The sequence below is a fragment of the Gossypium hirsutum genome, chromosome A02 (genome assembly GCF_007990345.1).
Source record: "Gossypium hirsutum isolate 1008001.06 chromosome A02, Gossypium_hirsutum_v2.1, whole genome shotgun sequence".
NCBI classification, from domain to species: Eukaryota; Viridiplantae; Streptophyta; class Magnoliopsida; order Malvales; family Malvaceae; genus Gossypium; species Gossypium hirsutum.
Genome location: NC_053425.1, coordinates 55,999,358 through 56,071,446, shown reverse-complemented (window position 1 = coordinate 56,071,446; position 72,089 = coordinate 55,999,358). Strand labels below are relative to the sequence as shown.

The 72,089-nt window shown below is 35.0% G+C and overlaps 1 protein-coding gene and 1 pseudogene across 1 annotated transcript; both read right to left on the bottom strand.

Moving 5' to 3' along the window:
* Positions 1-30,364: 30,364 nt before the first annotated feature.
* LOC107952641 (26S proteasome regulatory subunit 8 homolog B) lies at positions 30,365-31,132 on the bottom strand. Its single transcript, XM_016887833.2, has 2 exons — positions 30,961-31,132; positions 30,365-30,690 (listed from the first exon to the last, which is right to left on the bottom strand). The coding sequence occupies exons 1-2, from the start codon at positions 31,075-31,077 to the stop codon at positions 30,550-30,552; spliced, it is 258 nt and encodes an 85-aa protein (XP_016743322.1). The 5' UTR covers positions 31,078-31,132; the 3' UTR covers positions 30,365-30,549.
* A 21,489-nt stretch (positions 31,133-52,621) lies between these two features.
* Positions 52,622-57,015, bottom strand: LOC107951989 (phosphate transporter PHO1 homolog 7-like; annotated as a pseudogene).
* Positions 57,016-72,089: the final 15,074 nt, after the last annotated feature.

Sequence of the window (72,089 nt, the reverse complement as noted above, 5' to 3'; positions counted from 1 at the left end):
AACCTCGACCCACTACTTAGCAAAGTAGGAACCTTGGTATAAGGGTGAACGTCACACTATTTGATAGTGATAAGTTCAAGATAAGAAGAAGGCAGGTTGACGCCATTAGTGACCTAGATAAGCCAACGAGTTCTTCAACGAAATATGAGAGCAATAAATCTCACAAATTTCATATAAGTTCAATAATGTTTTAAACTAAGCAAAAAGATCCCTTTACAAAGGCCGATTTCACCTATTTATAGTGCTAAAATAGGCTAGCTGAATGGTCACAAACATTCAACTTAATGTGCCAATTAAAAGCTGAAATTTAATTCAAGTCTTTTCTCATTCTTGAGCCAAATAACTCCATCCTTGAATTCACTTTAATTCAGCTGAATGAATGACTTTTAGTACCTGAAAAATGACTCTTAACTTAGCCCTTGGTCAGCCGAATGGACACCATCTTCTTAATCAGCTTCTTAATGATGTTTGAATGCTTGAAATAACCTTTGAAATGGCAAAAACGGCTGGTAGTGGAAAGGTTGCTGCCAAAATTAATTTGGATGATAAAATGCTCCTTAAACCTCCTTTAAATTATGTATAAAATATCCCTTGTAATAGCCACTTCATTTGTAATCGAAAATGACTTAAAAGTCCCTTTATTTAATGTGTAGCAGCCCTTGTAATGTAACAGTTATGACTTGAAAAGACTCCTGCAATAAATACATTAAAATGAGCTTATTAAACACATGTAAACAACTTAACACACATTAATACTTAACTTAGGTAAATGAACTATGCATCAATTATTCTAGCAACTAGTTAATTAAAGAAGCATCATTAAATAAACTTAACTCGTGCATCAATAAATAATCCTAGGAACTAGATTAATTAAGAGCAACACTTATTAAATGAAGTTCAACAAATACACTTATTAATTAAACTAAGATGAGTTGAATAAATGTCCAACAACTCATTTATTAAACTAAGATGCTTAAATGCGTGGTTTGAAATGCAAATTAAATGAACAAATGAGTACTTAATGCAAGACTTAATTTAATGATGCAGACTTATACTAACATGGGAGTTACATGATGCATGACTTTATTAAATCCAGAACACATAATGCATGTCAGAATTAAAATATGTAGATCAATAATGCATGACATTAACTAAAGATGCATTTAATTAAACAAGACATAATTAAAGACTAAAGTATTGAGCTGGCTCGAGCTCAAATGAGCTGAATTTGAACTGGACGAAGCTCATGGAGTTGGAAACGAACTGGGATCAGCTTGCCAGCAATGCAAGGCTCGACTAAGGAAACTTGACTGACGGGGTTCGCTGGGAGCGCTCATATCACAAACGGCATCACTAGAAATTCATAGTGCCCGTACCTGGTTTTGAAGGCTATCTTCGGTACATCCGAGTCTTTCACTCATAACTGATAGTAACTAGAATAAAGATTAATCTTCGAAAATATAGTGGCACCTTTCAGCTGGTCAAACAAGTCATCAATACGAGGCAATGGATACTTATTCTTTATTGTGACTTTATTGAGCTGCTGTTAATCAATGCATAATCTTAATGATCCATCTTTCTTTATAACAAATAGAACTGGTGCACCCCAAAGTGAAGAACTATGTCGAGCAAAGCCTTTGTTAGTTAATTCTTGCAATTGTTCTCTCAATTCTTTCAATTCGTTAGAAGCCATTCTGTAAGGTGCTATAGATATCAGTGTTGTCCTCGGTACAAGATCTATAGAAAATTCTCCCTCTTGACTGGCGGTAATCCGAGTAATTCTTCCGAGAACACATCAAGAAACTCACATACAACTGGTACTGATTTAATCTTTGATTCAGATACTTTAATGTCCAACACATATGCAAGATAGACATCATACCTTTTTCTGATATATTTTTGTGCTGATATAGTTGAGATTACATTAGACAAACCGTCCAGTTTATTAGATTCAACACAAAGTAATTTACCATTCTGACATTTTAACACAATATATTTCTATTTACAATTTACCATTGCATCATGTTAAGTTAGCCAGTCCATTCCCAGAATTATTTCAAATTCATCAAATGGAAACAACATAAGATCAGCCGAGAAACAATACCCCCGTACCATTAATGGACAATTTTTACAAACTTTATCCACCATCACATACTGGCCCAGGGGATTTGAAACTTTAACCACGAATTCAGTGGCCTCAACAAGTAAATTTTTAGCAGACACTAAATTCGTGCATATGTATGAATGGGTTGAACCAGGATCAATCAAAGCAGAAATATTAGTATCAAGAAGAGAAAAAGTACCAATGATGACGTCTGGGGTAGAGGCATCCTTTTTTGCACGAATAGCATATGTCATCGCCGATGCTCGTGCTTTAGATTCGACTGTTGAATCTTTTGTTACACCTCGACTATTGCTAACATTACCGGGGTGACGAGGTGGTCTATCTTTAGAGTTAGGGTTACTTGGTTTTGAAGTCTAAATGATATCTTTTTCTGGTCTTTTCGGGCAATCTCTAAGATAGTGGTCAAAAGAACCACCCCTAAAGCAAGCCCCGCTTCTCATGCGATATTCACCGAAATGTAACTTATTGCAATGTTTGCATCTTCATTTAGGATTTCCAACACTACCTACCCTTGTTAATGATGGGAACGGAGATATCGGATTTAAGCGTTGAGAGCCTCAGTCTCTCCCAGAATATCTCATAGATATGGAAGAACCATCATGATATTTATTTGATTTCTTTGAAGTCGATAATTGTAACTTGCCCATAAATCTTTTACTTGAAGTCCGGGCTTCCATCTATACTTGCCTCTTTTCTTTATTTAATTCTTTAACTTTATGTGTTCGATCAGCCAATACCCCAAATTCTTTTAATTCCAGAATCCCAACTAACGATTTGATATCTTCATTTAATCCCTTTTTGAAATGTTTACACATGGCAACTTTAGTCGGGATACACTCTCTGGTATATTTGCTTAATCTGACAAATTCCCTCACATATTCAGATACAGAAATATTCACCTGTTTAAGCTCTAACAATTCTTTTTTTTTCTGGTTAAGAAATCTTTAACTAATATACTTCTTTTTGGATTCTGTTTGGAAAAATTCCCATTTAGCATTTTCTCTCGGTACAATAAAAATGATGGTATTCCACCAATGATAGGATGAGTCTTTTAGCAGAGATACATCATATTTCAAACATTCTTCTGGTGTACAAGACAATTCATCCAAAACCTTGATGGTATTTTCTAGCAAAAATTCAGCCCTTTTCGGATCTTCATTAGCAGTAGCCTTGAATTTTTCTACCCTATTTTTCTGAATTTTATCTACCAGAGGCTTACCAATTCTAACAGATTCAACACTTTATGGCATATAGGGAACTAGTTGAGGAGCAAGAGGGGGAGGTTGTTGTACAGTAGGATTTGTTCTCAAATATTCAGTAAACCATTCATTCATCATTTGATGAAGGCTTTTTTTGCCTCCTCACCTCGGCCCTCAGATTTGGGCATTCTACTACTAGATGCAACTTTTTGAACTGAAGCTGGAGCATTGCTTTTAGCTTCCTTGGATTCAGCTCTAGCTCGGTTGGACGACATTACTATATGAAAAATATGTTCAAAATGGTCAGGAGATATCACACTATCACAATTATATAATGGCATGTATAGCTAAACTTGTACTTGCTACATTGGTCTGAGAATTGGCTAAACCGTAGTTTTGATACCAATAAATGTAACACCGCTAACCCATATCCATCGCCGAATAGGGTTATAGAGCATTACTAGAGTTTACATACCAAAAACTATTAATTTATATCATTTACTATTCATATCCAAAACCAACCATATTGTCCCTTAAATGGACCCTCAAAACCCAATTTATGCATTATAAACAAATCGGGACTATATTAGAAACTTAGAGAATTTTTCGTAGAATTCCAATTTTTTCTTAAATAAAAGGGTCACACACCTGTGTAGGTAGGCCGTATGGCTCACACGGCCAAATGATACACTCGTGTCCTAGGTCGTATGGGCATTCGATGTAAGGTACATAGCCTTGTCCTAACCCGTGTTCATACCCGTGTAACTCTCTAACTTGGGAACCCGGCCAGCCACCCACCCAGGTACTAGGCCGTGTAAACAATTTAATTTTCAAAAATTAAGTGCGGGATTCACAAGGCCAAGACACACACCCGTGTGTTGGGTCGTGTATTTTACACAGCTGAGACACATGCCCATATCTCTTCCCGTGTGACCAATTCTGAACATTCTGTTTCTCAATTTTTAAGATACGGGGGACACACGGCCAAACCACACGCCCGTGCGCATGGCTGTGTGTCACACACGACCGAGACACACGCTCGTGTCTCTACCCGTATAGACAAAATAAGACCATTTCCAAGCCTTATTTCTTACCCAACTTGAAATCAACATATCCAACCAATATTTCTACCATTACATGTCATAATAGAACATTCAATTCAAGCCAATTTCAAGTTCAATACATGTCATAACATCCCATTTAACCAAATATTTGATCTTACCTAATTGATGATATAAACATATACCCATTCATGCAAACATCAAGAGTTTTATCTGTTAAATCATTGAAATATCGATGGATACTCGGGTAGTACACACAAGATGTACTTATCAATGATCCGTCAATTCATATACAGAAGTGCTCATTAGAGCACATAACCGGGAAGTACACTCTCAAGCCTTATAATGGGAAGCTCATGTGAGCCATGTATCAGGAAGCTTATCTGGGTTGTATAACGGAAAGCTCGTGAGAGTCATAATCGAGAAGTTCACAAAAAATTTTAATCGGGAAGATCATAAAGAGCCATGTAACGAAAAGCTCCGGATAGCCATACATCGGGAAGTTCAAGCGAGCACTATCAAGAAGCTTACAATGAGCCAATTTAACAAGAAGCTCATGAAGAGCCAATAATCGGGATGCTCATAAGAGCTAAGGTGTGTCCACAACATATGTAGGATCACAACCTATCGGGATGCTCCGAAGGGCTATAGGAAGCTCGTAATAACCATATAATAGGAAGCTCGAGAGGGCTAATAAAAGGACACTCTTTCAAGCCATGGTGTGTTCACAACATATGCAGGACCACAACCAATACGGGAACCCAATATCCATCAAATTTCATTTATTCAAACAGGACTTTACATTTAGCGAGCATTATCAGATATTCAATCAATTTCATATACATAGCAATAATATAATTCACTTATTCAACACTTAATTTAAACATATAAATGTACATAATTTTGTTACATGAACTTACCTCGATACTTGTTAGTATATGAGAATCTATTAATCCAAAACATTTTCTTTTCCTCGATCTAACTCCCTATTTGGTATTTTTGGATCTATATAAATAAATTTAATCATCACTTTGTTACATTCCACATTCTAATCAATCCAATTCACATCTTAGGCAAAAGTTTCATTTTGCCCTTATACTTTTCATTAATTCCAATTTCCTTCTTAGGCTCAGAAAATGAAATTTATGCAATTTAATCCTTATTTCAAGCCTAGCCAAATTTTTCATATAACATTTACAGCTCATGTATTTCACAAAAATTAGAAATTTTCCATGAATTTTGCATCTTTACAATTTAGTCCCTAAATCACAATTTCATCAAAACTAACTTTACAAAAGTTGTTTATCTATCAACAACCTTTCATTTTCTAACATAAATTTCAAAATTTCATCATATTCATCCATGGAAAACTGTAATACTTTAATAACTGTGCAAATTAATCCCCAAAATAGCTAGATTAAGTTATTCCGATCTTGAAAATATAAAAATTACTAAAAACGGGACAAGATTACTTACCCAATTAAGCTTGCTTGATTTTATTTCTCTTTCCTAGGGTTTCCATAGAAATTTGGGGGAAAAGATGATAATAATATGATATTTTTGTCTTTTAATTTAATTATCATCTTTAATTTTTCAACTTTCCAATTTAGTCCTTTTTTTTCTTTAATTTCCATGGATGAATCATCATAAATATCTACTAACTTTTCTTAATGGTCTAATTACTATATAACGACCTCAAGTTTTAAATTTCATAGCTATTTACTACCTATAACTACCAAAACTCAACTTTTGCATTTTATGGAATTTGGTTCTTTCTATTATTAAACGTGAAATCGGTATAACTTTCTCATCGAAATTTTCATACGTCTTTCCTATCATAATGCAAACCGTGCAATAATATTAAAATAAATTTTCTTTCTAACTTAAATTTGTGTTCCAGAAATCACTATTCTGATTTTACTAAAAACGGGCTATTACATCCTCACAGAAGACCGAACCATGCAAGTTCTTCATTACATATTGGTGATTTACAAGTTGGAATGAAGTTATCCTCCATATATACTTTTGTTACTGCATTGAAGTGGTATAGCATAAAAGCATAGGGTCAACCTCCATGTTACAAAATCCTGATGAGAAAAATATGAAGTCAAGTTTGCAATGTATGACAATAGATATCCAAGGAAAATTTGTGGTGCCTCTAACTAGGTCGAGATGGTCCATATAACAGCCCAATTTCGGTGAGGTCGGAACAGCGATTTCAAGACCACAAATAGGAGTTAAAAATAAAAATTATTTTATTCTATTTTATGGTTGGCATCATAATAGAAAGGTCACATGAAAATTTTGATACGAAAATTTTATTGATTGTGTGGTTAATTAGGTAAAGGACTAAACTGCATACAATGCAAAAGTTGGATTCTAGTAGCTATAGGTATAAATAGCTATGGAATTCAAAATTTAAGGTCCTTATATGGTAATTAGACCATTGAAGGGTAGTTAGTAAATATTTTAATGACTCATACATGGAAAACTTAGAAAAGGCAAGGGACTAAATTGGAAATCACTAAAACTAAAAGATGGAAATTAAATAAAAAGAAATATTCATCTAATTTCATATCATCTTCCCCAAAATTTCTATGGAAACCCTAGGAGAAAGGAAGACAACTTACCAAGCTTGAAAAGGTATGAAATTAAGTCCCATTTTTAATGATTTTTCTATTTTTGAAATCGGGATAGTCTAATCTATCTATTTAGGGGATTAATTTGAAAAGTTATCAAGGTATACAATTTGGCTCATGGATGAATATGCTGAAAATTAGAAATTTATGGTAGAAAATGAAAAGTTATTCATAGATAAACAACATTTACAAAGTAATTTTTTATGAAAATTTGATTTAGGGACTAAAATGAGAAATGGTAAAAACTCTTGGAAAATTCTGAAATTTTTGAAAAATGTGTGCTGTAAATGTTGTTTATAAATTTTGACTAGGCTTGGAAAGAGGGATTTAAATTTCATGAGTTTCATTTTTCGAGCCTAGGGACGAAATCAAAATTTTTGAAAAGGATAGGGGCAAAATGTTAATTTTTCCTAGGAAGCAATAGAATGCAAATGTATACGAAATGTGATAGATTAATAGTTAAATTTATCCATATAGATCCAGAAAAACCAACTACAGAACTAGATCGAGGAAAGCAAAAGGTTTTAGATTAGTTGAAACTCAAAAACGAACCATTTTTAAGGTAAGTTCGTGTAACTTAAAAATGTAAGTCAATATGCTTGAATGGAATTGTATGATTGTGTTCTTATGTGTGAGATGATATATACATAATGAAATAGTGTTAAGTAGTGTAATATGGACAAGTTATCATGTTCTGGTCGAATGTCGAATTCTAATGGGTTGAGAGTAATAGTGCATATGTTACGAATAGAATTTAGCCCGGATGGGTAATTCGAATGTAAGCCCTCATGAGTTAGGTTATAAATTGGATTTAGCCCGGATGGGTGATCCATATTAAGCTCTTTAAAGCATATGCTACGAATAGGATTTAACCTGGACTGGTAATCCTACGATAAAATGTATGACTCAAGGGTGTGCCTTTTTATTATGTACCCAATGGGTACTTTTGCACATGTGTATATTACTCGAACATCCATCGAGATTTCAATAGTTCAACGGAAAAGACTCTTGAAGAGTGGAAAGGGGAAATTAATGGAAGCTTGTGATGCGATGAGCTCATCTATGTTTACTTGATATTCTTATGAGATTATGTAACTAACTTATTTGAATAAGTGTATGTGTTTAGGTAACTTATCCAAAATTGATTGAATATGTATTTATGTGTACTTGTGTTAATAAATAAGACCGGTAAGTTTATTTACTGTTATACGGACTTACTAAGCATAAAATGCTTACTCCGTTTATTTTTCTCTGATAGTGCTTAAAGCTCGCAAAGGTTGGAAGTCAGTCGGAGCAATCATCACACTATCCACTATCTCATTTTGGTATAATGGCGTGTATAAGCTTAGTTGGCCAATGATGGCTTGTAATGGTTGTCTTGTAGCCTAGCCATTGGAGTGGCTAATGATGGTCTAAGTTTGGCTATTTTAAAGTGATGTTTTTATAATCAAATAAGTGCTTATTATGAGTTGGTTTGATGAAATTGTGTTAGCATATGAGTTTATGACATGAGTAAGTTTATATCTATTGAAGCATGAGATAATACTATATGATTGATGTCAAATTTCTAGTGAATATGATGTTGGATTGGTGGATATAGGTTTGTGAGTTTTTGTGTAGGAAAATGGTAAGTTTTGGGTGACAAATGAGGCTAGAAAATGGCCTTATTTTGTCCACACGGGCAGACACATGGGTGTGTGTCTTAGCCGTGTGTGACACATGGCTTGTCCCATGGGCATGTGGTCCGGCCGTGTGTCCTCTACATTTTAAAAATGAGAAATAGAATGCTCAGAATTGGGCACACGGGCTTTGACACGGGCCTGTGTCTCAGTCGCGTGGTTGACACGGCCTTGGACACGGGCGTGTTAAATGGTTGTGTGAAAACTGCACCTATTTCAAAAATAATAATTTGCCACACGACCTAGCACACAGGCGTGTGACTTGGCCGTGTGACTTCAATTTCTTCATGCTTTAAAAGTCAGAGAGTTACACGGGTTAGGGACACGGGCTTGTGTAGTACACGGCCTGACCACACGGGCGTATCCCTATACCACACGGGCGTGTGAGCCCTCCACCTGGGAAAAATTTTGGAATTTCACAAAAAAATTCCCTGAGTTCCTAATTTAGTCCCGATTTGATTTCAACACTCGTTTTGGACCTCGAGGGTCCATACAAGGGACGATATGTATGATCTTGGTAAATGAATAGTAATTTACGTAAATTAACTGAAAAACATTCTGAATGTTCCTGTAATACTCTAAAACCCTGCTCCAACGACGGATATGGGTTAGGGGTGTTATAGCCCAACCCAAATCCAAAATGTCACATTAGTCACTTACGTGACCTCCTTACCGACCACCAAACGCACTACAAAACCACCATTCACACCACAAAACCACCAAACTCGGGGTATCTATAATAGGTTAGGATTTCTATTTAGATATTGTTGTAACCTATTACCACGTGTGGTAGTTCTATTTACTTACTATATATCTAATTATGTATTTTAGCTTAAAGTTTTGTAATTTGGTAATTTATAATTGATGGTAAATTGTATAATAGATCAAATGTTTATTTGTATTAGTGTGGTAATATCTAGGATTCGAATCCAGTTGATCAGAATGGGTTGAGGGCGTTACAATTATTCCAAATTGTTGACACATTCATGTATGAGATATATGAGCATCGTTTGTTGTTGGTTATTGCACAAGATGGTAATCGACAAATCTTGCCAATAGTTTTTGCAATTGTTGAACAAGAAATCGCTAATGCTTAAGACTTCTTCTTGACTAACTTGAGTCATGTTGTTCCATAACCTGATATATGTATTATTTTTTATAGAGGACACAAAATACAGGCTGTAATTGATTGACGGGGAAGCCTTTAGGATCATGCACACCATAGGTATTGTATATGTCTTAAAAGGTCAAATTACATGGCTGATTTCATAAGGATGCTAAGTGGCAACATGTTATTAACATGGATATGTAGTAAATATTATTTTATATATCATTCTTTAATATATACATTGTTTGCATTCATGGATATAATCTTTATATTCTTCAACAGGGTAAGAGCTTGTCCTACATTGATTCTATGAAATGTTGGAGAACCCAGGTTATAAACAGAGTCAGTACGAAATACCTTGATGGGATACCCAAAAAGCAGCGGACTCAATCATATGATAGATGTCTATGATACGGGCACATGAAAACAAGCTTAATAGAATGCATAAATTCTTTATTAAAGGGGACACGTCATTTTTCGATAAATTTGATGGTTAAAAAAACATATTTTCACTTAGCAACCTTATTTCCAAAGCGAGTGGAAAAATATGTTGGACAGATAAAGGGTTGTCATATTTGGTGCGAGGAGGTGGTGAAAGATATTAGAGAAAAGGCAAAAAGAGCGAACTCTATGTCTGCAGTGTGTCACCCACGTTCAAGTCAAATATTTCAAGTTACAAAGTTTCATAGACCCGATGAAGGTATTATCAAGTGATTGTATCGTGTATACTTGAAATGAGGGACCTACGATTGTGGGAGATCTCAAGCACTTTTGTTTTCCATTCACACATACAATTGTTGCATGTGTCTCGACATGTCTAGATTGCATGAGCTATGTTGATGAAGCTTACTAACTAAAACGTATATATAAAGTATGAAAATCTTATTTCCAACTAGTCCCAAATGAGAGTACGTAGTTGCTTGTCTTAAGCGCTCCATTCGAGTTGCTACTAGATATTATGTTGCTTCGCAAGCCAAAAGGTCGATCAAATTCAAATACACAAAAATATGGATATTCAAGAGAAGATAGACCAACCAAGCTTATGTAGTTATTGTAGGAACCCAAAGCATAGTAAGCCAACATGTCCACATTTGGGGCAACATTGAGGAGAAGACTTATTTAAAATATTTATTCATCTTTTTTATAAACATACAAAAAACAAACAAACAAACAATTTGTTCATTTTTTTCATTTTTATTGCTTCTTATTTTTTGGTAAATTGTAAATAAATATACATATTATTGATTTAAAATATAGTATAATACAATATAAACAATTTTTTCATTTCTCGTAGATTGTAAATAAGTATATTATTTAAAAAGCATACGATAGAATACAATGCAAACTTTTATTCCATTTTTTTGTAGATTGTAAATAAGTATATATTATTGATATAAAATACAATAGAATGCAATACAAACAATTTTTAAATTTTTTTTGTAGATTGTAAATAAGTATATTATTGATGTAAAATACAATAGAGAAACTTTTTTTGATAAAATTGGAATAAATACATTATGGATTGAAATTTTTAATCAAATACAAATTAAAAGTTAACAAACTAAATGATGATTTACGTGAGAAAATTTTAAAATAAAATTCATCAGCGTAGTCGGCTTGAATGTGTTCCACAACCCTAAGGTGTCAGTTACAGAAAGGATTTTACCGTAGTTGGGATTTCGACTCCTCGTCATCTTCATCTTCATCTTCACCTCCTCCTCCACCTCCACCTCCATTTTGATCTTCATATTCATTTCGTTCCTTCGTGGTAGTTTGCATTTGTGTACTAGGTTCCCACAATATATCGTTTGTGATATTAATAGGTGGTTGCGAAGATGACCCACCTTTTAGAACAATGTGTTGGAAAAAATCCCAGTTTGAAAATGGTTTTCTTGCACAGCAGAAAATTAAAATTTTAAAAACCAACCCTATTTGTAATACTTATAGCATAAACCTTAACCAAATTCGTACCTGTGTGTTTGGCTTAGCGAACGTTCATTGTTCCCAACCATCAACCAAACGAATTGCTTCGAGTGTAGGCTCAACCAATTGAACCGAAACACAAAACTAGAAAAAGTTTTCTCTCCTCTTAGAGTGAAAACAAAAGTTCTCTCTTCTTTAATAGAAACCGGTAAATTTCTTATTCTAGAAAAATATATTTACAAGTTGAGAATAAAGTCTCTATTTTTTGACAGAAAACAAAACTAGTGCCATCTATTTATAGAAAGAGAAAGTAGAACACTTATAAAGTTGTAGAGGTTTATTTTAAATAGAAAACAACGTTCTAGTTACAGTAGGAGAGGGGTGAACAACTCACCATTATATTTCTACTAGGGTTGTCACCCCCTTCATGTTATATAAGGGGTTTTGGGTCTCTCTTATATCAAGTCCAATTAGGAATATTTCCTAGGCTTTTTTGACCCAGTATTTTGTAATATAATCCAACCCGATTTATTTTTTCTATTTTCCCAAAACAAACTTTAATATTTACATATTAAATAATTTTCTCATCCCAATTTTATTCCGGCAAAATTTTGAAAATTTTACCCCCGGTAAAATTTCAAGAAAATTTGTTTAATATGTCACAACTCAGCATGTTCACTATGACCAAATGATTAATTTTCATTTTTGGGCTTCAAAACAGTCCAAAAACATGAACTTATTCTTAAATTTTTGAAAACATGCATTCATTTTCAAATGATTCCATTTATCCATTTCAGAGAAAACATAACCATTCCTAAATTTTCCTCATTTCTCTTTTTCTTTTCATTCCTTTCATTTCTATTCAAACACGCAATTCATTTTTAGTTTTAACGAGCTAGCAGAGGGACGATTGGACATATGTAGTTGAGATTCAAATGATTTATAATTAAGTTCCAGTTTTTTGCCTATTACTTATAAACTCAATTAGTCATAAAGTCATTCCAATATAGCATCATGACTGAGCTCTCCCCAAAGACATACCATTACGAAAGAAACTACTTAGTTGTCGTCTAATGACCTTGTCATAAGTGTGTTACCCTTAGAGGATATCGATGATCTTTGGGATAATATCTGCTCCCTCAATATGATCCTATTTTATCTCATGATAACCATTACATCTTCCTTCATGAAAAGTCAATCACTATCAAATAGTGATCAAGTCATCAATCACAAAGATGAACGACTCGTGGCCACATTTACTTTTCATCAACCATGTAATGCCAATGAGAGGATATCATTTACCCATGTTTCGAGCTATGAATTCCACTATTTTGAATGACGCTACATACAACAGAAGTTACACACCCAACGCACCAGCATTTGGTTCCTTATCTTTTTGAACTCAGGCATTTACTCACATCAAATCGTATGAGTCACGCATACATAGTCCGCCATCCACTCAAGATTTAGGTATGTCACACTATGAACATCTCATGTGAATAAACCCATAAATGGATTCAAGATCTATTCTGCTTGAGTCCAGTCTGATGTATTGTCAATCCAATCAGTTACATCTATGTCTCTATCTTCTAGGAGTCATTTGCTTTGATGCCCAGGACAATGAATGTCCCCAATTGGACTTGATAAACGACATATTTGTCTTTCAATTAGTTTGCTCATTTTCGATTAGACTAAAGACATGTTTAGGTTTGGCTACTAGTACAAGTTGTCTTTCCATACTACAATCTGACCATGTAATATCGCTTAGCATTAGTTAAACATTTAGACAACTAATGAGCAACATTTGCTTCTATTTTGCTTTTGCATGCAAAACCCATGTAAGGAAAAGTATACAAAGTATATTAATGTAATCAATAAAGTTATTTTATTAACCAATCTGTTTGAAAAAATTACAATTGTATATTGACGAAAATACTACATTAGGGTACAAGATCCAATACAATGATGTTGAGGGTGTTTACGATATTATAGGCGGAGAAGTATATGATTTCAAATAACCCGGTTATGGATAGAATGTTGGAATTGTAGGCAATGGAAAATACATTGGTGTGGTTGTCGGCAATGTCATGTAATATGGTCTTGGGGATGGAGGTAGTGCGAAAAAATATTCCTAGAGAAGGTGTTGACACATGGTATGATGGTGCATAATGTGATGCTTGTGTAAAAAAAATGGGGTTAGTGAAAGCACTAGAAAAACATTAACCATACAGAATGTGTAACACCCCTAACCTGAGTTTGACACCCATTCCAGGTATGAGACATTACCGTTCACAAATCACATACACACATACAAGTCAGATCATACAAACCCGTTAAAATTTAAAACTTTTTCAAACTTCGTCTAAAACTTATTATCATGGGCCTAATAAGCCCAAAACATCTCTTGGAGCCACTCGGGACCAACTCGGGTCCTTTAACCAGCACTAGGAAAATGACCTTTGAAACAAGGCACACGCCTGTATGGATGGGCAACATGCCCGTGTGGAACTTGAACATGGTTGTGCTGATGGCCTGTGTGGCACACACGGCCTAAGCACCAAGGGACACGCCCGTGTCCCTTACCCGTGTAGATTTATTCTTCAATTCGAACCTACAAGGGTTTTCACATGGCCTGGCACACACTCGTATCCCTCACACGACCTCGACACGCCCGTGTCTCAGCCCGTCTTTGGAAACCTTGACATTCTGCTTCTGATGTCAAAAATCCTTAAAGGTCACACGGCCAAGGCATATGCCTATGTGCTAGGCCGTGCCCTTCACACGGTCGTGTCTCAACCCGTGTGTTTACTACCATGCATACTAGCTTGCAATTTTTACATGCAGGGGACACACGGCCTAGCAACACGCCGATGGAGCAAACTGTGTGTTACACACACCCATGTGTCTACCCGTGTAGACAATATAAGGATATCTACCAAGCCTTTGCCACCCTAAAACACAATCTAACATCAACCGACACATCAAAGATTAACTTAATATGATTTCTCAACCAAACAACCATAATTAAGACCCATATACATTACATATATTCAACCATGTCAACAATTTCACATTCATGAAAGACTAGCTTGTATTCACATAATAACTTTCAATATTAGCCATTTTCCATGGCCTTATACAAAATGAATCAAATGCTAAAGTAAGCCCACATATTTTTTCAATTAACAATGACACAAGACTCAAAAGTCAGAGCCCTATACATGCCATAATAAAAATAAAAGATCTAACTATACCAAGTGATACGGGTGATAGTGTGATTGATGCCTCCAATGTCAGATGGTCCTCGAGCTAATTAGGCGGACTATAAGAAAATGAAAAGGAGAGGAGTAAGCACAAAGCTTAGTAAGTTGCACGCAAATAAATATAACAACTTTATCATTCATCATCATTCTTATAGTACAAAAGTAGGCATAAGCACAACTTACTCGTCACTAACCAATACAATTCACATATCATATATATATTGAGCTCACGTCTCATACATTTCAAATATGTACCTGTACCACTCACAACATGGTTATACTTTTCTCGTTTAATGTAAACTGTAACTCTCACCGTTGAACCATTTGGAAAGCTATCGAATATTCACTACGCCTCAAACATAGGGTATAATGTCGATGCCATGTCCCAGACATGGTCTTACATTTGCTCATCCATCAAGTCGATGCCATGTCCCAGACATGGTCTTACACTGACTATCGAAATCAAGGCTGACACCATGTCCCAAACATGGTCTTACACTAGCTCGCACATATCCGTGCCAATTCCATGTCCCAGACATGGTCTTACACTGACACCTCTATACGTGCCGATGCCATGCCCAGACATGGTCTTACACTGACACATCTCGTAGCTGATGCATGTCCCAGACATGTCTTACACTAGCTTACATCTCGAGGCCGATGCATGTCCCAGACATGTCTTACACTAGCTCTCGTCTTAATGTTGATGCCATATCCCAAACATGGTCTTACATTGGCTCTCATAATGTGGCCGATGCATGTCCCAGACATGTCTTACACTAGCCTACAAATAACCCGAATGTCATGGCATGAATATCTGATTTATTTTCTAAGGTTCAGACGGGAATTCTACTATCTCAATATTCAACATACATAATCATTTCTACAAACAAACAATTTATGCTATATCAATTCAAACACGTATAATAACAATGTAGTTGTATTATTTCCATACAACTTACCTCGGTGTACAAAATGTAGGCGACTAGCTCGGCTTAGTCCACTTGCTTTGCTTTTCCCTAGTCTAGGCCCGAATTTTGTAATTCTTGATCTATAATGATGAAAATTCACATATTTAATCATTTAATTAATTTAGGTACTCAACAATTTAAAAATTGGGCAAAATGACCATTTTGCCCCTAGTTAAAATGATCATTTTACCCCTAGGTCCAAAAATCGATTTTTATCAAACTTGTTCATATCTTAAGCCTAACCGAACCCTTTTTACTCTTTTAGCAGCCCAAAATTTCCATTATCTCTCACATTTATCATCAAATTTTCAACTTATGCAAAATGGTCCCTAGTTAGGGTTTCCATGAAAACTATTTCACAAAAGTTATTTATTACACTACCATAACTCATATTCTTCCATAAAATTTTAGAAAACAACATGAACACTTTCATGGTAAAACGTTAGACTTTCAATCATTTTGCAAAATAGTCTCCTCATTTGAAAGCTCATGCTACAAGGGTTCTAAAAATACAAAAATCATCAAGAAAGACCATCAAAATCACTTACTTAAGAGGTTACAAGTTGCTGAATTTTTCAAGCTTTCAAACCCCTATTCTTGCTGAAACTTTCAATGGAAGAAGGAAAGGTAAAAAGAGATGATAACATTTTTATTTTATTTTATTTCTAGACAACATTAAGTCTTCAATTCGCCTAACCCTTTGACTAGATTAATTTCTTTGTCCCATGGCCGGCCAAGCATCATCCTAGGGTCTATTTTCCCTTTAAAGACCCCCAATTTTAGTTTTCTAGCTATTTCACACCCTTAGCTATCAAAATAGGACTTTTACACTTAATGCGATTTAGTCTTATTTCGCAATTAAGTTCTCAAACGTTAAAATTAATTCACCACATTTTTCATGCACCTTTATAATCATTCCATCACACATAAAATAATATTAAAATAATTTCTATGGCTTCGGAATAGTTGTTTCATAAACACTATTCTGACTAACCCCAAAATCGAGTTGTTACAATTCTCCCCCTTAGGGATTTTTGTCCCCGAAAATCTTACCAGTGATTAAGTTTGGGTATTGTTCTCTCATAGTCTCTTCGGGTTCCCACGTGGCTTCCTGGACTCCATGTCTATGCCACAAAACCTTCACGAGTGCTACACTTTTATTCCTCAATTTCTTGACCTCTCGATCCAAAATCTTAATCAGTTCTTCACCATAGGTCATATCCGGGCTTATTTCAATTTCTTCTAGTGAAATCACGTGTGAGGGGTCAAATTAGTAGCGGCACAACATCGATACATGGAACACATCATGAATTTTGTCCAGCTCACGAGGCAAGGCTAATCGATATGCTACTGGTCTAATTTTCTCGGTCACCTCATAAGGTCCAATAAACCACGGACTAAGCTTGTCTTTTCTATCGAATCTAATGACTTTTTTCCACTGGGATACTTTTAGAAACACCTTATCACCGACTTGGAACTCGATTTCCTTTCGTTTTAAACCTGCATAGGATTTTTTTCTATCCGAAGCGGCTCTCAAGCAGTCACAAATCACTTTAACCTTCTCTTCAGTCTCTCTGACCAAATCGACCCCGTGAATCTGATTCTCTTTAAGTTCTGCCCAATATAAGGGTGTTCGACACTTACGCCCATACAAAGCCTTATAGGGCACCATTTTCAGACTCGACTGATAACTATTGTTGTAGGCGAATTCAACTAACGATAAATACTTTTCCCAATTGCCTTGAAACTCGAGAACACAACACCGCAACATATCTTCTAAGATCTGTATTACTCTCCCTGACTGACCGTCGGTTTGCGGGTGAAAAGCCGTGCTAAAATTCAGTTTTGTTCCCAATGCCTCTTGCAACTTCCTCCAAAACCATGAGGTAAACCTCGAATCTCTATCCAAAATATTCGACAAAGGCACTCCATGAAGTCTCACGATCTCAGAAACATATAGATCAACCAATTTCTTAAGGGAATAGTCAATACGCACTAGTATAAAATGTGCTGACTTAGTAAGTCTATCAACAACGACCCAAACTGAATCCTTTTTCCTTGGTGTCAAAGGCAACCCTGACACAAAATCCATGGTTACTCGGTCCCATTTCCACTTGGGAGCCATCATAGGTTGAAGTAAATCCGAGGGTACTTGGTGCTCGGCCTTCACTTGTTGACAAACTAGACATTTAAAAACAAACTCAGAAATGTCTCTTTTCATCCCCGACCACCAGTACATTTTCTTCAAGTTGTTGTACATTTTCACACTTCCCAGATGGATAGAGAAGCAACCACTATGTGCCTCTCGTAAAATCCTCTGAATCAGCTCATTGTCCTTAGGTACACAAATTCTGTCTCAGTACATTATACACCTATCGGTACCACTACAAAATTCAGATTCATTTCCTGTCTCACACTGAGCCATCTTAGCTTGCAAATCCTTATCATCTTTCTTAGCTTCACAGATATCTTAAAGGAATATCGGTCTAGCTCTCATCTCAGCTAGAATCAAAGCATCATCAATCATGCTTAATTGAGTATTCATAGCCCTCAAGGTGAACAATGATTTTCTACTCAGAGTGTCGGCAACTACATTCGCCTTCCTCGAGTGGTAGTCAATCACTAACTCGTAATCCTTTATCAACTCTATCCACCTTAATTACCGTAGATTCAAATCCCTCTGAGTCATTAAATACTTGAGACTTTAATGGTTAGTGAACACTCGACGTCTCTCAGCATACAAATGGTGTCTCTAAATTTTTAATGCGAACACGATGGCTGCTAGCTCCAAATCGTGGGTCGAGTAATTCTTCTCGTGTGGCTTTAGCTGTCTCGAGGCATAGGCTACGACCTTGCCTTCTTGCATGAGCACGCACCCTAATCCATTCAAGGATGCATCACTATACACCACGAACTCTTTTCCCAATTCCGGTTGAACTAAAACTCGGGCTTCGATCAACAAAGCCTTTAGCTTCTCGAAACTCTATTGGCTCTTCTCTGACTATACGAACTTGACATCCTTTCGTAACAACCTTTTCATCAGAGTGGCTATCATAGAGGACCCATTCACAAATCTTCTGTAATATCCCGCCAAACCCAGAAAGCTTCAAACCTCTATCACATTCCTCAGTGGTTTCTACTCAACGATAGCCGAGATCTTACTCTGGTCAACTCCGATCCCGTCACCCGACACAATGTGTCCTAGGAATCCAACCTCTTTAAGCCAAAATTCACTCTTACTGAACTTGGCATATAACTGCTTATCTCTCAAGGTTTGTAAAATCATTCTTAGATGCTTCGCGTGTTTACCCTCATCACGTGAGTACATCAATATGTCATCGATAAAGACTACCACGAACTTATCCAAAAACGGCTGAAAAATGCGGTTCATCAAATCCATAAATACTCAGGGGCATTTGTTAACTTGAAGGGAACAACAAGAAACTCATAGTGCCCAGACCTTGTCCTAAACGCAGTTTTCGGTACATCTTACTCCTTAACCCATAGCTAGTAATAGCCAGACCTTAAGTCGATCTTAGAAAACACGGTAGCTCCCTTCAACTGATCGAAGAAACCATCGATCCTTGGCAAGGGATACTTGTTCTTCACAGTCACCTTGTTGAGTTGTCTATAGTCTATACATAATCTCATCGATTTATCCTTTTTCTTCACAAATAGCACTAGGGCACCCCACGGAGAAAAACTGGGTTTCGTAAAACCTCTTTCAGTTAACTCCTGTAGTTGAACCTTCAACTCCTTTAACTCTATAGGAGCCATCCTATACGGAGCAATCAAGATGGGTGTCTACCAGGGACTAACTCAATTCCAAATTCGACTTGCCTCACAGGAGGCAATCTGGGCAATTCTTCCGGAAACACCTCAGGGTACTCACATACCACTGGCACTGTCTCAAATTTCACTTCAGACTCTTTGGTGTTAAACACAAATGCTAGGTAGGACTCATACCCTTTTCTCAGGTATCTTTCCGTAGTCATGAATGATATTACTACAGATGAGTCATTTAATTCATCTGGTTCAATCTGAAGAACATTCCTGTCTTCACATTTCAGCTTAATAGATTTCCTTCCACAATCCACTACAACGATATGAGAAGTTAACCAATCCATTCCAAGAATTACATCGAATTCATCAGAAGGCAACAATATGAGGTTAGCCAGAAAACTATGACCCTTAATTGTCAAGGGACAATTTCTACATACTTGGTCAATTAACATATGCTTGCCTAACGGGTTAGACACTTTTACTACAAACTCAATAGGTTCAACTAACATATTCATACTGAGTAAAAATTTCATGCAAACATAAGAATGGGTAGACCCCGGATCAATTAAAGCAACAATAGAAATATCATGAAGAGAAAAAGTACCCGTAATCACATCTGGTGAAGATGCCTTTTCGCAAGTGCGAATGGCATAAGTTCTTACAGGCACTCGGCCCTCGAACCTCACAGCTGTATCTCTGGGAGCACCTCTGCTACTGGCCCCACTGCCTGGGTTCTTTTGTGGTCTACCCCTTGAAGGAGCACTACTCGCCCTCATATCTTGCTTTTTCTCTTTATCACCTAATTCGGGACAGTTTCGGGTGAAGTGGTCTAGCGATCCACATTTGAAGCAACCTCTTTCATTCCCTTGACACTTTCCAAAATGACGCTTACCACATTGCGAACACTCTGGCCTATTTGGCTGAGCATTACCAACACTCGCGATAGAAGTGGTTTGGGCTTTGGACGCCGTGTGCTGCTTATTCTAGCTCCTATTCGAGAACCCCTCTAACGCATTTGGTCGAGTAGGAAACTCTCTCGATCTCTTAGATAAGGTCTACTGTGATTTCCCCATCTGTCTTTTCCTCGAGTCTCAGGACTTGATGCCAGCTTTTCTCTTCTCTTTGGCCAATTCCTCAGCATTACATGCTCTCTCCACGAGCACCAAAAATTCCCTTATCACCAAGATGCCAACTAATAGACTGATGCCTGCGTTCAAACCATCTTTAAACCTCTTGCACATAATGGCTTCTGTAGATACGCACTTCGCGCATATTTGCTGAGTCTCACAAACTCATGCTCGTACTCAGTCACCGTCCTACTGCCTTGCTTCAACACTAAAAACTCTTTCCTTTTCTGGTCTATAAACCTCTAGCTAATTTACTTCTTTCAGAACTCTTCCTAAAAGAATTCCACGTTATTCGCTCTCTCAGTACGATTGACACAAGAGTATTCCACCATTGGTAAGCCGAATCTCGTAGGAGTGACACTACGCTCTTTATACACTCCTCCGGCGTGCACGATAATTCATCAATACTCTGATGGTATTTTCCAACCAAAACTTGACCCTTTTTGGGTCATCATCGATATTTGCCTGAAATTATATAGCCCCATGTTTACAAATTTTATCTATTGAAGGTTTCTCTGTCCTAGCCATCTCTGCTCCTTGAGGAGCTATATGAACGGGTTGACGAATTGGGGGAGGTCGAGGAGGTGGAGTTTTCGGATTCGTCGAATAAAATTCGAGTATCACGCGTCCATCATATGGAGGTAAGCTTCTCTAGCCCCTCCGCCCTGACTCATTGTCACAGGACCACTATCTACTGGCGCGGTCCCTTCAATAAGAGTCGACGCATTACTCTCCACATCATCTGCCGTAGCTACGTTAGGATCCATTTACTATATAAATAAAAACACAATTTATCCCATCAAGAGTCGTCACACTATCAATATACAATTATGGCATGTATAGCTAGACTCATACTCATGCTAGGTTAGTCCTAGAATCGACTAAACCATAGCTCTGATACTACTAAATATAACACCCCTGACCTGAGTTCGACACTGATTCTGGGTACGAGGTATTACCTTTCACAAATCACATACACACATACAAGTCCGATCATATGAACCCGTTGAAATTTAAAAGTTTTTCAAACCTTGTCTAAAACTTATTATCATGGGCCTACTAGGCCCAAAACATCTCTTGGGAGCCACTTGGGACCAACTCGGGTCCTTTAACCAACACTAGAAAAATAACCTTTGAAACAAGGCACACGCCCGTGTGGATGGCCCACACGCCCGTGTGGAACTTGAACATGGTCGTGCTGATGGCCCGTGTGGCACACACGGCCTAAGCACCTAGGGACACGCTTGTGTCCTTTACCCATGTAGATTTATTTTTCAATTTGAACCTACAGGAGTTTTCACACGGACTGGTACACGCCCGTCTCCATGGTCTATGTCCCTCATACGGCCTCGACACGCCCGTGTCTCAGTTCGTGTTTGGAAACCTTGACATTCTACTTCTAATGTCAAAAATCCTTAAGGGTCACACGGCCAAGGCATATGCCTATGTGCTAGGCCGTGCCCTTCACACAGTCGTGTCTCAACCCGTATGTTTACTACCATGCATACTGACTTGTAATTTTTACATGCAGGGGACACACGACCTAGCAACACGCCCATGGAGCAAACCGTGTGTCACACACGCCCATGTGTCTACCCGTGTAGACAATATAAGGATATCTACCAAGCCTTTGCCACCCTAAAACACAATCTAACATCAACCGACACATTAAAGATTAACTTAATATGATTTCTCAACCAAACAACCATAATTAAGACCCATATACATTACATATATTCAACCATGTCAACAATTTCACATTCATGAAAGACTAGCTTGCATTCACATAATAACTTTCAATATTAGCCATTTTCCATGGCCTTATACAAAATGAATCAAATGCTAAAGTAAGCCCAAATATTTGGTCAATTAGCAATGACACAAAACTCAAAAGTCAGAGCCCTATACATGCCATAACAAAAATAAAATATCTAACTATACCAAGTGATATGGGTGATAGTGTGATTGATGCCTCCAATGTCAGATGGTCCTCGAGCTAATTAGGCAGACTATAAGAAAATGGAAAGGAGGAGAGTAAGCACAAAGCTTAGTAAGTTGCACGCAAATAAATATAACAACAACTTTACCATTCATCATCATGCTTATAGTACAAAAGTAGGCATAAGCACAACTTACTCGTCACTAACCAATACAATTCACATAGCATATATATATTGAGCTCATGTCTCATACATTTCAAATAGTACCTGTACCACTCACAACATGGTTATACTTTTCTCGTTTAACTTAAACTTTAACTCTCACTATTGAACCATTTCGAAAGCTATCGGATATTCACTACACTCAAACATAGGGTATAATGCTGATGCCATGTCCCAGACATGGTCTTACACTAACAACTCTATACGTGCTGAAGCCATGTCCCAGACATGGTCTTACACTAACACATCTCGTAGCCAATGCATGTCCCAGACATGTCTTACACTGTCTTACATCTCGAGGCCGATGCATGTCCCAAACATGTCTTACACTAGCTCTCATCTCAATGCTGATGCCATGTCCCGGACATGGTCTTACACTGGCTCTCATAATATGGCCGATGCATGTCCCAAACATGCCTTATACTAGCACACAACTAACCCGAATGTTATGGCATGAATATCCGATTTATTTCCTAAGGTTCAAACAAGAATTCTACTATCTCAATATTCAACATACATAATCATTTCCACAAACAAGCAATTTATGCTATATCAATTCAAACACATATAATAACAATGTAGTTGTATTATTTACATACAACTTACCTCGGTGTACAAAATGTAGGCGACTAGCTCGACTTAGTCCACTTATTTTGCTTTTCCCCGGTCTAGGCCCAGATTTTGTGATTCTTGATCTATAATGATGAAAAGTCAAATATTTAATCATTTTATTAATTTAGGTACTCAACAATTTAAAAATTGGGAAAAATGACCATTTTGCCCCTAGATTTTTACAAAATGACCGTTTTACCCCTAGGTCTAAAAATTGATGTTTATCGATCTTCTTCATATCTTAAGCCTAACTGAACCCTTTTTACTCTTATTGTGGCCCAAAATTTCCATTATTTCTCACATTTATCATCAAATTTTCAACTTATGCAAAATGGTGCCTAGTTAAGGTTTCCATGAAAACTACTTCAAAAAAGTTATTTATTACACAACCATAACTCATATTCTTCCATAAAATTTCAAAAAACAACATGAAAACTCTCATGGTAAAATGCTAGACTTTCAATAATTTTGCAAAATAGTCCCCTCATTTGAAAGCTCATGCTACAAGGGTTCTAAAAATACAAAAATCATCAAGAAAGACCATCAAAATCACTTACTTGAGAGGGTTACAAGTTGCTAAAATTTTCAAGCTTTCAAACCCCTATTCTTGCTGAAATTTTTGGTGGAAGAAGGAAAGGTAAAAAGAGATGACAACATTTTTCTTTTATTTTATTTCTGGACAACCTTAAGTCATCAATTCACCTAACCATTTGACTAGATTAATTTCTTTGTCCCATGGCCGGTCAAGAATCATCCTAGGGTCTATTGGCCCTTTAAAGACCCTCAATTTTGGTTTTCTAGCTATTTGACACCCTTAGCTATCAAAATAAGGCTTTTTCACTTAATGCGATTTAGTCATTTTTCGCAATTAAACTCTCAAACGTTAAAATTAATTCACCACATTTTTCATGCACCTTTATAATCTTGCCATCACACATAAAATAATATTAAAATAATTTATATGGCTTCAGAATAGTGGTTTCGTAACCACTATTCTAAATAGCCCTAAAATCGGGCTGTTACAGAATGGGAGGTGGTGCTCCTATTGGTCTTGTATTTGGGGTTAGAGTTGATGATGAAGAACTTGATGCATGTACTCCCAATCGCGTCCTCATTGGGGGTCGTCTTAGCCTCCAACAACGACATTTCCTACTCCTTTCTTTCTCCAGCAATAGGTATGGCTTACCGTGAAGTCTAAACCACGTCATTTAATCCAAAGAGGTCACCAAATTTCTTCAGATAATTGGTTCGTGCATGTAACATCCCAATTTTGGGCCTAATCGAAACAATGGTTTCGGGACCACAAATATAACGTAAGAAAATTCATTTTTATTTTATTTTCATGGTCTACAATTTCACGGGATGATTTCGTGAAATTTTCGTTTAAAAATTTTGACATTTGGGAACTCAATTTAGTCAAAAGTACTAAATTGTAAAAAGTGAAAAAGTTGAGTTCCACATGTTAAAAGGGTTAAATTGTTATGAGTTTTAAAATTAAAGGTCCTTATATGGCAATTATACCATTAATTTGTGATGGGCAAAAATAGACATGAAATGGATGTACTAAAATATTTTTAAGTTAGGGGCATTTTGGTAATCTAATAATTCAAAGAATTAAAAAGGGAAAATAAGCCAAAATTGGCCATCATCTTCTCCATTCAGCCGAAACTTGCATGGATACCATGGCTAGGGTTTGGTTCAAGCTTCCAAGCTCATTTGTAAGTGATCCCGAGCCTCGTTTTTAATGCTCTTTACATTTTTGACGGCCCAGTAACTTGATTTACCTATTTCTACCATTAATTTGAGCTAGGGTTCATGTTTAAAAATGTATCCATGTGTGACATGCATGTATTTTGATGTCTAATGGTAGAAAATGAGTGTTGGGTGTTAAATAAACGACTTTTACTAAGCGATTTTCGATGAAAACGTCCGAGAGGACCATTTTGTAAAAGTTGTAAAAATGGCATAAAAGGGTGTTTTGATGAGAATTGTAGTTTTCTATAGTTATGAAAATGGTTTGGCTAGGCCTATAGAGTGAGAAAATTGAATAAAAATCACTTTCCGAGCCTAAGGGCAAAAGTGTAACTTTACAAAGTTTAGAAGTAAAAACGTAATTTTGCCAAAATATGATTTTTGGATCACATTAAATAGTGTGACTAATAATTAGACTAAATGTGATATTATAGATCAAGGAAAATGAGGATTGGACATAGATCGGGTGAAAATGGAAAATCGACGGCTAGGTTCCTTTTTGCTATTTTGGTGCCGAGGTAAGTTCATGTGTCAATAATATTGCAATGCTATATTTGAATTGAAAATTCTATATTATTATTGCATGAATGGCATGTCTTAATATATATTGTGAAGTGATGAAAGAATGGTAAATAAAATTTGTGAGAACAATGATATATGTCTAGTAGCACATGAAATATTTGATGGTTCAATCATTGATGGCTTGCTATATAATAGCTGAATATATTGAGAATTTGATACAACATGATGTTTTATTAAGTTGGATAACTTGTGAAAGAGTGAAAAGGAAGGTAAGTCCATTAGTAAGTAAATACAATGTGTGAGGTATGTTAATTGCTCAAATGATGATTATATGATAAATGTACGCTCTTGACAAGGATATGAATTGAATGCTCAATGTATGGAAATTTATGAAACATTGACATGATTGATAATAAGAGGAAGAAAAATCTCGGTTGAATGAAATAGGATATTCGATGGATTCTTGAAAAGGAATTATGGTAAAAAGGATCTAGCCCGGACGGGTGATCCAAGCCCTATATAGCCCTCCCGAAGAATATGTGTGAACGGATTTAGCCCAAACCGGTAATCCGAATTAGGTTCTGAATTTAGCCTGGACTAGAAATTCAGATCCGATCTCATTTGAGTATATGTCGTTGTAGGGGATTTAGCCTGGACTGGTAATCCCAAAAATACTATATGAGTTTATATTACAGGGGATTTAGCCTGGACTGGTAATCCCGCTATAAGAAAGGAGGTTCGCAGGAGTGTGCTTTTTAGAAAGGGAAAATATGTATTGATGGACATGAACTTGTAAAGTGATCTAGCCTCTCGAAGAATATGTGTGCAATATAGATTTAGCCCGAACGGGTAATCCGATTAGGGTCTGAATTTAGCTTGGACTAGTAATTCAGATCCGAGCTCATGAGAGTAATTATTGTTACAGGGGATTTAGCCTGGACTGGTAATCCCAACATTTACTCTATGAATTTATACTATGGGGGATTTAGCCTGGACTGGTAATCCCGCCGTAAGATGTGAGGTTCATAGGAGTTCATACTTGAAATGATCACTTGTACGATTTGGCGGTACATGGGATATCCATCAAAAAATTTGAGAAAATTCAATGGGATTAATATGAGAAATGAGTAAAAAGGGTTTTTGTCATGACAAACTTATTTATATTATAAGATACTATTATGATGAATATGATTCCCATGTTTGGATGAGTGGTGGTGCTAAGAGATAGCACAGGTACGTACTCAAAACCCACGAACATGTGTTCGACATGGGAAGTGAAATGGACTTGTGGTAAGAATGCAAATAAATGAGTGATACATATGAGAATAATTTTTATGGCAATCTTATGTTGATTATCATTTTGTTGCTCTAAAACTGTTTGGACAGCAACAATAGTCCGATTTTGAAAATCCACCCAAAATTGTGCAAGTCGAATTAAAGGCTAAATTAAATATGAAATGAAAGCTTATTGAGTCTAGTTTTACATAGAGGAAACTTTATAAGCAAAAGAATTTAATATTATGAGATATTTTAATTCTTGTGAGACAAAGTCAAAATGAGTTCGAAATCCCCTATTCTGACTTGGAAAAATCACTAGAAATTGTACAAAAATAATTATGGGCTAGAATTCATATGACTAAGTCCTTAATGAGTCTATTTTCAATAGAATTAGACAGGAACATTATCTGAATCCCATACTAAGAGATAAATAAATATTCGTGAAGAAAGGTTGAAGCTATCAAACAGCAAGATAGGGGATACTTTAAAGAATAAACTGTACTATTGGCTAGACCAAAAATTCTAAAAATTTTATGGTAAGAAAATATGTTTCTAGTTTTAGGGAAAATTAGTGGATCTTAATTTGGAGTTCCGTAGCTCCATATATAAATAATTTAGTGACTGTGACTTGAGAAAACAGCTTAATTGAACTTTGAATAAATAAGGAGAAATTGAAAAATAGCATGTTAATACATTGCTTATTATTTTCATAGAAGCTTCCTAAGGATAAAGCTTATTCCCTCCTTTCCATTTCTTTTAGTGTTGTCAGGTTGGCTCGGGGTTAGGTATCGTCAGAGGCAGCATTACACTATCAAGACATCATCTTTGGAGTACTGATATATATATACACACTAGCGATTTCAAGTGAGTGGCGTGTATAGGGACTTAGTTTTATCATAGATGTCGTTATGATTAGCCAAATGTATTGGCTTATATTGATTCATTATGTGACACCCCTAATGTGACCCTAGTCGGAAACTGGTTTCGGGACCACAAAACCGAGTCATAAAAAAATAATTAACTGTTAAATTCTGTGTTTATTATATGTGTAAATCATGTGGGAAAGTTTCATGCTTTGATTTGGTTATTTATATGTGAAATTTTTAAGATAGGACTCATGTGATAAAAATTGAAAGTGTGATAGGTAAATTTTAAAGTACCAAATAATGCATGAAATGAGGATACGAGGGAGTTGCATGTCAAATGCACCAAATTTTTATTTGTGGCCGGCCATGAATGATGGTTGATATATAATATATGTTTTGTTTTAGTATTATAATAAGTGATGGCATTATTTTTAAAGTAAATTAATTAGTAAAACCATAAAAGATAACAAAGAAAAAAATACATGCTCATCTTTCGAATTTGGGAAAGGGAATATTGAAGAGGAAAAACCAAGGTATTCGGCCATGGCTATTCTAGTTTAAGGTATGCATTGTGATTTTCTTTTTAATTGACTATGAGGTTAGATTGATAAGTGCATAGCTTATTTAACCCATGGTTTAATTTCATGCATCAATAGACAAATGTCCATTCGGCAAGTGCTAAATTGGTGTCATTTTGATAAGTTTTTTTTTTGAAAGATGTTAATTATTTGTTAAGTAGCTTAAATGATGTTTGAATGAGTAGAATTCATGGTTGAAAAGTATAAATTGAAAGTTGCCGTATGAGTGTATATACATTTTAGAAAGAAAAATGTTATTGTTTAATTGAATTTTCATTTGATAAATGTTCATTCGGTCAAATGGGAGAAGAATAAGATGAATTTAAATGTTGTGGTTTATTATTTTAGTTGTTAAATGATTGTGGTCATTGCCGAATACAATTGTGTTAAGGGAAATAGGATTAAATATTGGTTTGATGAACTAAATGTTAATGGATATTAGGCTAAAAGGAGAAAAAAGTTAAGTTATAAGAGAATTGAGGGATATTCGTATTTAAACATTTAGGGTGCGTTTGGTTCGCTGTATTGGATTAGAGGTGTATTGGATTAGAGGTGTAATAGCTAATCCACTGTTTGGTTGAATGTAATGGAATAGAGGCGTAATAGTAATCTTGTGTTTGGTTGAATGGAATAGAGGTGTAATAGCATAATGGAAAAAACTAAAATGACTAGAATGCCCTTAACATAAATTTGTTTTGGTAAATGATTATTGTTATTGTTATTTAAATTTTAATAAGATTATTATTATCAATAATAAATATTTTAATCATATTTAAACATAATTATTATTAAATATATTTTAATTAAAATATATAATTTAATAAAATTCTTAATAATTAGCAGAAATTTGTTTTGGTAAATTATTATTGTTATTGTTATTTAAATTTTAATAAGATTATTAATATCAATAATAAATAATTTAATCATATTTAAACATAATTATTATTAAATATATTATAATTAAAATATATAATTAATAAAATTCTTAATAATTAATATTCTTATATTAATTTACTCAAATCATAATATATGATACTATAAAATATAAATTAACATAATTATTATTAAATATATTATAATTAAAATATATAATTTAATAAAATTATTAATAATTAATATTCTTATATGAATTTACTCAAATCATAATATATGATACTGTAAAATATAAATTAACATAATTATTATTAAATATATTATAATTAAAATATATAATTTAATAAAATTCTTAATAATTAATATTCTTATATGAATTTACTCAAATCATAATATATGATACTGTAAAATATAAATTAACATAATTATTATTAAATATATTATAATTAAAATATATAATTTAATAAAATTCTTAATAATTAATATTCTTATATGAATTTACTCAAATCATAATATATGATACTATAAATGAAAATTTGAAATAATTAATATTAAAGATATTTTAATTAAAATTTATTGTTTAGCCTATAATAAAATGACAGAACAATAGTTACACTAATATATTGTTTGATGCAAGATATTGCATGGAGCTGTACCAAAGATATCCTATAATAATTTGTTCCACTAATGTAAGGGCAAGGACTGTTATAAAGTACATAATCTACCCGAAAGGTAAATAATTTCTCTTGATTAATATAGTAACAGCAAGACAATTATTTATTGTCACCTGTTCATAAAGTAACTATTTTAGAAGCAGTTTTAGTTTTGCCAATGACACTCTCATGAATCCAAAACTTAGCAAATATGATTTCATAAAATGTCCTCTTACCTTGTCTAGAAAAGTAGACGTGTGTAGTACTAGCCAGGCAAATAATATAATATTCTATACATTGTTCATATGTTAAATCGGGTTTCCATGTTTGAATTTACCCCAAAACCGCGAAAGCACACTAAATAATAAAACATAATCACTTCCATAGCTTCCGTAAGGACATGTTTTTCTCGCTCTCCTTCTTCATTACTTTCGCCACCGCCATCTCGAAATCTTCTTGTGTTACGTGGACTCTCCTTTCCCTCAAAGCAAACATTCCTGATTCCGTGCACACAGCCTGCAAAAAAACGGAATAGAGTTTTTCACAAATTATCACAAACACAAACCAGTTAAGAATCACAAGCCCAAGGCCTTGAGTCTGACTATCCAACTTATGTACTAATAAATCCTCAAATAAATCATCTCTCTATGCGGTTTGGGAGTTGGGGTAAGGGAAGGAGATAGGAAACTAGAAGAAAAGATGCTATTCACAGCTTGCCAACCATATTCTGAATGGAAGCAAGATGTCTGCATATCCAGAAGCACATCTTATTATCTAAAAACATACCTTAAGCTCTGCACCAGAAGCACCGTTCATCTTCTCAGCAATCTTCTTTAGATCAATCCCTCTCATCAAATTCATTCTTCTAGAATGTATTTTTAAGATGTCGAAACGAGACTGCATATAATTGAACAGACAATATAAGTACCTAAAGAGACATAAGATGCATTCCAGAAATAAGAGAAATTCTGGTACACCCTAGAAGCAAACACTGCTACTATGGGACTGCTCTATTCACTGCATATTTTTCATAATACCCAGAACGGGTTGAGAAAAAAAAAGACCAGGGCAAAAGAACCAGAACAAGTATGTTACTGAAAAAATTTGGCTTCTAATGTAAGATGCAATTTGAGAAATTCATTGCTCTGAATTTGAGAAATTTATACCAGTGAGAACGTAAGATGCATTTTTGCGTTTGACCAAAAAAAAGAATCACTTCTTTTACAACATGACATGAATGAAGAAATACGCAATGCCTGTTGTTTTCCTTCCTATTTGATGTTTTTATCATGATTGTAAGTTGTAGCGCGTCATATTAAGTAATTTTATTAAGAAAATAGATGAAGCACAGAATACTGAGACTCAAGCCTTATGCAGGAATCAAAATTGACTCACCGTCTGCCTTTCTGAACAAAGAATCTAGAGGAACAGCATATCTGCGGCAAAAACCCTCAGCAGCCTGCAGTAAACAACAAATTTCATATAGGTAGAAACCAAAATAAAAAGAAAAAATGCAAAACTCCAAGGGAACTGCCAGAATCTTCACTACTGAAGTTATACAGCCCAACAACCAAAATCACCAGACAAAACATCATACTTCCTTCTTCTCAGCAGAAAAATATATAGCAAAGCATAATAAGAGGCGACCAAAACCTTTGTAGGATTTTCCTTAGGGTCAAAGGCTTTCAAAGCGGGAGGTCCCCGAACCTCAAGCTCGTTCTCTGCTTGCTTTGGACAAAGACTTTCAACAGATATCTGAAACAACAAAACAAGGCTTGGTTATCCAACATATAAAAGAATTTAAGCATCTACCTGGTGTACATGCTCATAGAGGAACTTCCACTAAATAAATAAAAGACATAACAATAAAAATTATTATATTAGCAATCTGAAATGCATCACAATAAACATTTAACAATTCTGACAAATGCATCCCTATAATACACTTTAGGTATGTCCACATGGGATGCCTTGTTATACATCATGATATTATTCAAGAGTACTTGTTATACATCATGATATCAACTTTTGCAAAGTATAATGAAGAACAAACACTTTCTCAGAGTAGCAAGAAAACGTAGAGTATGCCCTTTACGTACCTGGTTCCTTTCTATGGAAAAATAAAACAATCGACCATAAGGTGCAAATCAGGCACATTGATAGCCCTTAATACACGCACATCGCCTGGGTGCAAGCAGGGGTTTTTGGCATAACAGATCAAATGGCATAACATAACAGATCATTATTTCTCAACGATGCGAGTTAAACATAACAGATGAAATGGCATAACATAACCTAAATTCCATTGAAATGCAAGCCAGTTGTAAAGAAACAAGGTTGAGTCTCCTCAACTTTACCTCAAATTTATCATGAAACAAACAGAAAACCGATACAAGAGTAAAAAGAGTTTTGCAAAAAAAAAGGAAATATTACCTAATAAACGTAGGGTTGAAAAGGAGTAGAAAGAAAAGGGGCAGCCATTGAATGATCTCGAATTTGAAATCAAATCCTTAAAGTTTTCGAGGTTTTAATCTGAAATCTAATTCAGAAGGGGAAAATGAAATTAAAAAACAAAATTCACTGTTCCACTTCTGTTCTTTGTCGAAGCGGTCGATGGACTAGCTGACATTGACTGGTTGTAAAGAAAAAGAAAAGAAAAGGTTGAGAGACAGACGGAGCAAATCGGCAGAAGGCAGAAGGAAGGAAGAGGAGACGCAATGGGGAAGCCAATCAGGAGGGTAAAACAGGGAGGGTCAAGGAAGCAGCACCTAAACTGAGCTTTGGGGATGTATTACGAATCGGTGGATTTCACCGATTAAGTCAGGAATGTATTACACCCGTAATATCATTACCATGAACCAAACAAGGGAATAAAAGGGGCTTAAGTGGGGCCCACCGATTAGGGGTGTATTGGCTATGCCAATACACCCAACCAAACATGCTCTTAGGGTTATATAAACTTTGGTTATTGAGTTATGTGTTATGTGGAATATTTAATTGATATTCATAATCGGTCTTGTTTTGACAATAATGTAACCTATGTGTAAATTGCTACAATTGATCATGAGATGGAATGTGTATATAAAAGCTAAGTTGTGTGGTTAGGGCCGAATAGGATATATAAGATATTAAAACATGTTATAAATATATATTGGTGTACATGGTTGTAATTAATCCTCTACTTGAATTCGATTAGATATGGTCATGGTATGAGTTTAGTAGGGTTAATACCTTAAAATTGAATGGAGTTTTAGTAAATCTTTTGTGTCATGTTCGTTAAAATAGTTGATGATTTGGGTGTCATTATACGCATTTAGGCTAAAGACTTTTTCCAGCTATGTTTTATACCTATGAAATAATTATAATGGATAATATGTAGGAGTAATTTCGGCTTGTTAAAAATGTGGTACGTGTATGGCAAATGGTATATACATAATGCATTGAAGTTACCCTATAAGGTTGAAATGAGTAATTAAATTATTGGTGTGTATGCATTTTTTTTATTGTAACTTGGCATGTGAAATGGGTGTATAATAGTTAATATGTGTGCTTAAAGTGATGTGATAAAATAATTAGCTATATGGTTTGGTTCATTATTGAGTATAAGGGTTAAGTGCTTTAAAAGAGCTTTTAATGTTCAAAATGATTAAACAAATTCATTTGTTTAAATTAAGCTCAAGGGCAAAGAGGATCAAAGTTGGATAGGGGAAAAGAGAAAGTAAACGAATAGCCGTGGATATCTAGTCGTTGACCGCTTCCGAGGTAAGTTTTAAGTGATTAAATGTTGAGTAAATTCAATCATAATAGGACATAATGAGTTGATTTAATAAGATATGATGTGGTCATGATATGTTTTAAACTCAAATGGTGAGATCATAAGTGTTTGGACTTGGAAATTTAAGGGCAATTTGTAATAATTTGCTTAGGACAGCAGCAGTAACATGATTTTAGAAAATCCCCATAAATTGTTGGTGTGGAATTATAGGCTGAATAGAATATGAAATCAAAGATTAATTAGTCTAGTTTCTTATAAAAGAGACCGTGTGAGCAAAGAAATTTCCTATAAAGAGATATTTAAAGTTGTGTGAGACGGTGTTAGAATGACTCCGAAATCACCTGTTCTGTTTTTAGAAAATCATTATAATTTGTACAAAAATGGTTATAAGATAAAATTTATATTCTTAGACTCCTTAATGAGTCTAGTTTCAAATGAAATCAAATAGAACACATTTTGAATTCTGTACAATGAGAAATTTGATTCGTAGTGAAGAGTGGTCAGATTAGTCAAACAGTGAAACAGGGGAAACTTTAAGAAAAATCTGGTATTGATTGGCCAAACCTAAAATTCTGAAAATTTTATGGATGGAAGATATATGAGTCTATATTCAGGGAAAATTAACGGCAATTGATTTGGAGTTTTGTAGCTCCAGTTATAAATAATTTAGTGACTATTGCTCAGGAAAAACAGCTTGTGCTGAATTTGTGATTAGGTTGTAAACCTTGATAAAACTATTTGAGTTGCTTATAAGCTATCGATTAAATATTGGTAATCAAAGTACCAAATCCGTATTAAAGTGAAACTATAAGCCGTAAATGACTAGTATACCTAGTCAAATTTGTTATGAAGAAATTGATGTACAAGATATGTATGTGTAGTGAGGCCAAAATGGCTAACATCAAAGGTGTGTAAGTCATCTGACTGGCCTTTATGAAAATGTGTGCTATCTTTATTCGTATAATATGGCCGAATGATCAATTGTGAAAAGTGTGTAGTATTGATTATGTGATAAGGCCGAATGGCCAATGTGATGAATGTGAAAGTGTATAAATGTGATAAGTCCCGAAGGGCATTTGTGCCAGTACTATATCCGGGTTAAGATCCCGCAGGCTTTATGCGAGAATATTATCCTGATTTAATGTCCGTAGGTTTCGAGTTCGTACTATATCCGGGTTTTAAAGACCCGAAGGTTAAATGCTGGGATTCAAGTAAGACTTTGATATTGAGTATCCGCAGTAAGTTACCATCAAATAAGTATTATGTATTTAAGATGTTCAGGTACGTATTACTTACTCATTGGTGGATTGATTTCGAAGTGAATTATTAGTATAAAGGAGGTATGCATATGTGATTAATATTATAACTCCAAATATAAGAATGATCTAATCGGTAATGGTATGATGTATAATGAAGTATGTGATGAAATATTCTTATGTATTAATGTATATTCTGCCCAAAGGCCTTATGATTTGAGTATGGGTTGTGTTCAGCTAGACGTGCCAATACAGGATAAGGAATACGTTCGGTTCTTTATGTGCCAATACGGTAATTTAGTACTTATCATGTGAAATACTTGAAAATATGGAGGTGATTATGAACAAGTGGATGGGATTATTGAAAGTTGTAAAATTGGTGAAGAATGTGCTTACCATGTGAATCGAACTTCAATTGATGAAGAATGTGCTTTGGAAATATTCGACCGTTTAGGTCATTATTATTAGAAAGTATATATATATTTGTGATAGCAAAGTAATGCGTTTATGGATATTATGGTTCGAGATGAAGCTCTAGATTAATTTCATCGAACAGTTGAAATGAATGACCAATGATATTGAATGAAAACACTTTGTGACTTAAACTCAAGGCTAAAGAAAGGTGAATTAAATTATGTGAAATTTTGGCTAGGTATATCGAGTCAAATGAGATTTTACCTAGACTCAGTATATGTGAAAAACGTCATTGATTCAACAAAATTATTATTTTGCTTAAAACTTACTAAGCTTACGAAAGCTTACTCTGTTCGTTCATGTTTTGGTCTGTAGGTTGTGGATTCTGACTACCAGCTCGGGGATCGTCAGTACTTCGTCATACTATCTACTATTACGGCAGCCATAAGATTGGATTATCTTATGGCATGTATAGGATAGGCAATAAGTAGAATGATATTCTGACCTTCGTGTAGAAGTCATGTGATTACGGTATCTTATGGAACTTACTTGTATAAGTGTTAAATTCGAACTATGTTTGCGTCTAGCAATTTAGTAAATGAATGATCCTTATTCAAAAAAATAATAAAAAAAGAGTTCAAAATTTTATGGCCCTGATCGGATTCCTAGTTTTCGGTAACGCCTCGTCCTATTTCTGTGACGGTTATGGGATAGGGGTGTTACATTTTATTGGTATCAGAGCTACGGTTTAGTCGATTCTAGGACTAACGTAGCACCTGTGAGTCTAGTTATTCATGCCGTAAAGTGATAAAAGTGATAGTGTGATGATTTCTGACAGTTAAAATGTGTTTTTCATATTGTAATGAATTTCGATCCCGATCAAGTTGTAGTAGATGGTATTGAGAGGACTGAGACATGCTTATGATGTGTCAATATTGAGAAAGGTATAATATAAGTAAGTTTTGAGTAACCGAATTTGGTATTTAAATTTAAAATGACATGATATACATGTATGATAGATAAATAATGTCCTATTGTCCTTACTATAATAAGGTTATTGACAAAGAAACCTTATACATGTTATGTAGCCGAATGGCTATTAGAGAAATAAACAAGAAAGAGATTGGGGATATATGCTTATGTGTGTTTGCTTATTGAGCTGAAAGTTTAGTAAAAGAAGTATACATATATTAGATTTGAATGATATTTACGACTTAAAGTCAAGAAGCATGTTATATGTTTATATGCGAATGAGTTGATTGAATTGCAAATGTGATTTGTGCTAAGTGAAATATGATAACATGTGAATAAATATGTATGAGACTCAGTGATGTGAATCCGAGTTTAAAGACCCGCTGACTATATGTAGAGATTATGTCTAGGTAAAGACCCGATGGCTATGTACAGAGATTATGTCCGGATTAAGACCCACTGGCTTCATATAGAGATTTCATCCGAGCTAAAGGTCTCGACGACGATTCGGGCTAAGTCCTGAAGGGCATTCGTGCCAGTGTTATATCCGGGCTAAGTCCCGAAGGGTATTCGTGCCGGTGTTATATCCGGGCTAAGTCCCGAAGGGTATTCGTGCCAGTGTTATATCCGGGCTAAGTCCCGAAGGGCATTCGTGCCGGTGTTATATCCGGGCTAAGTCCCGAAGGGTATTCGTGCCGATGTTATATCCGGGCTAAATCCCGAAGGGCATTCGTGCCGGTGATGTGTATTCGGGCCTTTGTGCCTAGCACGCTTAACGCTGGTGATTCGAGCAAAGTTTAAGTGTTCATTACTATATGAATTCAAAGTTAAATGAAAGTATACATTTAAAGTGTACATATGAGATGTTCTATAGACTTGATTAAGTCATTTCAATGTGTAATAACGAATGAATAAGAGCACTATGTGTGTGAATGATTAGAGGCACTGTGTGTGCGAATTCCTTTAACCGAGCACTATGAGTGCGAGATCGGTCAGTGGGCACTAAGTGTGTGAAATGGAATTCATGTAAGACCTCGTCTGGGACGAAGGCATTGATTTGAGATAGTGTGTAAAACCATGTCTGGGACATGGCACCGGCTCGATATGTGAGAATATGTAAGACCATATCTAGGATATGGCATTGAAAGAGCTATATGTGCTTAATGAGTATCCGTAATGATTTCGAATGATTCAACGGGTATATTTAAGATGATAAATAAAGTAAGATCAGAGTAAGTGATACAGGTATGTACGGAAGGTATGTGAAAATCAAATGAAAGTAAAAATTTGTGAGTTCATATTATATTATGTTATGTATACTAAATGAGTGAATACGTAAAAAGATGGTGGATATGTTGTTAAGAAACGAATTCATGTTATGAATGTGTTACGGATTTAGTCTATGGGATGCTTGGTATATGAAGTCATATGTGCTATTGCTAAATGACCCCTATTTTTTTGTTAATCATGTTCAAGAAATTATTTTGATTAAGTTCGACATTTGGAAGTCTGTAAGAATTTTTGATGAATGCTGATAATTTTGGGTATATGGGTTATGTGCTAAAATAAATCCCATGCCGGTGTACTATACGAGGCGTTATGCCTAATCGACTGTATACGGGTAGCGTTAACGGTGATTGAATGTGCTGAATAAATTAAATGTTCAGGTATGCGGAAGTTGATTTTCTGTCGGAAATAAGTTAAGTTGAATATTGAGATACGATGGAGTTATAAAGGATATTTATTGGGATGTTTGAGTATATGTGTATTTTCGGTCAGGTTACAGCTTATACATGAATAAAAATGTGAATTTACGAATATGTGGGTTGATGATATGAATTATACATGTTAATATGTGATTTATATGTGTTTGAAATGCATTTGTGAATTAAATTAAGCGATTATTGCTTATGAAATCAAGGGAAGGAGATATATGTGCATACTTGTAGAAATGTTTATGTATTTGTTTTAAGATAAGAAAATGATTTTATAGATCGATGTGAAATCAATAATGAATTGCAATTGCTATCAATGAGCTAATGTCTTTGTGGATATAATTCAATAAGAGGACGTTATCCTAACCTATGCATCGGTGGAAATTTTCGAGGACGAAAATCCCTAAAGGGGGGGAGAGTTGTGACACCCCTAATGTAACCCTAGTCGGAAAGTGGTTTCGGGACCACAAAACCGAGTCATAAAAAAATAATTAACCGTTAAATTCTGTGTTTATTATATGTGTAAATCATGTGGGAAAGTTTCATGCTTTGATTTGGTTATTTATATGTGAAATTTTTAAGATAGGACTTGTAACACCCCGTACCCGAGACCGTTGCCGGAGTCGGACACGAGGGGTTCACAGACTAAATTCGCTTACTATCGCAGTCCATTTTAAAAATTTCCAGACAGCTGGCTAACTGTGTCGCTGTCACCTTAAAAATCATATCTTGAGTTTCACAACTCAAAAATCAGTTTCATGATTTTTCCCTGAAACTAGACTCATATTTCCATCTACATATTTTTTTCTAGAATTTTTGGTCGGGCCAATTAGTACAGTTTATTAGTTAAAGTCTCCCCTGTTACAGGGATCGACTACACTGACCTTTGCGCATTACGACTTGGATATCTCCCTGTACAGGGCTTCAATACTGATGTCGTTTGTTTCCATAGAAACTAGACTCAAAAGGAATATATGCATATATGGCATGACTTCTAATTATCTCTGGTTAATTTATAATGAATTTCCAAAGTCGGAACAGGGAATCCAGAAACCGTTCTGGCCCTGTCTTACGAGAACCTGAATATCTCTTAACATACTGTCCATATGATCATTTTGTTACTTTCCTATGAAAATAGATTCATCAAGGTTCGTTTACATAATTTATTCACTATTTAATTCCATTCCTACTATTTTTAGTGATTTTTCACATCCACATCACTGCTGCTGTCAGCATCTGTTTTTTTTTAAGGTAAACTTTACCTATTTCATGATCCTCCATGGATCAACTAGAGTTTGTCATACATATTCCAAAAGTGATCAAGAATAACCCTTCCCATGGCTAACCGTTACCAACATTTCCATACCTCTCGACGGACAACATACAAAACGATTATAATGCTATGATCAAAGTATATTTAAGCCATTTTGGCATGGCTATCCAAATTTACACAAAACCGAAGGGTACATGACCAACAACAAAAGGGTAGTCCTATACATGCCATTTTCAGAGTTCAACCAAAAGTGTACCAAAAGGGCTTTGATAGTGTGGGCGACTTCGACTTCAATAATCCCGAGTCCGATAGCTGACGAACCAAAATCTATAAAACAGAGATTCAAAGAACGGAGTAAGCATTTAATGCTTAGTAAGTTTTAAGCAAGACAAAGTGTTCTCAATCACTATTATTGGTCATTCATTTCAACTGTTCGATGAAGTTAATCTAGAGCTTCAGCTCGATCTATAATATCATTAAACGCAACACTTGGCTGCCACATATATACTTTCGAATAATAATGACCTAGATGGTCAAATATTTCCAAAGCACATTCTTCATCGATTTTCAACTTTCAATAATCCTTTCCACTTGTTCATAATCACATCCATACTTTTAAGTATTTCAACATGACAAGTACTAAATTACCATAGGCACATAAAGAACCAACATATTCCTTATCACATATATGTAAGCTTACAAATCATAATCCTTACCTTGTACTGGCACATCTAGCTCAACCCAACCCATACTCAGATCATAAGGCTTTTGGGCAGAATATGCACTAATACATAAGAATATTTCATCGCATACTTTATTATACAAACATACCATTACCAATTAGATCATTCTCACATTTGGAGTTATAATATTAATCACATTTACCTACCTCTTTGATACTGATAATTCACCTCGAAATCACTCCACCGATGAGTAAGTAATACGTACCTGAACATCTTGAATACATAATACTTATTTGATGGTAACTTAATGCAGATACTCAATATCAAAGTCTTACTTGAATCCTAGCATTTAGCCGTCGGGTCTTTAAAGCTCAGATATAGTACGAGCACGAAGCCTACGGACATTAATCAGGATAATATTCTCGCATAAAGCCTGCGGGGTTTTAACCCGGATATAGTACTGACACAATTGCCCTTCGGGACTTATCACATTTATACACTTTCACATCCATCACGTTGGCCACTCGGCCCTGTCACATATATACACTTTCACATTCATCACATCGGCCATTAGGCCTTATCACATATATACACTTTCACATTCATCACATCGGCTATTAGGCCTTATCACATATATACATTTTCACATTCATCACATCGGCCATTAGGCCTTATCACATATATATACACTTTCACATTCATCACATTGGCCATTCGGCCTTATCACATATATACACTTTCACAGTCATCACATCGGCCATTAGGCCTTATCACATATATATACACTTTCACATTCATCACATCGGCCATTAGGCCTTATCACATATATATACACTTTCACATTCATCACATTGGCCATTCGGCCTTATCACATATATACACTTTCACATTCATCACATCGGCCATTAGGCCTTATCACATATGGTCTTATCACATATATACACTTTCACATTCATCACATCGGCCATTAGGCCTTATCACATATATATACACTTTCACATTCATCACATTGGCCATTCGGCCTTATCACATATATACACTTTCACATTTATTCAAATATACTTCACATACCACATATACTATCATGTACAGACTTGGTCTTGGCCGAATCTACATCCATCACTTTCCAATGAATAATTCAATTTTACGCCATACTATCATTTCATGTTCGAATATTCATAAGCTTACAATATCACGATTTAGAATTCAAGTATGGGTTTAATCAATAGCTTATGAGCAACTAAAACAAGTTTTATCCATGTTTACAACAAAATCACATATTCACTACGAGCTGTTTTCCTGAGCAATGGTCACTAAATTATTTATAACCGGAGCTACAAAACTCCAAATCACTTGCCGTTAATTTTTCCTGAATATAGACTCGTATATCTTCCATCCATAAAATTTCCAGAATTTTAGGTTTGGCCAATCAATACCAGATTTTTCTTAAAGCTTCCCCTGTTTCACTGTTTGACTAATCTGACCACTCCTCACTACGAATCAAATTTCTCATTTTACAGAATTCAAAATGTGTTGTATTTGATTTAATTTGAAACTAGACTCATTAAGGAGTCTAAGAATATAAATTTTATCTTATAACCATTTTTGTACAATTTATAATGATTTTCTAAAAACAGAACAGGGGATTTCGGAGTCATTCTGACACTGTCCCACACAACTTTAAATATCTCTTTATAGGAAATTTCTTTGCTTCCACGGTCTCTTTTATAAGAAACTAGACTAAATAATCTTTGATTACATTTTTTATTCAGCCTATAATTCCACACCAACAATTTATAGTGATTTTCTAAAATCACGTTACTGCTGCTGTCCAAAGCAAATTATTACAATTTGCTCTTAAATTTCCAAGTCCAAACACATATGAACTTACCATTTGAGTTTAAGACATATCATGGCCACATCATATCTTATTAAATCAACTCATTATGTCCTATTATGATTGAATTTACTCAACGCTTAATCACTTAAAACTTACCTCGGAAGTGGTCGACGACTAGATATCCACGGCTATTCGTTTACTTTCTCTTTATCCAAAATTGCCCCTCTATGCTCTTGAGCTTAATTAACAAAATTTAAACTATTTTAATCACCTTGTTATATCATTAAAAACAACAAGGTAAATCTTCTCAATGAAACTCATACATAAGGCAACACCTCGATACATCTGCACACATTCGGTATTTCATAAAAACCATCCCAAATACATTTACCTAGGTATCACCATGTCGCCTTATATACATATACTAGTTATGTGGTCAATTTTTCCGATGACCTATGCATATAACTAATTACACCTTTAATAATATTCACAAAGCCGATTATCCACATGACTACCTTAGCATATTATTAGTTAGCTTCTTATCCAAATTTGCCATAAAGAAAATTAACTCATATCCCCTCAAGTGCATAAGCAATTGCATCCAAAGGACACTTTAAATGCATGTTATGAAGGTAACCGAATGCACATATATTTATACCAAGGCATCATATACTTCAAACCAACTATCAAGGCATAAAGCCGAACCTTCAAAATCAATTATCAATACACGTTCAAACATGCCCTCCTACAAATATACAAGTTCTCCCTTGGTTAAACTAAATAATGCTTTAAGGTTTAATGTTCATCTTTAACACAACTACCACACTTCAAACTAAATTTTCAGCTTCATATATCCCACACCAGATTTTTTTTTTCCATGCTCAATTTCCATGGCCGAATGAAATTATGCCCTAATTCATGAACTTAAACAACATTGGCCAACTTTCCAAGCTCATTTGAGCCATCAAGCACATTTAGTTTGTTCATACTCAACTAGAATCAATTATCCTCCCAAAATCATCAAACATACAAAATATACCCCATTAAGCTCATGACCGATTGCTACATGCTTCATGAACACAAAAATTTTCACATGGGTCTTGTTGCAAGCTTCAAACCAACCAAAATTCACAACTTTTCAAAGAAAATAACATGAACCTTACCTTATTTGAAGCCTTCTTTTGCCGAATGCCCTAAGCTCAAAGGTTTCTATTTTCTTTCTCAACTCACGGCAAGAAGAAGAAAATGGCCTTGTTATTTTCACCTCAAACATGTTTTTTCATTTATTTCATTAACTTTTATTATATTCTTTCTCCTATAACACACTAACACAACATGTTTCCAACATGTTTCGCCCCATAACATTTTGTCCACTCTCATGCTCATGGCCGGCCACTACTAATTAGGGGGGAAATTGACATGCAAGTCCACCCTTTTTATTTCATGCACTAATAGATCCTTATGTTTTGACCTATCACATTTCAAAAGTGTCACACATAAGTCCTATTGACTAAATTCACATGCAATTTACTAAATCAAACCTTAAAACTTTCACACATTCGTATTCACATATAATAGTCATAAAATATGACGGCTAATTATTTTTATGACTCGATTTTGTGGTCCCGAAACCACTTTTCGACTAGGGTCAAATTAGGGGTGTCACAGGACTCATGTGATAAAAATTGAAAGTGTGATAGGTAAATTTTAAAGTACCAAATAATGCATGAAATGAGGATATGAGGGAGTTGCATGTCAAATGCACCAAATTTTTTTTGTGGCCGGCCATGAATGATGGTTGATATATAATATATGTTTTGTTTTAGTATTATAATAAGTGATGGCATTATTTTTAAAGTAAATTAATTAGTAAAACCATAAAAGATAACAAAGAAAAAAATACATGCTCATCTTTCGAATTTGGGAAAGGGAATATTGAAGAGGAAAAACCAAGGTATTCGGCCATGGCTATTCTAGTTTAAGGTATGCATTGTGATTTTCTTTTTAATTGACTATGAGGTTAGATCGATAAGTGCATAGCTTATTTAACCCATGGTTTAATTTCATGCATCAATAGACAAATGTCCATTCGGCAAGTGCTAAATTGGTGTCATTTTGATAAGTTTTTTTTTGAAAGATGTTAATTATTTGTTAAGTAGCTTAAATGATGTTTGAATGAGTAGAATTCATGGTTGAAAAGTATAAATTGAAAGTTGTCGTATGAGTGTATATACATTTTAGAAAGAAAAATGTTGTTGTTTAATTGAATTTTCATTTGATAAATGTTCATTCGGTCAAATGGGAGAAGAATAAGATGAATTTAAATGTTGTGGTTTATTATTTTAGTTGTTAAATGATTGTGGTCATTGCCGAATACAATTGTGTTAAGGGAAATAGGATTAAATATTGGTTTGATGAACTAAATGTTAATGGATATTAGGCTAAAAGGAGAAAAAAGTTAAGTTATAAGAGAATTGAGGGATATTCATATTTAAACATTTAGGGTTATATAAACTTTGGTTATTGAGTTATGTGTTATGTGGAATATTTAATTGATATTCATAATCGGTCTTGTTTTGACAATAATGTAACCTATGTGTAAATTGCTACAATTGATCATGAGATGGAATGTGTATATAAAAGCTAAGTTGTGTGGTTAGGGCCGAATAGGATATATAAGATATTAAAACATGTTATAATTATATATTGGTGTACATGGTTGTAATTAATCCTCTACTTGAATTCGATTAGATATGGTCATGGTATGAGTTTAGTAGGGTTAATACCTTAAAATTGAATGGAGTTTTAGTAAATCTTTTGTGTCATGTTCGTTAAAATAGTTGATGATTTGGGTGTCATTATACGCATTTAGACTAAAGATTTTTTCCAGCTATGTTTTATACCTATGAAATAATTATAATGGATAATATGTAGGAGTAATTTCGGCTTGTTAAAAATGTGGTACGTGTATGGCAAATGGTATATACATAATGCATTGAAGTTACCCTATAAGGTTGAAATGAGTAATTAAATTATTGGTGTGTATGCATTTTTTTATTGTAACTTGGCATGTGAAATGAGTGTATAATAGTTAATATGTGTGCTTAAAGTGATGTGATAAAATAATTAGCTATATGGTTTGGTTCATTATTGAGTATAAGGGTTAAGTGCTTTAAAAGAGCTTTTAATGTTCGAAATGATTAAACAAATTCATTTGTTTAAATTAAGCTCAAGGGCAAAGAGGATCAAAGTCGGATAGGGGAAAAGAGAAAGTAAACGAATAGCCGTGGATATCTAGTCGTTGACCGCTTCCGAGGTAAGTTTTAAGTGATTAAATGTTGAGTAAATTCAATCATAATAGGACATAATGAGTTGATTTAATAAGATATGATGTGGCCATGATATGTTTTAAACTCAAATGGTGAGATCATAAGTGTTTGGACTTGAAAATTTAAGGGCAATTTGTAATAATTTACTTAGGACAGCAGCAGTAACATGATTTTAGAAAATCACCATAAATTGTTGGTGTGGAATTATAGGCTGAATAGAATATGAAATCAAATATTAATTAGTCTAGTTTCTTATAAAAGAGACCATGTGAGCAAATAAATTTCCTGTAAAGAGATATTTAAAGTTGTGTGAGACGGTGTCAAAATGACTCCGAAATCCCCTATTCTGTTTTTAGAAATCATTATAATTTGTACAAAAATGGTTATAAGATAAAATTTATATTCTTAGACTCCTTAATGAGTCTAGTTTCAAATTAAATCAAATAGAATACATTTTGAATTCTGTACAATGAGAAATTTGATTCGTAGTGAAGAGTGGTCAGATTAGTCAAACGGTGAAACAGGGGAAACTTTAAGAAAAATCTGGTATTGATTGGCCAAACCTAAAATTCTGAACATTTTATGGATGGAAGATATATGAGTCTATATTCAGGGAAAATTAACGGAAATTGATTTGGAGTTTTGTAGCTCCAATTATAAATAATTTAGTGACTATTGCTTAAGAAAAACAGCTTGTGCTGAATTTGTGATTAGGTTGTAAACCTTGATAAAACTATTTGAGTTGCTTATAAGCTATCGATTAAATATTGGTAATCAAAGTACCAAATCCATATTAAAGTGAAACTATAAGCCGTAAATGACTAGTATACCTAGTCAAATTTGTTATGAAGAAATTGATGTACAAGATATGTATGTGTAGTGAGGCCAAAATGGCTAACATCAAAGGTGTGTAAGTCATCTGAATGGCCTTTATGAAAATGTGTGCTATCTTTATTCGTATAATATGGCTGAATGATCAATTGTGAAAAGTGTGTAGTATTGATTATGTGATAAGGCCGAATGGCCAATGTGATGAATGTGAAAGTGTATAAATGTGATAAGTCCCGAAGGGCATTTGTGCCAGTACTATATCCGGGTTAAGATCCCGCAGGCTTTATGCGAGAATATTATCCTGATTTAATGTCCGTAGGTTTCGAGTTCGTACTATATCCGGGTTTTAAAGACCCGAAGGTTAAATGCTGGGATTCAAGTAAGACTTTGATATTGAGTATCCGCAGTAAGTTACCATCAAATAAGTATTATGTATTTAAGATGTTCAGGTACGTATTACTTACTCATTGGTGGATTGATTTCGAAGTGAATTATTAGTATAAAGGAGGTATGCATATGTGATTAATATTATAACTCCAAATATAAGAATGATCTAATCGGTAATGGTATGCTGTATAATGAAGTATGTGATGAAATATTCTTATGTATTAATGTATATTCTGCCCACAGGCCTTATGATTTGAGTATGGGTTGTGTTCAGCTAGACGTGCCAATACAAGATAAGGAATACGTTCGGTTCTTTATGTGCCAATACGGTAATTTAGTACTTATCATGTGAAATACTTGAAAATATGGAGGTGATTATGAACAAGTGGATGGGATTATTGAAAGTTGTAAAATTGGTGAAGAATGTGCTTACCATGTGAATCGAACTTCAGTTGATGAAGAATGTGCTTTGGAAATATTCGATCGTTTAGGTCATTATTATTAGAAAGTATATATATATTTGTGATAGCAAAGTAATGCGTTTATGGATATTATGGTTCGAGATGAAGCTCTAGATTAATTTCATCGAACAGTTGAAATGAATGACCAATGATATTGAATGAAAACACTTTGTGACTTAAACTCAAGGCTAAAGAAAGGTGAATTAAATTATGTGAAATTTTGGCTAGGTATATCGGGTCAAATGAGATTTTACCTAGACTCAGTATATGTGAAAAACGTCATTGATTCAACAAAATTATTATTTTGCTTAAAACTTACTAAGCTTACGAAAGCTTACTCTGTTCGTTCATGTTTTGGTCTATAGGTTGTGGATTCTGGCTACCAGCTCGGGGATCGTCAGTACTTCGTCATACTATCTACTATTACGGCAGCCATAAGATTGGATTATCTTATGGCATGTATAGGATAGGCAATAAGTAGAATGATATTCTGACCTTCGTGTAGAAGTCATGTGATTACGGTATCTTATGGAACTTACTTGTATAAGTGTTAAATTCAAACTATGTTTGTGTCTAGCAATTTTGTAAATGAATGATCCTTATTCAAAAAAATAATAATAATAAAAAAGAGTTCAAGATTTTACGGCCCTGATCGGATTCCTAGTTTTCGGTAACGCCTCGTCCTATTTCTGTGACGGTTATGGGATAGGGGTGTTACACATTATATATAGCCATGAGATGTGGCTTATAATGGTTATGGCTTGTAAGCCTATTTATCCATGCTACGTTCTAATGCTTATGGTGTGAATATGCTTATTGAAAATGCATGATTGGTGTATAACATGTGTGTATGATGAATGCTTCATAACCAATCGAATTGGCCATTGCTATTAGAAAGTGCATAATAGGGAAATAAAATAATGTTGATTGAACTTGAATGCTTAAAGTCTAAAGAAATAAGTGATGAGTAGATAATTCTAGATTATTAGTAAATGTGGTGGAATAGTAAGACTAATCGATATGGATGATTGCATCTAGACTTGACATTGCATGAGTATGCAAAATACGTGAACAGTGACATGTTAATGTTAAGAATCTATCTTAATGAAGGAGGCTAAATCATTAAAATGATGCCATGATCTGTATCCTTAACGTGTGTAATGAGTTGTGGAATTAAGGGTAACACAAAGGCTTGGAAAATAGTCTAAGTGTTGGCTACACGGGATGAGACACGATCGTGTGTCTCAACCGTGTGAGGGACACGGCCTAGTGACACGGGCATATGGTCTGGCCATGTGGTCCAATTTATTGGCTGACACCATAAATAGAGAGTTAGACGGCCTAAGGACACGGGCGTGTTGATGGCACACGGGCGTGCCCCTGTGTCCACATGAGCATGTGACTCTGTTTCATGAGAAAAATTTCTAAGTTTTTCTCAAAGCTTTCCAAAGTTCTCGGTTTCGTCCCAAACCTTTTTAAAATATGTTTTGGGCTTCGTAAACCCAAATAAGGGACTATGTGCATGTGATTGGATGAATTAAAATATGAATGAATTTTTATGGCCCGATTTGCATGATTGTTTATGTTTAAGTCTGGTAATGCCTCGTACCCTGTCCCGGCGAAGGACACAGGTAAGGGTTGTTACAGTGCATATGTATGAAATGGTACCTATGTTCCTAGATGTAGATATATTTGGTAACGAATTTAGGCCAATATTCATCGGTTCTCCCTCTAAAGTTGAGTTGTGAAGTTCATCGAGCTCCTGAGATGATGGCAGAATACTTTACATAAACTTGAACTGGCACATCACTCAATAAGATTCATGCATCTCAACCATTGCAAAAACTATCAATGGTACTTTAATGTGTCAAATATTGTGATTCACCAAAAATTCGACCATGATGCATTCTTAAATTCTAGATCAGAGTATGGCACCCGTTCAAACTACGGTATGAAATTATAAATTTTATTACGTATCTGATACTAAATTTTAAATCCTTACATAAATATTATATAAATTGAAATTTTCAAAAACTAATCTCGTCTTCTGATCATTGATGTAACAATAGTTGGATATCTTCAAGCTCGTTTGATATACCTACATAACTTGCGTCATTGTACCACCTATTCAAATAATATGCTATTTCAAAACTATAATAATGAAAAAATATTATGATAGTTATGTTATTAAATGAATTTTACCTTATTACAAACAAGAATTCATAAGGGGCATGTCACACCCCACACCCGTGCCCTATGTCGGGACGGAATACGACACATTACTAAACTTAAGCACATACATTTCCAACGTTTTCAAATCATCAAGGCTTGATCAAATTTAAAAATTTTTTCGAACTTTGTCTAAACTCCTTAATATGGGCCTACGAGGCCCCAAACATCCATTGGAAACCATTCGGGACCATCCTAGGTCCTTTAACTAACTTTAAAAAAATAACTCTTGAAATAGGGCAAAAGCCCGTGTGGAAGGGTAAGACGCCCATGTGATCATATAACATGGCTGTGCTGATTTCCCGTGTGACACACATGGCCTAAGCATCTAGGTACACGCCCTTGTCCCATACCCGTGTGAATTAAATTCTATATTTGAACCTACAGGGGTTTTCACATGGCCTGACACACGCCCGTGTCTATGGCCCATGTCCCTCACACAGCCATGAACGCTCGTGTCCTAGCCCGTGTCTAAAAACATTGACATTTTGTTTTTGACATCAGCAACCCTTAAAGGTCACACGGCCAAAGCACACGCCCGTATGCTAGGCCGTGCCCTTCACACGGTTGAGACACACAGCCGTGTCTCTGCCCGTGTGTTTACTACCAAGCATATTGACTTGTAAAATTTACGTGCAGGGGACACACGGCCATGTAACACACCTATGGGGCAGATCGTGTGCCACACACGGTCTAGACACACACCCGTGTGTCTACTCGTGTGGACAATATAAGGCTATTTACCAAGCCTTATACCACCCTGAAACAAAATTTTATACCAACCAACATATCAAATTCTAACTTGATAAGATTTCTAAACCAACAAGCATAGCTAAAGCCTATAAACATTTCATATATTCAACCATGCCAACAATTTCACATTTATGAAAGACTATCTTGCATTCATACAATGACTTTCAAAATTAACCATTTCTATGGCCTTATACAAAATGAATCAAATACTAAAACAAGCCAACACATTTGGCCCCAAAACAATGTGACACCAAAACAAAATCAAAATTTCCTATACTTGCCATAATCAAAATGATAAAACTAGCTATACCAAGTGCTTCAAGGATAGTGTGGCTGGCTTCCCTAACGTAGGAGGTGATCTACAAGCTACTTTGGTGGCACTGTAAGAAAATGGAAAAGAAAGAGGATAAGCATGGGAGCTTAGTAAGTACATATATGCAAATAAGTGAAAAAAAACATTCATCAAACAATGGCTTATCATACTTAAATGACATATCATTTTAAGCTCACTATCTTACTCTTTACTTCCTTTATGCATACTTACTACATCTCATCACACACTAAGGTCTTGTTCATGGGTTTAGTATACATACTTGTAATCATCCATAAAATATCTCAACTTCATTCTCTCTAATAGCATACCTCAATGAAATTTTCCCCAACTCGTTCTTCAAACTACCTGTTGAAAACTCGAAATACTAATGGATACACGAAAAGTTTACACTTAAGTGTCATATAAGTAGTCAGAGCTACCTCATACTTTGTAATGCTCGCATTTTGAGCTACTCACGGGCCTTTTTGCCATATCAATACCCAGACCCCATAACTCTATCATGTAATGCCCACTCATTGAGCTACTCACGGGTCTGCACTCAAAGTCAGTACCCGAACCCACATTACATATAACATTTATCTCATGAACTCAGACATAACTTATGAGTTCAGACCATATAGTTCCTCATGACATACCTTTTTTATCTTATACTATTTCTGAGGTTCAACGTGATTTCATATTTAACCTAATATCGTTGTACTTATTCATCATGTGGATTACTCTTATATCACAATATTTATGCTTCTCTGATAACAAGTAAGATTAAAATACATGATAACGATAAAACGTTTAAAAATAAGCTACAATGACACATTATTTACGTATGTACTTACCTCGGCACAAAATGATAGGAACGAGCCTAATCCTCGCTAACTTTGTTCTTCCCTCGATCAAGACCCGAATCATGTTTCTCTTGATTTGCAAGGATGAGAAGTTGCTAATATTTTGAGCTTCTAAAAACCCTAGAATGGCTAAAAATTTTGGTGGAGAAGTGAGGAAGATGATAGCCCTTTTTTTTTTGTTTTATTTTAATCAATTAAGTCACCAAATGTCACCTAATTTTGACATTTTGACCAATCTTGTCCCCTATGGCCGGCCACCTCTATTTAAAAGAGTTAAAGGCCTTAAATTTTGGTTCTCTAGCTATTAAACACATTTGCGTAGTAAAAAAAAACTTTTGTCCTTTATGCGATTTTGTCCTTTTTCGTAATTAAGCATGAAATCGCTAAAATTATCTCACCAAAATTTTCATGCATTCATATAATCATGCCATAACACATAAAATAATAATAAAATAATTTCTCCAGCTTTGAAATAGTGGTTTTGGAAACCACTATTCCGATTAGCCCCAAAATCGGGCTATTACAGGGCATTTACTTGAGGACGTAAAAATGGTAAGCGGTACCATGCCCATGACTAAAGGAGTATACAACCACTGATTTTAATTTTTTGTGTTTTCATTGCCCGTAACTCTCTCAGTGTAATGTCACCAACACAGTTGATCCCCAACTGAGTCACGTCACTTCTTTTAAGTGGACTACATGCTGAAGCCACCTTAAATGTACCAGATCTCACTACAGGAAAACAGACTTTTAGCGGTGTTTTCACAAGCGCTGCAAAAAACGCCGCTATAGCAAACGTTGCAAAATTTTTCGGCGTTTATTTAAAAAAACGCCGCTAAAGACCATGACCTTTAGTGGCGCTTTTCTTGCAAACGCCGCTAAAGACCATGACCTTTAGCGGCCCTTTTTCAGCAAACGCCGCTAAAGGTCATGACCTTTAGCGGCGCTTTTCCTGAAAATGCCGCTAAAGACCATGACTTTTAGAGACGCTTTTCCTGAAAACGCCACTAAAGCCATGACTTCTAACGGCGCTTTTTTTGAAAACACCACTAAAGACTATGACCTTTAGCGACACTTTTCCCAAAACGCCACTATATAATAGACCTTTAGCAACGCTTTTTTACAAACGCCGCTAAAAAATATAAACTTTAAAAAATATATTTTAATTAAATAATATTTATTTTCTATGATAAATATTATATTATGTTTTATTTTTGAAATTTGAACTTTAAACTATACACAATTTTTTAAAAATCATTTATATATAACTCAACAGAAATTATGTTCAACGATTCGTTGTGTCACTAAACAAAGAAAAATGATTTATACAAATAAAGAAAAGACAAGAGAAAATGAAGGTTCTAATGAGCAAACTATTTTATAAGCAATCAGAAAGAATAGTACAGGAAATTCTTAGTATCCTACTTGAAGAAAGCATTGGAAAATATAAAGAGGATGAGAATGAGTACAAGGAAGCATCTTTAAGTTGAACCATTCTTGATGTCAGGTTCCTTGCCTATCTCAGGGAGAAAACACTTGCACACAACAAGGACATGATGTCCCTTTCTCCATTTGACTTAATCACCCATATTCTCTCATACCCTTTCTGCCAAGAACAATTCTTCATGTTCTTCTCTTCTTCTCTCCAATTCCTGCATATAAATGTCCATGAGATTATGGTATTTGATGAGAAAATTAGTTCACAGCTGTGATACTCAACTCAAAATCACAGGTCTGAAGCCTTTGCTCAATTCTACCCCAAACTATATTTTACCTCCTACTATTGTTTAACATTATATAGAAATTATTCTTTAGTTCTAATATCTAAAATTACAAGAACAAAAGGTAATATCAGGGTCTGATGAACAGTTAGATTTGACTAAAAATACCAGTAAATCCAATAAGCCCTAATTATAAATCTAAAAATTTGAAATCTAACTTTGGAACAAATTATAACACAACACTAACAACAAAAAAACACAAAATAGACAAAAAAAATCACGCAGCAAAACTAAAGCAAATACAAGAATTTAAAAAAGAAAAAAAAAGATGATAAATCGCAGCAAAGCTAAAAACAAGTAGCAAAGTCAAACTACGCAGGCGATAAGAAGAAAAGAACTAAACTTTTAAAATTTAAAATAGTACAGGGCCTAAAATTCACTAATTCGAAAAGTATTGGTCAAATTAAAATATAAGAACTAAATGCATAACTTTCGCAAAGTATAGGAACTAATAATAGAATTAACCCGATATCTTTCTGTTGATTTAAAGTTTCTATCTACCTTTACCAATTCTCTGAAGCACATACAAGATGGAGATTTCTAGATTTAATTTCGAGTCTTTTCGTGTTCGCGTTAAACTTTTTGGCTTACTGTTCCAAAAATAGTAGCAGAAAAGTATTCTAAATCCACTATGTTACTTGGCAAGTAATGAATTTCGGATCAGTTATTATTTGATATAATCTTCGATTTGAATAAAACTCGTAAAATCGATAAAAACATTTATAATTATATAAAAATGAAAGTAATGTGTTCAATACTTAATATTTATATTTAAATCTATATTGTAAGTAATTAACACTCAAACATGAATAATAATTAATCATCCGTATTTAATTTGATCCAACCTCTGCGAGGCAACTCCATTTAACCAAAGTATTACAACTGCTTCTTGACATCACAATGCTAGTGGTCCAAGCTTTTACTCTGCTTGGCTTTAATATGGGAAAGCAGTGGAGTTGGAACATGAGCATCCATTTATTTTAATGGGAGTTGAACCAATGGACAAAATTCATGCATACTTTGCAGTCTCAGTTCTAATCCAAATTACTTGATTTGGAAAGACTCTACTAGTGGGGATATAAACTACTGCTGATAGCATACTCAATTAAGGCACCTATGGTTTACCGATGGAACTAGGGACAACAAGCAAAGTTTGCATTTCAATCACTCTTTAATGCTTAAATTAATAGTTTTTGTTTAAGAAAATGAATAAAGATAGAAGATTATGAATAATTAACAGAATCAAAAGGAATCCTTAGAGACATTTTAATGTTTATCTCCTCAATAAAGATCATGAGTATTTTTTAAAGTTATGCATTTAGTTCTTATATTTTAATTTGACCAATACTTTTCGAATTAGTTAATTTTAGGCCCTTTCAAATAAAATATCAATATCCAATGCTATTAAGTGCACAAGTTAAATCAAGATATCAGGACAGGCAAACTAAAAGATATAAATTACATTATGCAAGTAGATTATGAAAGAGTAAGACAAACCTTTACTTGCTTTACGTATGGAACAGGAACAATGAACTCCCCACCATCCATATCAAGTGTAAAAGAGAAGCTTAACATACCTGAAATAGAAGAAGAAAACTGTGAAAAATCAGTGCATTAACAAGTGTATTTTTTTAAGTTTATTTTAAATTTTTGTAATTTTTCAATAGAAACAATCTGCAAATAAATGAGTATTTTAAAATGTTAAGTCAACAAATTTAATAAAAATATTTAAATCTGAATTTTAAAATATTCTAAGAACTTCCATTCAAGCACTTTGTTTTTCTAAGCAATCAATAACTATTTGATTCAACAAAATTATACACAAATAAAGACAATTAGGATTCAACAACACTCTTAGCATACGTGATATAAAAAGAATGAAGCAATCTAATGAACTAATCCAAACTAGCAAAGAGTTTAAATAATCTACACCGAAACAATTGCATTGCTAGTTGTTTCTCTTACAATTTTTTTTCCATCTTTGCTTTCTGCTTCCAATATTTCTTATTTTTTGCAGCAGCCTAAACATTCCTATCTTCGTCATCTTCATAGTTGAAAGGCAATGGTTCTGATTTAAATGCACGGAACTTGCCAACATTGTTCAAATGTTCATTCTCCAACCTGCTCATTTTCAATAAGAAATGGCTATCACAATGTTCAAAGGCTTCAAATTCTTATACAGAATCTTTATATTGGTCTGAAAACATAAATGGTTCTAATTGAATAAACACAAGGCTGATCTAAAGGTTAACCTGAAGAAATTCCAGATGCCGCGACGAATGATCTCTAGACTGGCAACAATAGCAGCTAATGTTTCTCTGTGTAAAGACACCTTAAAATTAAACACTGTTTGCATCCATGCAAATCTCAGCAATATATTCAATGCCTGCATCCACCAATTTAATTACTTACTCAATGCTGCAAAGTCTCATTATCAATTAGAACTAGCACATGTTTTTCTTCTTACAATGTCCCCAAAATATACACATTTGTAAGGGATAAGCAATTTATCTCTCAACCAACGATTTTTAGAGCGGCGTTGAAGAAGCCCCCAGTCGACAACAAGGTCCCAATTCGTACCATAGATAGCTGCTGTGGCTGAACAGATCCAAGCAACAATTCTCCACCCAGTTCCTGCATTCAGGCTATAAGCAATCCTGTGCAAACAGCAATAATTGTCAAAAAGTACTTCAATCCGTTGTATGCTTGCATTGGATCTTTCTCTTCATGTAGGTGTCTGAGGCAATGATATTACACAAGGAACTTAAGTTTTTAAGTCTCCAAGGCTGATAAGAAGCTTAATAATTTTATCTAAGTTGGAAGAAATACCTGAAGTAAACTAGAACAATATGGAACTACTACAACAACTAAGTAGAAAGTGTTGAAAGCATCGTTCATTTTGCAAGTGTTCTGTCTATGTTTATAGTCTCCCTAACCATAATAGCAGATATAGAATTGCAGGCTTCTCAAGGTTTGCACCTACAATAAAACAGTCATCACTACATTTCTTATAACCCTTTTTCCATCTAAAGATGGTAAGTTGTAATTGTAGAAGATTCATGCTTAGATCAGACCACACTCCTTTACCTGACTAGTTAACTGATCTGCTAAGAAGAAATCTTGGAATTTGACCTAAAACAAAGAGATATGCACCCATGAATATGTATATTTGTTTGGTTCTTAAATTCCAGCCATTTCTTTGAGCTTTAGTCATTTGTCCTTCAGTAATTTACCTTGTAAAGAGGTGCACAAATATAGTGGAACAGAGTTGTGAGAAAAAATAAGCGACTTGAATGGTATTGGATGTTTAATGGGAAGATTAATATAACAAGTGCAAGCTGCAGAGACAAAAAAAAAGGAACATGCTGAGTTTCAAGAAAGGTTTAAAATAAGAAGATTGATCAAGGAATGTACATCAGTTTAGTTCAGTAAGTCTTACTGTGACCAAGATTAGGGGAAGCAGTTCAGTTAGTGCTTTGTAATCTCCTATTTTAGGGTCCATTTCCATATCAAGATTTGAGATGACACTGGCTAGTGCTAAAGCTGCAAGACCGAAACTCAGGAGCAAAACTTCTCGATAACCAAGCTTGGTCCCTTGTTTGAAGCCAAATATGGGATCAAAAGAAAATTTTTATTAAAGAAATCAAATCTAAAGAAAAGGAATAAAAGGAAGGTACCAAATGACTAGAGAGGATGACTTTAGAGCCATGACCCATCAAATACTTTCTTTCCCTTCAAATCAGCTTCCTTCAAGTCCCCAATGCTCTTCTTTGTAGCCATGGTAGTAGCACTTCTTCAACATCAACCAAACGTATAAACAACGCTACACCGAGTGACATAGATAAGAAGAAGAGGGAGTAATGAGCGGGTAAGCAAAAGTTATTTTTTAAGAGTAGAGACCGACGGCGACAGCGACACAGCAGAGAGGTTAGTCAAGGGCGATGCACCAGGTGGTCCGGTCGGCATCTTCGGTGGCAAATGGGTTGGGAACTTGGGGATGAAAATTTAGGGATTAAAGGAGAAGAGATGGAATGGGGGAAATTTTGGTAAGGGGAAAAAGAACAGCTATCGGGAGCACTTGGAATAAATTGGATGAAACTAAAACGACGGAGTTTTGGTTAAAAAAAATGACAGTTGTGGTGTTTATAAAAAAACGCCGTTAATTCCACTCCTTCAAATGGAAATTTTAAATTTAATTAAATTTTTTTGCGGCATTTTTTAAAGGTGATCTATTGCGGTATTTATATGCTAGCGCCGTTAACTCCTTAAAATTATTGTAAAAATCAATTAAACCCATTCAAATTAAAATAAAATTTTATTAATAAATTACTGTTGCACATTACATATATAATAACAAAATTAGTTTATATAATTTTATAAAATCATATTTATTATTTTCATATAAAAATATTATTTTGATAAAAAATAAAAAAGATCTTTTTATCATTAATAACATTATGTGATATAAAGTTAATCATGGAAATTATGCGTATGTACTAAAATAATTAAATATTACGAAAATTTTATTAATACAAGCATTATTCTTTTAAGTATGGTCCGCATTAGTTGTTTAGATTTTTATATAAATGGCATACTGGTTATGACATCAAATTTTATTAATTTTGTTACATAAAAATTCAATGAGTGTGCCATATTCTAGTATGATTATTTTACTTTACGAATTCAAAACATCCATTGTTTCGAATCGAGTTTTAAATAAAATTAATTGTAATTTTATAATTTATATCAATTTGAGTGCAATAATTGTTTGTCTATATAAATTAAATATTAGAAATATTTTTAGTTGAATCATATAAATGGAAAGAAAAATTTATAATTATAGTTATTTTTTTTATTAAGTTGGTATTAAGGGTTAATCAAGTATATTAATTCAGTTGTGAAATTATTAATTTACCCTCTCACATATAAATTAAGTTATAAGAATGTATTTATATATATATAATAAAAATTCGAAACACAATTAACTTTATGATTATAACCAAAATAACAATTAATTTTTATATAAACTTTTAAATTAATGTTTATATAAACTTTTAACAAATATACAAGTTAAATAATATCTTTTCGCATAGGAGTGTTAAATCTTAAAAAAGAAAAAGTAATTCTCTTAACATACTTTAACAAATTGAATACTAAACCACTTAATCTGTAAAAGCTAAAATATGAGATAAGTATTTGTACTTTTCGTAAAATTAAAATTTAGTCATTATATTTCTATTCTTAAGAATTTAATTCCTCTATGTTTCAAATTTCTGAATTAAAGTTTAATTGTTAAAATTACTTTTTTTATTATTAAATTCGTTAGGGACTTAGGATGTCGAATTTGGGAATGGGTGATAATACTTTAGGGATTTAGGATGAGGAAGAAGGGGGAAATAGAACTGGGAAAAATGGGAAAAATGTTAAGTGTATCAGGTGTGGGTAAAAAATAAGACAGCTAAACGACGAAGTTTTGAACAAAATAATTTAACATTAGCAGCGTTTATAACCTAGCGCCACTAAAAATGCACCTATTACGTCGTTTAGGGTTTTAGGGGTTATAGTTTAGTGTTTAGGGTTTGTTAGGGTTTAGGGGTTTACTATTTTTAGGTTTATAGATTAGTGTTTATGATTTTTTTATGGTTTAGGTTTTTAAGAGTTATATGACTTTTAGTGGCGTTTTACCAAAAGAGCCGCTAATGCTCTGTTTTTTTAGCAGCATTTTACCAAAAGCGCCGCTAATGTTTGGTTTTTAGCAGCGGTTTACCAAAAGCGCCGCTAATGCTCTATTTTTAGTGGCGTTTTTGGTAAAACACCGCTGTTGCTCTGTGTTTTACAATTTTTGCTGCGTTTTTTGATAAAACAGCGCTAAAAACGCCGCTAAAGCCCTATTTTCCTGTAGTGTCTTGAGATTTATCTTGCATTAAAAGACCCCTGATTAACCTCAATATGAATGCTCACACGTATTGTTATCTTTCAACTGTACTAGCTGAGTTGTTGATATATGAAAAATTGTCTTCGAACCATCAATCTGACTACCACTAACCTTACCCGACACCTTGCCTAATAACTGGTTGCAAATTACGCTTCAATCACCAACGCTTACTACTTCCGTAACAACTGCCCCCATCAACTAATAAACCAAGTTGGAATGCTACATCCTCAAGTGCAATTGTATACTCACCGTATGAAAGATAAAATGTGTGTCTCAGGTCTCCATCTTTCCACCAAAGTGTTAATAAGTTCGGGCTCCAATTTAGTCCCCCAAGCATACAAGACGCATGCATCCCATATCCTGTAAATATCGTTAAATTACATGTGGTGCCCTTCCAATTAAATTGTGTATATACATCTCAATTATTCGATCTTCAATTTGATTATATAAATATAAAAAACTTAAAAATTAATAATGTTAACATAATAATTATATTAATTAAAATAAAAAATTGATAATATTTTCTTACTATTTCTAATTGGATACAGCAAATGTGTTTGCCATCCAAATGCATAAGAGACATTGACATTTTTAAGATTATAAAAATCAAATAAATCAAAGAAATTACAAAATATAAAATTAAGACAAGAAGAATTTGGGAGATATTGAATGAAAAAATTGAGAATAAAATAGTAGAGAGAATTGAGATAATAGAATTGAATGAAGAAAAAAGAAAACAGGTAAGGTTTAAATAGAAAATGAAATACCATTCAGAAGAAAAAATGTAATTAGCTATTTGAAATTTTAACCTCGCAAAAAAAATTAACCATTTGATGAAAATGTTTCCTATAGAAAGCGTTTTCTGCCACCTCAACTGAAAACATTTCTCACTCTCCAAAATCGACCTATATCCTTTACTTTGGGAAAAAATGGCCTAATTCCCTAATTAACTTTTAAAAGTGACATTTTTACCTAATTAACCCTACTTTTATAGTGTATATATATATTTAGATACTCATTTAATTTTCTTTTGTTAGTCTACAATGTTGTACAAATTATTTACTTTTAAAATATAAATTTTATGAAATATTTATGTTTAATAATGACTATTAAGGATAGTTTTAATTGGCATTAATTTAACATTAAATTAAATATAATGAGAGGTTTATTGATAGTAGCTGGTTAGGTTGTTATTGTTTTTCTTTAGTTTGTCAATTGTAGCAATCGTAAGGGTTATTCTCGATTTCTTTAATTTTAGGGTTTCAAATAAAGAAAAAACAAAAATATCGAAGACGGTGGCCTAACGAGAAGTAAACTTAGGGTTTGTTATCCAATCTTGTTACCTTTAGGTTTGTGGTTCAAAGAAAAAGAAAAATAGTTGAAGAATGATAGCCTAAAAAACTAGGCATTAGAGGAAGAATTGGCAAATTGAAACATAACCGATGAAGAAGAGGACCCTATTCGTGATTAAGAAGATGATGAGGATAGCGATGATGAATTTAATTTGTGTTTGGTAGGAAAGGTTCTAACAAATAGTGCAGTCCACTTCCCATATCTGAGGATTGTTCTTGTTGAATTATGGCATCCAATTGAAGGAGTTTAAATAACATAAATTGAAGATAAAAGAACCATTTTTCATTTTTATAATGAGTTGGACCTAATGAGGGTAACAGATGGCATACTGTGGTTTTCCAATAGACACCTAATTCTTTTCCACCGATTGGAGAGAGGAGAAGATCATATTCAATTTCCTTTGATAAACTCAAACTTTTGGGTACAAATTCACAATCTGCCTATCGATTCTTTGTCAGAAGAGATGGAAAGACAATTGGGTAATTTCATTGGACACTTTTTAGAATACAATGCAACAATAATAACAAAAGGTGTGAAGAAATATATGCGAGTTAAAGTATTCTTGGACATATGAAGTCCCTTGAAAATGAGGAAGTATATAATATATGGACAGGACAAAACCACTTATGCAACTTTCCAATACAAAAAGTTATCCTTATTTTTTTTATATTGAAGGTTAGGACATGGAGAGAATTTTTGCCCTTTACGATTAACTACAGGGATATAAGAGATAAATGGATGAGATCTTTCTTTAATGGCCCCACTGAGAAGGAATGCGCAGAATAATAGTAGATGGTTACGAGAGGAACCAAGGAATATGGTCAAAAGCGGAATTAGTATTAAGGAGCGAAGGGGAAGAGATCTAATGGTTAGTACATTGGAAGCTCAATCAACCAAGATGAGAGGTAAAGAACTAATTACAAGGTCCAACGGTAAAGGCGTCTTTAAAGACTACCGAAGAGAGGCCGACGGATATGATTTTGAGGATAGATTAGAGCATAACATTCTAAAGGGGATGGACAAGGAACACGAAGAGGATCCAATCGACATAATTGAAGGGAAGAAACAACAAAGGATGAATCATCTAGAAGATACACTCACAACTTTTATAGAAATCGATCTCGACAATAATTTATCGACAACCGCTAATAAGTAGGATGGCCGGTCACGATGAAAAACCTAAGCTGGAATGTCCACAGTTTAAAGCAACAGTGGACAAGAAGACGTCTCAAAAATATCTTGAGATAGTATCAACCCTAGATTTTGTTTATTATAAAAACAAAAGTTATCCCAAAAAATATGGAAACAGTGTGGATATGTAAACGAGATTGATATAAGTGCGGAGGGATCTAGAGGGGGCCTCTCTTTAGGGTGCAAAGAAATTTTATCAATTGATCTAAAAGGGTTTTTCTAGTTTACATATTGATGTGGATGTGAAGGTCAAAGAAGAAAGCATAAAGGCTAAGTGGAGATTTACATGTTTTTATGGATCCCCAGCAGAGCATCTAAGAAGGGACTCACGAAATAAGCTGCGATAATTAAATGAGGATTGTCAACTTCCATGGTTAATTATGAGTGATTTCAATAAAATAATGTATTCATTCGAGAAAAAAGGGGGGAGGTTGAAAGAAGAAAGACAAATGGCAGCATTCAGAGAAGTTTTGGAAGAATGTGACTTAAGCGATCTTGGCTTTTCAAGACAATGGTCTACTTAGGAAAGAGGAAGATTAGCAGAAAATAATATAAGAGAAAGATTGGATAGAGGAGTGGCAAACCTAGAATGGTGGAATCGTTTCCTTGGTTATTCTTTGTGCCATTTAACACATAGTTTCTCAGACCACTACCCATTACTATTAGATACCTTGGGGTACTAAAGCGATATAGCAGTAAGGAGAGATTCCCCCTTTTGTTTCAACGCAGAATGGGTACTTCAAGAGGATTTTGAAGAAAAAGTGAAGAGAATATGTGATTCAACTAACAGAGAACTCCCAAGAAAACTTGCAATTTTGGGCAACTCGTTAAAGGAATAGGCCAAAATCAATAAAGGAAATCGACACAGAAGAATAGAGGAATTAAACCAAAAGCTCTCTAAGCTTAATAATGATGATCCTGATAAAGAACGGTTAGCATAAATAACAGAAGTCAAGTTAGTATTGAATATGGAAGCAGATAAGGAAGAAATTTTATTGGAGCAACAAACAAGGGCAAACTAGCTTAGGATATGTGATAGTAATATATCTTTCTTTCACAACTTTGCGTCCTATTGCAAGAAACGAAACACAGTAAAGAGGCTTGAAGATGAAAGTAGTAGATGGATTGAAAGGGATAAAGATTTGCTTGGTTTACTGATACCAATAAAATTGTAACACCCCGTACTCGAGACCGTTGCCGGAGTCGAACACGAGGTGCTAACGGACTTAATTCATTTACTTACACAGTTCATTTTAAAATTTCCAGACAAGCTGGTTAACTGCGTCGCTGTCACCTTAAAAATCATATCTCAAGTTCCAAAACTCGAAAACTGATTCTGTAAATTTTCCCTGAAACTAGACTTATATGTCCATCTACAAATTTTTTCTAGAATTTTTGGTCGAGCCAATTAGTACAGTTTATTAGTTAAAGTATCTTCTGTTTCAGGGTTCGACTACTCTGAGCTTAATGCATTACGATTTAGATATCTCCCTGTACAGAGCTTCAATACTTATGCCGTTTATTTCTAATGAAACTAGACTCAAAAAGGAATCTATACATATGAAACATGACTTCTAATTGTCTCTGGTTAATTTATGGTAAATTTTAAAAGTCAGAATAGGGGATCCAGTAATCATTCTGGCCCTGTTTCACGAAAACTTAAACATCTAATAAAATACGACTCATATGGTCATTTCGCTTCTTCCATATAAAAATAGACTCATCAAGGTTCGTTTACATAATTTATTCATTATTTAATTACAGTTATACTATTTTTAGTGATTTTTCAAACTCACATCACTGCTGCTGTCAGCATCTATTTTAAGGCAGATTTCACCTATTTCATAGTTTTCCATGAATCAACTAGCAAATTGACATACATTATTATCAAGGGTAATCCCGATTAGCCATGACGTACGTAGCACCAATACGACCATGATTGGCCATTCCAATGGCTAGTCATTACCAAACATTTCCACACCACTTAATAACCATATCACAAGACCATAATGTTATACTTCGAAATATACGAGCCATTTTCGCATGGCTATACGAATACACATTACAAAAGGGTACTTAATTAACAACAAGGGTCAGCCCTATACATGCCGTTTTTCAAAATTGAACTAAAAGAGTACCAAAAAGTGGCTTAGATAGTGTGGACGACTTCGACTTTGACAATCCCTAGTCCGATAGCTGAAGAGCAAAATCTATAAAACAGAGAATTAAAGCAGAGAATAAGCATTTCGATGCTTAGTAAGTTTTAAGCAATGAAATCATTTAAAGGAATGGCATAATAATATCAAGTTTATTCATTCATCCCTTGGCCGAATAGAAACATAACCGAGATATCACTTTTATCATTAATATCACAAAGGTGAAACCAATTTATCCGGCCAACTCCAATCCACAACCGAATGCTCTCATCTCAAATGTCCCTGTCCATTTCATGCATATGCACACACATTCATAACTATGACATTGAACTCTCATATTCGGAACTCATACATCATAATCAGATCATAAACATTCGGATGATTTAAATAATGTGCTAAGCATTCCCATCGAATTTCAAAGTCATAATTGAAGTATATTCACATTCTCAACAAGGGTAAATTACTTACCTGGTTGTCTTACAGTAAGTAGCGCATGTGATTAAAATTATTCCAGCATGTATTATATGATTTCTCGTAAGAACACTTACGAGTTTTCACCCTCAAATATTATGCTGGTGCAACATCCTTCGGAATAAAGTCCGACTCTTAGCACCGGCTCAAAAGCCCTTCGAGACCAAGCTCGGATTAGACTATTGGCTCGAAGGCCCTTCGGAACTAAGTCCGGTTATGACACTGGCTCTAAAAAGCCCTTCGAAACTAAGTTCGGTTATTAGCACTGGCTCAAAAGCCCTTCGAGACCAAGCTCGGATTTAGACCCCGATTAGCATTCACACGTATATGCATATATATATCATATCACATCTGGATATCATTCCTGATACTCGAATACAATTACAGCATGTTTACTAACCATACATCGATCGATTCATTAATCCCACACAAATAACATAATCCCTTTTCGTTAATCCACAAGATTTCTATAACCATTCGGCTACAAGTAAATACCTTACTTATTTATTTTACCATGTAATTCAAGTAGAATCGTCAAGTCACGAGTTAATTATTATGCTCATAGACAAATAATTGCCTTATTAAAACGTGAGCTAAATTTCATTACTCAAAGACTTACCTCGGATGTTGTCGAACGATTTCAACGGCTATTCGATCACTTTTTCCTTTCCCTTATCCAACTTTGATCCTCTAAGCTCTTGAGCTAAATCAAAAAAATTTACTTCTCAATCAAACACATACATACGGCAACCATATACATTTCAAAAACCAATTCATTCGTATCATTTGTCCATATATTAGCTTTTAGCATATTTGGTCATTAGAGCGACCTATTTAACTTTCAAGCATTCATTTCTAATTTTAATTAAACAATGCCGAATGCCATTAACTACTAATGCCACACACACACATATGCATAAAATTCATCCATACATAACCTATAGCTCATTCGGTCATTCATCTCTCAAACCTATCAAAGCTTCATATCAAACTTCCCTGGCCGAATACACATATAAGCACATAATGCACATTTAGCATTTTTATTTACTTCATGATACATTCGGCCTTGGCATAATTTCATTAAAAATCCCTATTAGCCACTTCACCAATCAATTATATCATCTACTTAATATTTCATAACTTTTCTTGCTAGCTGAATATTATTTATTCAAGTTCATCATCTTCATATTCGGCATTAGCATCAAATATAATAGCCAATTCTTCCCACTTTGAATCTATGCATCCATTTAATCATAGTTTGTTCAAGCACTCATACAACAAGATTCATCCAATTTAACAAGAAACAAAACCTTTATTCCTCCGTAGCTACAATGGCCGAAAGATCTAGACATCTCAATACTGAAATTTCTAACATGGGTTGCCTAAAGAATTTGGTAGGGAGTTCAAATTTATCTAACATTTCAAGTAACTTAACACATCCATATAACTAACATGCTAGTAGTATCAAGGCATCAACTAAAATTTTGAAGCCTCTTAGCCGAATCCTAACTCTCCAACAACCCCAATTTCATCCATGAGATAAATAGAAGTAGGCTAACCCTCCAAAGGATGTGTAAACCTCCAAAAGCAACATTGAACATACCTTAATCTAAAGAACCACCTTGGCCGAACTTCCCCTCTTCTTCTTCCTTCAATTCACGGCAATGGAGGAGCAACCTAGCTAATTTTTTTGTTTCTCCCCTACTAACCACTATTATTTTATTACCCATGTTCTTTATTTTATTATTTCTAACATAAAACACTGACATAAAATGTTTATAATACATTTTAACCCATAGCATGGCCGGCCACTACTTGTCATAGGTGGAAATTTGACATGCAAACCCATTATTTTCATAACATGCACTAATAGATCCTTATAGATTAACCAATCACATTTCAAAGTGTCACACATAAGTCCTATTAACTAAATTCACATGCAATTGACCAAATCGAAGCTCAAAACTTTCACACACTCATATTCACATATTTTAGACAATAAATATTATACTCAAATACTTCGGTGACTCGGTTTAGCGGTCCCGAAACCACTTTCCGACTAGGGTCAATTTAGAGCTGTCACAACTCTCCCCCACTTAAGAAATTTTCGTCCCCGAAAATCTTACCGGTAAATAGGTTTGGGTATCGCTCTTTCATAGAGTTCTCGATTTCCCAAGTAGCTTCTTCGATTCCGTGTTTGAGCCACAACACCTTTACTAGCGGAACCCTTTTGTTTCGCAACTCTTTCACTTCACTAGCTAGGATACGAATCGGTTCTTCTTCATAACTCATATCGGATTGAATTTCAACCTCTGATGGTTTAATTATGTGCGATGGATCAGATCTATAACGTCGAAGCATCGAAACATGAAAGACGTCGTGAATCTTTTCAAGTTCAAGGGGTAAAATCAATCTATACGCAACTGGACCAACTCGTTCGGATATTTCATATGGCCCAATGAACCTCGGACTCAGTTTGCCCTTACGGCCAAATCTGAGTATCTTTTTCCAAGGTGAAACCTTAAGAAACACTTTGTCTCCCACCTGATACTCAATATCTCTTCGTTTTAAATCCGCGTACGACTTCTGACGATCTGATGCTGCCTTCAGACTCTCACGAATTATTTTTACTTTTTGCTCAGCATCTTTAATCAAATCAACTCCGAAAATTTTACTCTCACCGAGTTCGGTCCAAAACAACGGTGTACGGCATTTACGACCGTACAAAGCCTCGTAAGGTGCCATCTTAATGCTTGATTGAAAACTATTGTTGTAAGCGAATTCAATCAAAGGTAAATACCGCTCCTATGAACCACTAAACTCAAGGATGCAACATCTCAACATATCCTCGAGTATCTGAATTATCCGCTCGGATTGACCATCAGTCTGTGGATGAAAAGCGGTGCTAAAATGCAACTTGGTACCCAAGGCTTCTTGCAATTTCTTTCAAAATCGCGAGGTGAACCTCGGATCTCTATCCGACACAATAGAAATAGGTACCCCGTGTAATCTCACAATCTGAGAAACATACAATTCAGCTAGTTTATCCAATGAAAAATCCGTACATACGGGGATAAAGTGAGCCGACTTAGTCAGTCTATCAGCAACAACCCAAATCGCATCTTTCTTACTTGCCGACACTGGCAACCCAGATACAAAATCTATCGTGACTCGATCCCATTTCCATTCAGGTATCATGATCGGCTGAAGTAAACCTGTAGGCACTTGATGTTCCGCTTTCACTTGTTGACATATTAAACACTTCGAAACAAATTCGGAAATGTCTCGTTTCATACCATGCCACCAAAACTGACGTCTCAGATCGTTGTACATTTTCGTACTCCCTGGCTGAATTAACATTCGGCTACAATGAGCTTCGTTCAGAATCATCGAAATAAGTTTTGAATTTCTTGGAACACACAAACGACTTTTGAACCTCAAACAATCGTCATCATCAATTTGAAACTCTGATTCCATATTCGAAACACATTCAGCCCGTTTTGCAACCAATTCATCATCGACTTTCTGAGCTTCACGAATTTGATGAATCAACAATGGTTTGGCCTTTAATTCAGCTACTAACACATTGTCGGATAGAACAGACAAGTGTACATTCATCGCTTGTAAAGTAAACAGTGATTTACGACTTAAAGCATCCGTAACCACATTAGCCTTTCCCGGGTGATAGTCAATGACAAGCTCATAATCTTTTAACAACTCAAGCCAACGTCTTTGTCACAGATTCAAGTCTCTTTGAGTCATCAAATATTTGAGACTTTTGTGATCCGAAAATACATGGCACTTCTCGCCAAATAGGTAATGTCGCCATATTTTCAAAGCGAATACGATGGCAGCTAATTCGAGATCATGGGTTGGATAATTTTTCTCATGTGGCTTCAATTGCCTCAACGCATAGGCCACAACTCGACCTTCTTGCATCAATACACAACCCAACCCAAGTAAGGATGCATCACTGTAAATGACAAACTCCTTGCCTGATTCGGGCTGCACTAGTACTGGAGCTTCAGTCAAATAAGTTTTTAGTTGATCGAAACTTTTCTGACACTTTTCTGTCCATTCGAACTTAACATCTTTCTGAAGTAGTTTCGTTATTGGTGTGGCTATCATCGAGAAACCCTTTACGAACCGTCTGTAGTAACCAGCAAGTCCCAAAAAGCTCCGAACTTCAGTAATATTTCTCGAAGGCTTCCAGTTAAGTATGGCTGAAATTTTGCTCGGATCAACTCGAATACCCGATGCAGATACCACATGTCCCAAGAAGCTAACCTCTCTTAACCAGAACTCACACTTACTGAACTTAGCATATAACTGCTTATCCCGTAAAATTTGCAACACTAATCCCAGGTGTTCAGCATGATCGGTTTCATTTCTCGAATAGACCAAAATATCATCGATAAACACAACTACAAACTGATCCAAAAACGGTCTGAAGATCCGATTCATCAAATCCATAAATACCGCGGGGGCATTAGTGAGCCCAAACGGCATCACTAAGAACTCGTAGTGACTGTATCTCGTTCTGAAAGCAGTTTTGGGTATATCCGATAATAACCCGATCTCAAATCTATCTTTGAAAACACTGAGGCTCCTTTTAGTTGATCAAACAGATCATCAATGCGTGGTAACAGATATTTATTCTTTATAGTCACTTTATTCAACTGACGATAATCGATGCACAACCTCATGGTTCCGTCCTTCTTTTTCACAAACAATACTGGTGCACCCCAAGGTGAGAAACTTGGTCGAGCGAAACCTCTATCCGTCAACTCTTGCAACTGAGCTTTCAATTCCTTTAATTTCGTTAGTGCCATACGATACGGAGCTATCGAAATCGGTGTAGTCCCAGGTACAAGCTCAATACCAAACTCTACCTCCCGAACAGGTGGTAAACCCGATAATTCTTCGGGAAAAACATCTAGATATTCACAAACCACCGGCACAGATTCAGGCTTCTTTTCTAACTCTTTGTCATCAAGTACATACGCAAGGTATGCTTCACACCCCTTTCTTACATATTTCTGAGCCAACATCGATGATATTACAGCTGGCAACCCATTCAAGTCAGTAGACTCAACTCGGATTATCTCGTTATTTACACACCTCAAATCAATGGTTTTTCTTTTGCAATTTACAATTGCATCATGTACGGTTAACCAATCCATACCGAGGATAACATCAAATTCATCAAACGGTAAAAGCATCAAATCGGCCGGAAAACAGGAACCTCAGATTACTAGGGGACATTTCTTACACATTTTATCAACAAGCACACAATGACCCAAGGGATTCGACACTCTAATAACGAACTCAGTAGGCTCAATAGGTAAAGTCTTACTGGATGCTAAAGTCTCACATATATAAGAATGAGTAGAACCGGGGTCAATCAATGCAATCACATTGGTATCAAAGAGAGTGAATGTACCGGTAATAACATCAGGCGAAGAAGCATCCTCGCATGCACGTATAGCATAAGCTCTGGCAGGAGCACGAGCCTCAGATCTGGTTGTAGCGTCTCTAGATCCTCTCTGACCGACACTAGGATTTCCCGCATTCTTAGATGGTCTACCTCGAGCAGTAGTAGCACCCGGTTTCCCACTCTGATTTATATTCTGTTCAGACAGTCTCGGGCAATCCTTGATAAAGTGGTCAGCTGATCTGCACTTATAACAGGAGCGGTCATGGAATCTACAACTTCCTGAATGCCATTTACCACAATACTGGCACTCCGTCCTGTCTCGACGATCATTTCCAACACTGGCCACCGAAGTGACTCGTGTACCCACAGGGGGTCGATCACGATCTCGTCTAGAAAAGCCCAAAGTGTCTCTAGATCGGCCTAAACCATCTCTAAATTTCTTCGATAACTGTTGAAAGGGCTTTCCCGAAGATCTCTTACGAAACTCCTTTGCTCCCATATTAGCTTTTCCTTTCTCCTTACTGAGCTCTTCGGCTTTGCAAGCTCGTTCGACAAGTACCACAAATTCTCGGATTTCTAAAATGCCAACATACAGCTTTATATCATCGTTCAGTCCATCCTCGAAACGTTTACACATCACAGCTTCTGAAGAAATGCATTCTCGAGCGTACCGGCTAAGCCTTACAAACTTTCGTTCATAATCAGTAACCAACATGGAACCTTGTTTAAGTTCAAGAAATTCCTTCCGTTTTTTATCAATGAATCTCTGACTGATATACTTTTTTCGAAACTCGGTTTGGAAAAACTCCCAAGTTACTTGCTCTCTGGGCACAACAGAAATCAACGTATTCCACCAATAGTAGGCAGAATCACGTAGCAAGGAGATAGTACACTTTAGGCATTCATCGGGTGTGCAATATAGTTCATCGAGTACCCGAATAGTGTTGTCCAACCAAAATTCAGCTTGTTCGGCATCATCGCTGTCCGTAGCTTTAAATTCAGTAGCCCCGTGTTTTCAGATTCTGTCAACTGGGGGCTTATTTGACCTTATTTGGTCAGTTACCAGAGGTATTGTAGGTGCGGGGGTTGTATTAGTCGGGAATGGAGGTTGTGGAACAGCCGTATTAGTTCGAATGTATTGGTTGAACCAATCATTCATTACGTTATAAAAAGCCTGTCTAGCTTCGTCATTCTGATTACTAGCAATAGGTTGAGAGTCCACCGGCGCTGTCCCTTATGCGGGAGCAGGCGCTACACTCTCAAGATCATCAGCTACCGCTCGGTTGGGATCGGGATCCATTACTATAAATAAACACATTTTTAACTGTCAGAAATCGCCACACTATCAAATAAACACACAATGGCATGTATAGCTAGACCCGAACGTAGTACGGTAGTCCTAGAATCGACTAAACCATGGCTCTGATACCAATAAAATTGTAACACCCCGTACTCGAGACCGTTGCCGGAGTCGAACACGAGGTGCTAACGGACTTAATTCATTTACTTACACATTTCATTTTAAAATTTCTAGACAAGCTCGTTAACTGCGTCGCTGTCACCTTAAAAATCATATTTCGAGTTCCAAAACTCGAAAACTGATTCCGTAAATTTTCCCTGAAACTAGACTTATATGTCCATCTAAACATGTTTTTCTAGAATTTTTGGTCAAGCCAATTAGTACAGTTTATTAGTTAAAGTCTCTCCTGTTTTAGGGTTCGACTACTCTGACCTTCATGCATTACGACTTAGATATCTCCCTGTACAGAGCTTCAATACTTATTCCGTTTGTTTCTAATGAAACTAGACTCAAAAAGAAATCTATACATATGAAGCATGACTTCTAATAGTCTCTGGTTAATTTATGGTAAATTTTAAAAGTCAGAACAGGGGATCCAGTAATCATTCTGGCCCTGTTTCACGAAAACTTAAACATCTCATAAAATACGGCTCATATGGTTGTTTCGCTTCTTCCATATGAAAATAGACTCATCAAGGTTAGTTTAAATAATTTATTCATTATTTAATTACATTTATACTATTTTTAGTGATTTTTCAAACTCACATCACTGTTGCTGTCAGCATCTATTTTAAGGCAGATTTCACCTATTTCATAGTTTTCCATGAATCAACTAGCAAATTGACATACATTATTATCAAGGGTAATCCCGATTAGCCATGACGTACGTAGCACCAATAGGACCATGATTGGCCATTCCAATGGCTAGTCATTACCAAACATTTCCACACCACTTAATAACCATATCACAAGACCATAATGTTATACTTAGAAATATACGAGCCATTTCGCATGGCTATACGAATACACATTACAAAAGGGTACTTAATTAACAACAAGGGTCAGCCCTATACATGCCGTTTTTCAAAATTGAACTAAAAGAGTACCAAAAAGTGGCTTAGATAGTGTGGACGACTTCGACTTTGACAATCCCTAGTCCGATAGCTGAAGAGCAAAATCTATAAAACAGAGAATTAA

Coding starts and splice junctions, on each gene's coding strand:
- LOC107952641 (XM_016887833.2), bottom strand. CDS start 31,077: ATGCAGTCTCGTTTCGACATCTTAAAAATACATTCTAGAAGAATGAAT. Junction 30,691..30,960: donor CTTCTGGTGCAGAGCTTAAG/GTATGTTTTTAG, acceptor GTTTTTTTGCAG/GCTGTGTGCACGGAATCAGG.